Source organism: Cheilinus undulatus, linkage group 1 (assembly GCF_018320785.1).
Source record: "Cheilinus undulatus linkage group 1, ASM1832078v1, whole genome shotgun sequence".
Classification (NCBI taxonomy): Eukaryota; Metazoa; Chordata; class Actinopteri; order Labriformes; family Labridae; genus Cheilinus; species Cheilinus undulatus.
In genome coordinates this window covers 32,440,096-32,501,043 of record NC_054865.1, presented here as the reverse complement: position 1 = coordinate 32,501,043, position 60,948 = coordinate 32,440,096, and the positions used below count along the sequence as shown (strand labels likewise).

Here is a 60,948-nt window from a genome sequence, read left to right as displayed (position 1 = left end):
GATGTGTTATTTTGATTTTCACATATTTGACAGAGTACAATTTCAGTCGGACCGAAACATGCATTTCAATAGTACAATTGTTGTTGGACAAGCATAATACATGCAAGTGCTAGATAAATGAATCACCAATTATAACTTAAACTGAGTATTAATCTGTTGTTAAGTACAGACCTTAAAAGAATATCTATTTTTACTTGTTTGATTCAGTGGAGCTGAAAACTAACGGGCCCATCAGTTTAACAAACATTGGCAGTATTCTGAAGCAGCCATTGTTGCCTTGAATCCCATTTTGAAATTAATAATGTCTTTGTAATGTCTTCCTTTCATTTTAGAGGACAAAACCACAGACAAGTAAGAAAAGGTTGGCTTGAACCTGTAAATATACACAAAAGACTCTGTCAAAGCTTTTTTTATGTTTAAACTTAATTGTTGGTGCATGCATTATCATGAGAGGCTGTTTAGTGTTGGATTTTTCAAAATAAATGTTAAGGCTGACCCAGGGGCCCACTTACATGTGCAATATATATTTTTTATGTAAGAATTTCAAGAAGGAAAGGCACAAATTGACTTCTAAAATTAAATGTGAGTGGACTTTCTTTTCACTGCTGCCTCATTTTGTCATCTGTGAAGAGCAGAGTTTAACTTTCCAAATTACAAATCTGCTGTCTGGACTTCCAGAGAACGACTCCAGACTTCTGGAGATAGCAAATGAATAAAACAAGGCTCCAGAAAGTTGCATTGGTTTTTAGTAGATCATTGGAGCTCTTTCTTTTTGCAACATCAAAGGCGGCCGCAGCTCTTTGATGTGGCAGCATGCTGTTTAAGGTACAGAGTGAATGGAGAGATGTCAAGCTGCAAGGTGCCTCTGTAGTTTACGTTGAGTGCTGCAGAGAGCTGCAGATGAAAGGAGCAAACAGAGTTTGATAATGAATGTCCAACAAGTAGGACCCATCTCAGACAGCGCACGCTCAGCGGGGTGCCTGCGCTAACCTTGAGATCAGCACCCCAAACTTTGGGCAGGCGATGGAGAACAGACTACTTCAACTTGGCTGATACAGAAAAAAAGGGTGCTCTCAGATGTGAGCTTTAATCTTTCTGTCAATTAAATCCTGATTGACACACACACCCATGCACACATTGTCATGCACATGTGCTCTTTTGAAAGCAATGCTGTCCACTGATGGAAACCTCTCTCTCTTTGGCTTTAGGGGCCTTTTATAATTATTCTCAAGTCCTTTTAATGTACAAGTCAATCTAAAGCCTGAGCAGCATTGCTATAGTATCACGTTTCATCTCTATCCTCCAACTGTACATGTCTCAATTCATCATTTGCTTTTATGTGACAGCCCTTTGTCTCACAGGAACTGTAGGGAGGTTTGATAATTAACTGTATGACTAACAGCTTTTAACTGACCCAATTTATCAAATAAGTGCCATCGTTTTCCATCTGTATTTTCAGTACACGAGAAGTTAACCTATAGCTTTAAATGCTTGTATAAATTGTTTTTAAAGCTTAACTCATCCATATTTAATTTGTAAAATTGTTTGGCTTCACTTTCCAACACCTTTTTAGCTTGTCAACCTCACTCTTACTTTGTAGCACATAAAAAAATCTATTTAGTTTAAATCCATTTTCAGGCCAAACCAGAATAAAAGCATGAATATAAAGGGCCCAGTGTAAATGAAAACTCAGTCAGCTAAATTAAATGATCAAAATGAAATTTGGACCATATAACGATGTGACCTGATTAAGTCATATTCTTTGAATGCATGCCCTCAGTCTGTCAGAAATCTGCGTAGGTTGTTGTAAGCTGTTGCTGGATAACAGCAACACAATAGTCACAATTTCACAGCTTAGCAGATTTTCAGGGAAAAAAGAATCAAACACCTCGTAAAATATTGCTGAATGGTTTGGATCTAAAAGGTCATTCATGGGACAAATGTTGAATGTATTTCAAAACTAGACCAGTAATTGTATTTAACAATAGAATCATTTCTCAAATCTTGTGAAATAGAAATGCTCTGCCATAAAAATATGACGAAAACATGATGATTCACTAATTATACCTGACTGTCTGCCTTGGTCAACCTGCATGCGCACTTGTCCAGCATGGGCAAGGCTTCTATTAAGCAAAGTTAGGGATTTACATAATGAGATAAGGAGGCAGGGAAAAACTGGGATTTTAAAGGGACTGGGGCCCAAATTCACTTTTTTACAAATGATTCAATGCATCATTGCCTGATTCAAAGTAGTGTGATTTTCATACCAAACCTAGCACAACAAGTAAGGACATTTGTGTTTGGGAGATTATTTCTTTGTTGTAACAATGCTTCTTGGCAATACATCTTATACAGTTGGAAAGCCTGTTTATTACCCTTTTAAATGATGCCACATTTGTAAGGAACATGCATTTGAGGGATGAGAAGCAGAGCTGAGTATGTGGGTTGCGACCATAAAAAATTTGGCTAGTGACAATCGGTCACGTCGTGTTGCATCTTGGGTAATTTGGGTATGCGTAGTAAGCTCATGATGCATACTCAACATTTCTGGCGAATGCAGTATGCATCCGGGAACTTCTTGCATACTCAAAAATCGCATACTGCCAGTGTAGACACACTGCATACTCAAATAGTATGAGTAGTAGGTAAGTATGCGGTTTCGAACACAGCCACTGACAGAGTGCCACACTTATTCTTGGAGAGGATGGAAGAAAGAGCTTTGTGTTTTCCTGCATTGTATCTCCTGATCTGGTAATTATTTTTAAAGAAATACTGTATATTTGACCTTTAAGGCAGGCTATACAGAAAGGAAAATCAAAAGGTCCTGTCTGTGTAAAGGGGAGGTGCTCAAGCCCTCTTTCTGTCTATGTGTATACATGCCTGGTTTATGATGACCGCAATGGGCTTCTCTCCACAACACTGTCTGCTGGCCTTGTCATGCACCCTAAATGAAACAGTGCTTGGTCATGTGTTTGGGAAGAGTGCTTTTGAATGTTATAGCTCAAAATTTTCAGAATGGAGCTTTGTGTGGTGATTAAGGCACTTTTTAGTTTTATTTTGAAAGATTTGTTTCTCTCTTTACAGAGATTGGACGTCTCCCTGCACTGGTTCTCACGGCACTCTCGCACCTGCACGCAATCACTGCAATCACCACCTCCTCTTAAGCTCTGCAGCGAGGCTTCTCAGGTGCCAGATTATTCCCGCATCTCATGTGGTATCAGCCTCTCGCTCGTGCATTGTTGTCTCACTCTCTAGAATATTGAGTATTGATAGTGTTCACCTGTTGCTTGTGACTAATCCTGCTCTCCTCCGCCTCCTCTTGTGCCTTCATGTGCCACCAGTGCCTCAACCCAATCTCTGCCACACTCTTACTCGGGACTCACTCACCTGCCTCTTTCACGGAACCTCTCAACCTCCTTATTCCCAACAATAAATCTGTTAAACTGCTTCATCTGTTTCCGGTCTGCTTCTTGGATCAACTTAAAAAGTGTAACATCAATCATCATACTTTGAGTTATTCAAATTGAATGCACGTTGAATCCCTAACCATTTCAGAGACCATACAAAAACAAAGTCTTGTTAATATCCAAATTTATTATGTTTTTTCTTGAATACTTAACCTGATACACCTATGACTGTTTCACATATGCACTGCATGGAGTATGGCTCACATCTATATGGGCTTCACTTGCAGCCTTTGCATTCCAGCTTTTGCTGCACAACTAAAACCGGGTGCAAGAAAAAAAAATTGTTTTTTAACAAAAATGGAAGGATGTTGCCCTGGGTCATCTGGACTGCAACTGAACACTCTTTATAATACAGTTGTGCATATTTCTGAAGATTGTCCTGACTAAATCTTTGATTTCGCATTTTGTGAAGATTGTGTGTATCATAATACTGATCTTTAACACAGTGGCAAATTTAGCTAACATTTAAAGAACTGAGGAACAATTTTATATCTTAATGTAAGGACTGAAGGTTATGGAACAATTTATAAACATGTGGATTTACTTCAGAACTTGTTGAAGATGTGACATGCAATATAATCCTTCGCTGCACCTGGCCCAACACTGAGCTCACCACATGTGCTTTTGATTTCTGCACAGAAAAAACAACTGAAGGCAAAATGTTCCATCTCTGCAACCATAAAAAAGGAAATAGATCCGGTCCTGAACTCTGCCATTATTTACTAACATACACTTAAAAACTTGCCTTGGGTGGACTATGATATTGAATGCTGGGCAGCATTTTACAGAAGTACACAGAGATGAAAGGACACCATTTGGAGAATGACAAGAAGTCCTAGTAAATTAAAGAATAAGTCATCAAGTGCAGACCCGGGTATAATATGTCCAAGCTGCATGTGTGGTAGAAAAAAAGTACTTGTAAGTATAATTACTTTCAAATAGTGGTTTATTGTAAAGCACTAGTTCTCAACTGGTCTAGCTTTAGGATCCACTTCTGCCTGAAATAAAATTAGGATTAATTTTTAATCAACTTTATTCATAAACAAAGTCTGGCAGTTGCATTCATGAAATAACCATTGCAAACATTACAGATGAAGAAACATTTTATAAATCAAAAAGAAAAAAATAGTCAGAGGACAAATCTGGGATTCAATTATGCATAGAACCGTTTCAGAAGTAGTTACACAGCTGGTTTTAGCTTTGTTAGCTTAAGATAATGCTAACCTAGCAATGTTAGCTACGTAACTAGCATTTCAGTATAAGCCAATGTAGCTATGTAAGCTTTCGATACATGACCTTTAGCAAACGCAGCCAATGCTAACCTATTTATGAAAATAACTTACCTTCAATCTTTGATTGAAGATATTCAGTTAATACCTATTTTTTATGAATTCTGACCCTTGTGGCTAAAATAAAAAACCTTTAACCTCCAAAACTAACCCCTCTCACACTGCCTCAGCAAAGTCCTTCTTTTCGTTGATGAGTTGAGGTTTACAAAACGATAAGAATCTATCAAAATGCTGATTTTAAGTGGACAGTGATTCTTAATTCAGAATCAGTTTATTAGCAACTAAATCAACTTTTTGCCACACATGCAGAAAAAAAAATGTTTCTTGGCAAAACAAGCTGCAAAGATGTCCTCATTAATAACCAAGGAGTTTAAGTTGTTTAAAAGGATGAAACTGGGGCGTGCAGATGGTCCAGTGGTTTAAGGCGCTACCCATGTACACGAGCAGCCTGGGTTTGAGTCCAGCCTGTGGCCTTTTTCCGCATGTCTCTCCCCACTCCCCTCCCTGTTTCTGAGTCTATCCACTATCCTTCCTCTATCTAATAAAGGCATGAAAAAGCCCCCCCCCCCCCACCAAAGGAAAAAAAAAAAAAAAAGAAAGATGAAACTGGAGCCCCACGACTCTTTTACTTTTGTACAAGGTGTAAGAATTCAGTTTCTTCACAGGACAAAAAACTCAGAGAACTCTCGAGGGATTTTATCTGTATTTTTATTGACAATGCCTTACCTTCTCTCTTACCCATCCAAACTTTTCTGGACCCCCTACTGTGATTTGAATGTCAGAACTCCACACTAGAGCTTCATGGAGGATGCCTGGCAGAAAGCACTCTGCATTACACTCCCCTTGGTGGAGTTGCCTGTTTCTAAGACAAGGAAAAGAAGAAGGAGAGGGTAAAAGGAAAGCTCACTTTTAAGTTTTATTTCAGTCTGTCTTTGATTACTCCTGCGTTTGTGTTACTGAGGGGTTTCATCCTTATTGTGCTGTGAAGAAATATAATAAACTAATCATGGTGCTTAGAAGGAAGCAAGAGGAATGCATTTTTATCCAATTTTCCAGAAAAAGTATTTCCATTCTTGCACTTTTAAAAACCTTAAAGATAAAAAGGAGTAACAAAAAAAATACTGTATATATTAACAGCTTTTTTGTTGCGGGTGATACACCTTTTCAAAGGTTACATCAGATGCACAGCACACTGACTAGACTGTATGGTCCAAGTTGCTACAATGCCATCATGATCATATAAAGATTATTAGATGGTATTTACATTGGTAATAAACTTTTCAAAGCATTTTTGAAAGGCTTTCTAATCTAACATCTCACTCTGCATTGTTCATAAAAAGAGGTCTGCCACTGCCTGAGGGTGGACAGGAGACAGTCTGTGAGCTATGAATAGAACAGAAATGTGAAAAAAGAAAAATTTCGTGTCAAAGACAGGAGGAAACAAATGTGACAAAAAGAGGAAGAAAGAAATGTGTCAACGGCAGGGAAACTTTCTTGCCTCTTGAACTAACAGGCTGTTTTTCAGTACAATAGTTCCACCATGTGGATTCATGGCCAAACAGCAGCCAGAGAGAATCAGAATCAGCTTTACTGACAAAGTATGCTTTGACTCTGGTTAGCTAGGAATTAAACATTAGACACAGAAAATTACAAAAATTGAAAAAGGGGGGAAAATAGATTGAAATATGTGCAAGCTCTTGGAGATATTTTTCTGTATGCAAGCCTGTCTGCATTAATAATATGGTTGCAAGATATGCAAAGGGTGTAAGGACGCTGGTTAGACATGATCAGAAGTATAAAATATGCTAGAATGTAGGCTGATTTACATGAGGTAGATAAGATAATTTGAGATAGTTGATTAGTGCAAATGTGCATATGAGGTGAGGCATTGTACCACAGAGAGCCTTCTTATGATATTTGAGTTACAGTAAATAGATGAATTACTTACAGCCTTTGGACAGTAAATAGATTAAATAAGACACTGGTACACTAAATAGATTACTTAGTGCAAATATGCATATGAGGTGAGGCATTTTACTGTACATATTTAACAGTTAATGAATTAATAGGCGCATGTGTGAAGTGAGGCTTTTACTACAGTAAGCTTTCTGATTCTATTTCCTAACACTCTGCTTCTGTTGAGTGGTCATCAGAGTGATTCCATGACTGTTGAGTGGTCATCAGAGTGATTCCATGACTGTTGAGTGGTCGTCAGAGTGACTCCATGACTGTTGAGTGGTCATCAGAGTGACTCCATGACTGTTGAGTGGTCGTCAGAGTGATTCCATGACTGTTGAGTGGTCGTCAGAGTGACTTCATGACTGTTGAGTGGTCGTCAGAGTGACTTCATGACTGTTGAGTGGTCGTCAGAGTGACTTCATGACTGTTGAGTGGTCGTCAGAGTGATTCCATGACTGTTGAGTGGTCATCAGAGTGACCCCATGACTGTTGAGTGGTCATCAGAGTGATTCTGTGACTGTTAAAGCTCATCAAAATGAAAGCTTGGGGGAAGAAACTGTGTCTGTGTCAGGTTGCTGTGGCATGCAGTGCTTTTTAACGCCTTCCAGAAGGGAGGAGTTCAAACAGTTATTGTCCAGGATGTGGTGTCTGCTCATTTCCTGACCCTGGAAGAAGCTGCAAACATAAATCTAACTGACATCTGAACGTATTTTTTTCCACAGTGTGATTCGCTATAGTTTAGGTGTGTCTCAAAGTCCTAGAGCTTCCGTTCACTGCCTAGAAACAGGGGAAGTTAACTAACAGCATTGTGATGCTTGCACTAATGGTGCTGTGTTAGGGTGATACAGAATAGCCTCTGTGGTGTTTGTGTTGTGTTAAAGATTAATTCCAGTGGAAGTAAAGGTCCACTTTCCATTTAATAGGAGGGACTTAGTGGCAAAAATATTTACCAGAACAAGTTGCAGAAAAGGTTTCACTTTCAGCTTTGGAATGAGGAAGAGGCAAGCCCATAGTCATATAATGCTTCTGCCAAAGTGAGAGATGGAGGTAAGACGGCTCTTTGTTTTGGATACTCAAATGTAAGTCATAATCAAACTGGGGTGTTTCTTTGTTTTTTTTTATTTTGTTGCTAAGTATCTTAGACCAATCTTATGTGGTTGTCAATGGGTTGAGTAAGTTGGTAACATGCAAAAACTAGCTGCAGTGTTAGTAGTTATACTGATCCAGCTGTATCAGATGAAATTGAAACAATAAGACAGAAACCTGGTGACATGCAGCTGTGTGATGACATGCTTGTGTTGGCAGGTAGCAGTAATGGAAGCAGCACTGAAACACTGGATGTCTGAGTATACTGTCTGACATGAAAAAAGCATGTATGCTCAAGAGCTTGTGCTGAAACACCGGACACAAATACTGCATACACTGTGCAGTAGCGGGTCAGCTGAACATCTGGAACAGGTTCTGGACATACTTCTGGCCCAGGGTGAGCTTATATGGGAGGACTACCAGGACATACAGGTACCAGGCAGGGCACTCTACACCAAAGCCAGACAGTTACTAGACCTGGTTTATACAAAGGGTGTGGATACTTGCGGACTCTTCCTCGCTGCTCTTCAACAGGTCCTACCTGAAGAGCAAGTAGGAGGCCTGTCATTTTCTGGAAACTGTTCAAATCTCCAGGAAAAAGATGCATTCCAGAGCACATCTGCTCAGACTCTCCTGACTCAAAGACCAATTCTGGTCAGCAAGCTCCAAGGCTGCATTGATGATGCCCTGAAGGCTCTTGTTACGTCAGGACACTTCACCTCTGCAGACTGTAATGAAGTGTTACTGCCTATATACACCCCCTCTCAGCAGGTACTGTAATTTTAAAATGTGGCTTGTCACTTCCTTTTGTTTGTTTCTACCAATTCAACTGTTGTGTTAAGCTCTTCTTACTGATATAAGGCAGCCTGAGCAACACAGGAACTAAGTTAATTCTGGTTTGGTGTTTAAAGTAGGGGTTGCACGACTTGAGAATTTTTAAAGTCGACTTTCATATGATAAAAGTTGACTCTACTCCAACTAATCATTGATACAATCATGAATAAATCTACAGGATAAGGGAATAGTTTAAAATAACCAACATGTTAATTTAGCCTTTATTCAACTCATTTAGACCTAAGAATACCTATAAAATGCCCTCTAAAAATCTAAGTATTGCTCAGATGACTAAGAAAGCACAGATATTTGTAGTTTTGAGACTATTTCAGTAAGTCAGCCTTGTGTAGTTAAAATAGATGGGATGTTCCCTGGTAACTTACTTGTGTTTGAACTTGTATTGACCATGAGTTTGGTTTTTATCAGCATTCAAGACCAAGTTAAGTTTCTGCAGACAAGACTGAAAAAAAAAATAATAAAGCAGATTAAAAACTCAAAGGCCTGCAAAATTCATAAACAACAAAAAAGTAATGCTGTCACCTGCTTGAAATAATATGAGGCATTTGACAAGTTATTATCACACAGTGTTCACATAATAGAGAATAGAATAGGTCCCAAGACTGAACCTTGAGGCACGCCTTTAGGACCTTCAGAAAAGAAAGAGATAGATCCATCCATCTGAAAACATTGCCAATCAAATCGTTGTCAAACCATGATGCTGCTTGCTATGACATGCCAATGTGATGAAGCACATTCATCAGTAAACTGTGGTCTGCAGTGTTAAACACCTAAGATAAATCAATAAAACAAGCTACACATTAGGCGTTTTAAATAATCTTGTGATGAGTGACTAGTCAACTTCAAGTAAAAAGAGTCATCACACAGCAGTAAAGTTGACTAGTCAATGCAGCCCCTAGTTTAAAGATTGTGCAGACCTAAACTCATATTCCCTACAGTTACAATAGCCTAAAGCTAGTACCAGCCAACTGCAGTTTGTTAGCTAAGCAAAGCAAAAATACTGAGAAAACACTGTCAGTTCAGTAAGTTTGAAGCTAGCATCGGCAGCTTGCTAGCAGTCTTCGCAAAAACTCTAGGCACTGACTATACAGTAAATAAGAAGCAGGAGCTTAGCAAAACCCCTGAAAAAAAAACACTCTGAAAATTAAAACTGAAACAAGAACAAACGGCCCTTTATCTTAGCTTAGTTTAGCAAAAACACGGCCTGTGTAGTTATTTTAAAGCTAGCACCAGCAACTTGTTAACTTTGCAAAGCAGAAACACAGGAATATAATAGTTTACACCAGCCTAGTGCTGTACACAACCAACCAAATTCTCCAGCTAGCAGTTATTAAGTTCACTATCCACCTTATTCCAGTCCCCAAGATACTTCGCACGAAATGTGGGGCAACTTCTGGTGCCTTCTGTAAGACTGGGACTTTGCATGGTGATGAATGCTGATCTTGATAAGAGCGATTCTAAGATTGAAATAAGTAAATATCATCAGTTGTGCGGGCTAACAAAAGCTGTTGACATTATTTCCCATGTTTATCAAAATTCCAAAAGTGTAAGGGATTTACCTGTAATTTTAACTAGATTGATTCATCTTCTATGTACATTTCCTATGCAATAGAGGCATAATTCAAAGCTTCTGTGGTCTACTTTTCAATATTATCATACATTAAGGTAGTTAAGATTGTATGATTTTGAAAGAGAAACAAAAAGTGTGACAGCATTGTAAAATTTGACAATCTTAAATTCTTTTACTTTTTGTATGTCCTATAGGCAAGGTGTTTACTTGACCAAGTTAGATCAAAAGGAGACATGACTGTGAGTGTTTTGCTGCAGTTCATTCAGCAACAACAGGACTTTGAATCAACATCCAACCAGGAGAAACTAACTCTTCCCAAAGGTATGTCAGTATTGAGGTCATAAAGGAAAGTACTGTATGTTAAAAATCTGAATAGAAACACAGCCAGTGTGCCTGTAAAAGAAATTATAAAAACCCAAATATAGATATGTATAAAATGATATACAGATAACTTATGTATGTATTTGTTTCTTTTTTATTTTCAGAATTTGTTAGATATCAAAAGAAGCTCAGCAGTTCTTTGTCAGCACAGTCCTGTTTTCTCAGCACTTATGGTGGAACCAGCCAGATGTCTCTGGATGACATCTACATTGAAGGCCAGCTGGAACTGGCTCATGACTGTGTTGATGTCCATGGGCCTTTGAGCCTGGAAGACATAGTCGGTGCAGAAGGCACACTGAACAAGGAGGCAGACACAGTGCTTGTGTCTGGAGAAGCAGGCAGTGGGAAGAGCACCTTACTCCAGAGGCTGAACTTGCTTTGGGCACGGGGGGCAGCCCTTCAGAACTATCTTCTTGTGTTTCCATTCACCTGCCGTAGTTTAAACTCAGAGCAGAGGGAATTGTCTGTTCAAGAGCTGCTGTTTCAGCACTGCTGTTGGCCGGATCGGGAGCAGGAAGAGATTTTCCAGTTCATCTTAGACCACCCACATCTCATCCTTTTCTCTTTCGACGGTCTGGATGAGCTCAAGCAAAGCTTCTCAGATGAGCGTAGACTCTGCTGCCCCACCCAGCGTGCACCTGTTCACATCTTACTATTCAACTTAATCCAGGGTTCTCTAATGAAGGGAGTGCGGAAGGTGTTAACCAGTCGCCCAGAGGTGGTTGGCCCAATGTTGAAGAAACATCTTTGCAAAGAGGTTCTCCTGAAAGGCTTTTCCCCGAGTGGGATTAACTGTTTTGTTAGGAAGCATCACAATGATCCCACTGTTGCTGCTAAGGTTTTGGAGTCTCTTCGGACTAACACCGCTTTACATGGACTGTGTCACAGTCCAGTCCTCTGCTGGATTGTATCAGAGTGCCATAAAGAGCTTCTAGGCTGTGGAGAGGGCAGCCCACAAACAATCACAGACATCTACCTCATGATTTTACAACACTTTCTTCAGCGAAAAAGCTCCACAAAGACCACCACCATTGGGTTTGGTTGGCTCCAGGAACACTTAGAAACCGTCCGACATTTAGGACAACTTGCCATTGAAGGGATTGAAACTACCTGTTACATCTTCTCAGGTACTCACCTGGAGAAATGTGGTGTAACTGAGAAGGATATCTGCTTTGGCTTTCTCATACAGAGCAAAGACATGTCCTCTGCCAGAGGTAAATGCTATGAATTCCTTCATGTGACTCTGCAGTGTTTCTTTGCTGCGCTTAACATAGTCCTGTCAAATGACCGTTCAGCTATCCGAAAGCTTTTTGAAACAAAGTGCATGAAGGAGACAGGCCAGAGCAACATATGCTTCACAGCCTGTTTGCCTTCCTCTGAGAATCCAGAGGTTTTAAAAGGGGAAACTACAGCAGCTGAAACACCAAATTCACAAATCACAGCCAGCTTTGTGTCAGGACTACTGTCCCAGCACCATCGAGGCCTGTGGATCCAGTGTTGTCCTAGTTCTGTACTGGAGAAGAGAAGCAGACAGGTGTCGAGATGCCTGTCTAAAGGCATGCAGAAACACTTCAAGTCTATTCCTCAACCTGTAGAAGGAGAAAAAAAGAGCATGCATGCAATGCCAGGCTTTGTTTGGCTTATTAAATGCATCTATGAGATGCAGGAGAGCAGGATTGCCAAAGATGCTATGAATAAGCTGGAGGTGGAACATCTGAAGCTGACTTACTGTAACATTGGGCCTGTAGAGTGCACTGCACTAGCCTATGTTCTTCAGCATTTAAGGAACCCTGTAGGCCTCCAACTGGACAACAACTCTGTGGGTGATGTTGGAGTGGAGCAGCTTCTTCCCTGCATGAACATTTGCAATTCCCTGTAGTGAGTATAAAACTATTAAACACCCAACAACTATTTATTTGTCAGCAGTGACTACATTATAATTCTTAAAAACAATGTATGCTCAAGAGTCTTCTACCTTTTATTCACCAGCCTAAGGAATAATCACATTACAGATGAGGGGATCTGCAAACTGATTGCCAAAGGCGTCCAGTGTGGAAACTTCCGGAAGATCGCGTAAGGCCTTTTATGATAATTAATAACACAATTGTAAAATTACAAATGACTTGATGCCTAACATAGTCATCTTTTTTAGGCTCTTCAACAATAATCTAACTGATGCTTGCACACATCACTTTTCCTATCTTCTGAGGACCAAGCAAGATTTTATCTCACTTCGGTTAGCAAATGCAGTATTATCAGTACTCCTATTTATAATCTGGAACTTTGATAATGCACAATAAAATCTATGTGTTTTCAAAGGTGATGCAAATTAATTTCTGTGATGTTCTTTTAGGCTAGGAAACAATAATATAACAGCAGAAGGGGCAAAACAGCTGGCAGAAGGGCTGAAACTCAACCATTCACTGGAGTTTTTAGGGTAATTGTCTTTCTACAAAATTAAATGCATCTGATCAGAGGTGAGGTTCCCTTTATTAACCTGTTCTTTGATTTTTCAGGCTTTGGGGCAACAAGATTGGGGATGCAGGTGCTGTAGCCCTTGCCAAAGCTCTAGAGAGCAGCAAAACTCTGGTTTGGATGAGGTAATATTAGCTTTACATATAGACAGCTAAACCAAAGACAATTTAACAACTGTGTCTGAAATTTAAAATGATTTTAACATAGCCTACTTTACTGTAAGGGTTGCATCAAGTTGCCAAATATACATTGGTCAACATATTCAGTTTAGCAATAAAGCTTCTTGTGGCTGTCATACTGTTGAGTTGAACAAAATTTAAATTTCATGTAACCTGCAGCCTGGTAGGTAATGGTGTTGGCAATGTTGGAGCATGTGCCCTTGCCAACATGGTAAAGAACAGCCCATCCCTGGAAGAGCTTTGGTAAGTGTTGAGAAAGTGTTTGCATTGACGTAAAATAGGAACTGTGTATTAACCAAATGGCTGAGAAAGTGAATAAGAGCCAAATTTAAGTAGCTCTACCTTCTCTCCACTGTCATACTAAGGTTGACAGAGAACTGCATAACCAGACCAGGAGTGGAATGTCTGATTCAGGCTCTTGAACATAATGCTCATGTGAAATCAATCTGGTATGTGATACAAACCGAACCATGTGCTCACCAATACAACAGTGGGGCTGTTTTGAATGTGGGAAATAGCCTACATGTGATAGATGGTTGTTTCCATGCTAGATTTGGGGCAAGCATTCAACTGCATTGCCCTAGGGTCAGTTTCTGTGTCAAGATAAAGTGTTACTGTTGTCACTTCCTCCTATCTTGTTATTTATTTCATTTATAAACTGGCTATGCATTGTCACTGATTGATTTTGTTGTATCCTATTATGCTGCAGGTTGAGAAACAATGACCTCAGCTCGGAGGAAGTTGAGGAGATGACACGTTGTGAACCAAGACTGATCTTCTGAATGCATATACATGCAAAAGACTAAGGACTTCATAATGCTTCACTGACTGTGTCCATTTATTATTGTCTGCGATTTCAGTGATCTGATGATTTCTTGGACATCAAGGTTCTGCTTTTAAGGGTTCATTCAAAGTGACAAAATATTCAGTACTGTGCATATGATTTAGGCATATTTGGGCCAAAGGTTGAGGCTGCAGTAAGGCGTAGATTTGGCGAGTATGCCGCCTGAGGGCAACATCAGGCAGGACGTAGGACTGACACAACCCTGGTCTCGCTCTAGATGTTCTTGCCTATTACCAGGAGCATGGGAAAATAATTTCTTGAAAAAATCCACACCTTTGGGTTGGAGTGAAGGGTGGATGTGGTGAGTAGGCATGGCCAGGACTGCTGTTCGGGCAGGTTGCCATAAGCCCCTGCTTGCGCTGTGGATGTCTAGAGGGCCTGAAAACCACCAGTGGTCTCCAGGTATATCAAAAAGGGTTGAAAAGGCCTGGACAGCTTGACCTTGGCTGTCCCCCCAGCCCTGGGTTGTGGCCCGCCTGGCCTGAGATGAATCCTTAGCATCCTACATGCCTAAAACTTCTGCACATGAATGTATATCCACTTATCTCCTCATCTTGGTTTTTTTTGTGGGTTTTGTTGGTTAAAGCATAATCTCAACCAACCAATCACTATTACTGTTACCACTTAAGAACAATCTAGGTTTTAATACAGTTAGTACAAAGTACACTTTTAAGGTAGTTTTACTTTTTGTGTATAATTTCAGAACTTGATGTTGTAACTGACTATTAGATTTACTACAGTAAAGCTGAGATAAGATAAGATAAGATGAGATAAGATAGGTAAAATGCATTATATTTGGGTAAATTCAGCTTTTACAGCAGCAGGACAAAAATTGTTTACCCACCAAACACAACTTATTTAACTGACATCTGGTCACATGGCTCAGGTTAAAATGTTGTACTATTTTGAATTGTTCCACATTTATTTATTATACCTCTCACCAAGGAGGGGGCACAGCACTACTTCAACCATCTGATATATTGAAATGCTTTCTATATGTGAATATATCATTAATGATATCTGTCTAAGATAAGACCCACCATTTAATGCATGTAAGTTATGGCAATAAAGCAAGACACCAGTCACATAAATATTGTCATTTCATGCCAGACACACTATAATTTAGTTTGGCAGCAATTTAACAAGCTTAGAAGCATAGATAATAATATCATCATACTTTACAAAAATAGATAAAAATAACTATAAAAATATAAGTGCTGAAACATTGAGCTAAAGTCTGTAAAATGAAGTGCTGTGATAAATAAAAGTGTTCATCTTTGTTCATTTGGATCTGCTCATTTCATTGTTATGACCAAAAAGAAGATTAAAAAACATGTCCTGTTAGTGTTTGTTGAAATTTCAGGTTTTGGTGTTAAGAGGGTATTTTTTACTCATAAATAATCAAATTGACCCCTTGCTAAGCCACACACCCCTTTGTTACTGTTTCTATGTCGGGCAAGCTTTTGCATCATCTATGTTAGATAGGCTACTGAGTTTTCCACTGGGTAAGTAGGAGGTATCCTAGAGGAAATACTATCAAATTTGTAGTAAAAAGTGTTCAAAAATATCAGAGGAGACAGAAACGTCCACCCACGCTTGTGATATTTACAGTCACGCTATCATTTGTTGGCAGAGTGTGAGTTGATACGTTAGCATTAGGCATACCTAACATAAGCTAACACATGGCTTATTATGACAGCAAAAATTCATGAGATCAAGACTGACCAAGACATGCACAATATCCTTTGGTGACATTAAAAGTACTGACGACTATGCAGGAAAATGAAGGTATCAATGGATTATGAGTTCATCATTGGTGGTGGGTATAATGAAGCTGAAACCTGGAGGACTGCAGACAGCTTGAACACATTAACATGAAGCAGCAGCCATGAGCCTAACTTCTTCAGTTGATCCAACGACTAGAGGAGTGTTTCCCAACCATTTTTCTGTGCCCCCCCCCCCCATATGTACCTAACAAAACACCCCCCAGGACCCAAGAGAGAAGAAAAAGTGACACACTGCCATCAAAAATAAACATAATTTAAACTTAATTGTTTCACTGATAAAACACCTAATAGGCCTATGCATGCTTTTCTTATCAAAAGGCCTTTGTATAAACTACTTAATAACTGCTTTATCAGGGTTTCAATCAATATTTGCAAATCTATTTTTGACAGCCTCAGGGCAGACAAAGCCTTGCGCCAACCCTAAGATCTCTGGCACCCCCCTTGGGGGTCCCTGACCCCAGGTTGGGAACCAATATACTATATTCCTACTTGAGCAGGGCACCGAAGTATTCACAGTGGTTGTTTATCTTTCTCTTCTCCACATAAACCACCATGGTTGGATTTTATTTAGTGAAAAGCAGCTGCAGTTGAGTTCTTCAGCTTAAGAAGAAAAAGGCGGTAGACCCCAGTTTTATTCAAATGCTGAGTTTTAATGTGGTAGCTGACTACAAGTGACTGCTAATCAGCTATTTGTTGTAATAGTTTGTTGTTGTTTTTTCTGGAGGGTGTTATTTGGCTGTTGTATAGGTCATCTGATTTCCTTTTCCTCAATGGTGTCATGAAAACAAGAAAACAAAATAACTGCAATGGAGAAAAAAAGTGAAAATTATAAATGGACCTCTTTCTTAAAATGTTGTCATTTGTTTTTTCTGTTTTGTGACCGAAATGAAAAAACAAGAAAGCAGCTTGGTTTTCCGTCCCCTTCTGCAAAGATTTGGAGGCCTCGTAAGCTCACCGCTTCGGTACAATGGCGTCTCGTGAAAGCGTGTCAGGCCTTCCGTGCATAGTTACGGTTGCTAACCTAGGATTGGATAGTGTCCGTTTTGGGGAGGGGCTTAGCGAAGGGTCAATTGTCTTTGGTTAGCACTCCCCTCTTGCCTGTAGTTCACCAGTGATACCGTCATCTGTTCAATGCTACACTTCAACCTAACTATGTGTTCTGCCCGTAGATATCTGCCATTCATGGAAAGCCCCACGGGATGGGACTTGGTTACAAACACAATCAACAGCCAATCAGCGCTTCAGAACACAGGGAGTGACCAATAGCAAATGCGGAGGGTTATTACGTCATACATTAACTTCAGTGAGGTCGTCTCCTGTAAATAATATATCTCACAATTGTACTGATACTCTGTATTTCCTCACGTATTTTCATTGGAGAAAGTATTTATGTAAATACTAACAGTGCAGTGAAGAGGATGGCAGTCCCCTGCCAGCCTGCTGCTATCGTTCAGCGCGTTAAGCTAACTTTAGCGTGATACTGGCAGGTTTGGACGCTAGCATTAGCTAGCCTTTTAGCTAATCAGAGGTTATTACAGGAGGAATTAAGCTTGTATTCAGGGCCTGTATCCTTTCGAGGTGGATATTTAAAATGACAGTCAACTGTGGTGTGTAACTGACGTGGCGCATATCAAAGGTAAGGTGTGTGTGACGGTGATATTGGACGTATTTGCCTATTTGGCTCATTTTAGCTGATGGTACGTTAGCTACTTCCCTCTCTTAAAGGGCCTTTGACAGTTTTTGCCCGGTGATGACAGACTACTGTTGGGGTTGTCGGGGGGAAATGTAGCTTAAAGGAGTAATAACGTCGCCAACAGTGATGCAGACAAAGCTGTAATAATGTATATGGTAGTTAGCACAGAGAACAGGCTACATGAACGTAACATCAGGGCAGCGCTGTTCTCATTGAGACTACTGCTGTTATTAGCAAGTAAAAGCCTCCATAATATTGCCGCAACTGTGTTTGTACACAGACGGTACACCTTTTATCGAAATCATTAATAACCACATGTATATTGTCTTACTGCCTCCATTGTCATGCTGTCGTGGTTGAAACAAATGACGGATGTGGCGTGAATGTGCTGTTGACTGTACTGGGGGGGGGGGGTCATCATATCTGAAGTGTCATCAGGGGAAATCCAATTGTCTGGTATCTGATTCTAACCCTGGTTGTCAGAATAAGTCAACTGCCTACTCCGCATCTATTTATAGAAAATTCAAATTAGTAAATAAGAGTAATGCCCCATGAGGTCTTGCTTGAAACAGGGGGACTGCACAGGGATGACTGGGCAGAATAAAGGGAGACTGGGAGACAACAACAAACACGCTGGATATGAGTTGTTATAAAATTAAATTAAAATACATTCCTGAATGATTTCAAGTTGCTTTGCAGAATATGGTCTGTTTTTCTGTATCTTTTCAGACACAACCTTTAGTAAATATTCAGTAGAGAGATAAATCTACCGTAATGCAATCAAAATTGTTTTACAGAATTTTATGTCATGCTATGCACTTTCTAATTTCAGTATGGCTCTTAAATCCTTTTACAACTAAGTAATGAAATTATCTCCTATTATTTAGGGTGCAGTCTGCTTTTAGACAGAACATACACCCAGCTGTGTTTATTGGTGAGATAAGCAATTGCATTGACAAAATAGATTAATTTTAAAGTGTATTCAGTGTTACAGTATTCCTGTTATCAAATTAGGCCTTATGAATCCCGTTCCATGATTGGATTTTTATTTAGGTTCAACCTGTGGGAACAGTTTGTTTCTTAAACAACAGTAAACTTTGACTATTTAACAACCCAAATATTACATTCTTTGAGTTAAAGATGGCTATGTTGTGACTTTTTCATTTTTTAAAGAATGGTGTAACTCTTAACACATAACTAAAGTATATGTCAATTGTTGCTTTTGAATATATTTGAATGGCGGCCATATGTTTATGTTTCAGCAGACCAGAGGTCAAGCTTGCCTTGATGTTGGACCGTCCGCCTAGCATGCAGCCATGAGCTCTGTTTTGTGGAGCCAGGAGAAGCCCAGTGGGGGCTTCAGGGACGACTGGCGCTTCTATATGGTCATAAAGGAGTGTACAGTGGAGAAGCCTCCCCAGAAGACTCTGAGGATCCCCCGTGGCAGTCTTGGTCAGGCATGCCAGGAACGCAATAGCCTGGGACGAACACTCCCTCCATGCAAAGGCAAGAAGAGTCTCCGCATCCTGGACCAGACTAACGTGGTTCTGAGCCTGGATGAGCGGGATGTCCTTGAACTGGATGAGAAGTTGGCTGAGCTACTGTTTCCCATCACTAACTGTGAGGAGCGGTATGCCCTGTTATGTAACAAGTCAAGGCTAGAGCGGGTCCGTGATATTGATTGTGGATCTAAGGTGCGCGTCCAGCTGCGCTCAGGAGATGAACCTTTACCTGGTGTGGTCCGCTTCAAAGGGTCACTGCTCCCTGACAGAGCCCTCTCTGGAATCTGGTTTGGAGTAGAGCTACTGGTGAGAACTTGTGTGCTTTTTTTTTTGTTTTGTTTTTTTTAGCAGAGGCTTACCTGGTTGTTTTGTGTGATTGTCACTTCTTGCAGCAGTCAATGTAAACTAGATTTCAAGAGGAAACACCTTGTCCTACTTGGCACATGCAGGTTGCTTTCATTTCATATAAAAACAAAAGAGGATGTCATGAACTGGTTTTGGAGAGCATTTCTGAACACGTAATGATACTTGAGCCAAGTGTCCTAATTTATAACTTGAACTGATTTGTTAGTTCAGAAGTAAAAATGCACAATTTTCCATCAGAATCAGCTGGGGAAAGAAGTTCTACAAATTATTCTAGCCTTTGCCTTAGGTGAAAGCTCTTATGCTAATAGCAATGCAAGGAAGTATTTCTACTCTAGTGTATGATGAAAAAAAGATACCAATCATCCTGATTCTCTCGGTACAAAAAATGTTGACAGCTGAAAGTTCTAAAAACCAACTCAAAGCAAGAGTGGAACCAAAAATAAACCCCTATAAAAGTTTTTGAAGTCCATTATTGAGCTACTTCCTTGACTGTTGTTTAAAGCTGGAAGAGAAGACAACTGATTCTCTGAATTGTCATGAGAATGGAGTGAGTTTAACCTAGTTTACCACATTTATCTTAACTTGTTAGCCCTGCATTTCTATTCTTGTCTGTTTGGCTGTAAAATGATGGGTAATTTCCACTCATTTTTATTTATTTAACAGTCTGTTTCTGCCTTTTTTTTTTGAAATTTTCAAAATCAAGCATGTTTTTGAAGTTTATTTAAAGACTCTTAAATTGATCTAACTTCTGTGTTAGCTGTTCATTTCATCTTAACAATGACTCTTATTATTTGTGCCATTCCATTTATTCTGTACTTTGTGTACAGTGCCATAACTACTTAATGATAATGGGCTGCTTATTGCAGAACAATGATTTTATTCTACTGAGTACAGCTGTTGTCTTCTTGAGTGGGTTGAAGGCGCTCAGGCATTCAGTCTGATGTTTGTCCATGATCTAATAGAGATGTCTGTGTTCCCTCTTCTAATAAATGGCAGAAATATGTAGTAGTAATTTAGCAATTTTTCTACTTAAAGTTTGCATTAAACAACATTAACAGTCAGATTTGCAAGAGCATACAATATCTGTCCTTTGATATTTGAATGTATTTATCATTGCAGCAAGTCAAGTCAAATATCTGCTGCAGTAATCGATCAGATCCTCTCACAGCTCTATGATGTTCACTTCCCTTCTCTGAGGAATGCTGAGTAAGCAGCCTCACTACCTGCCCTACTTGTTATGACAATGAGTTGCTCATCCCTCCCACCCCTTTTCTGCCTCCCTCTCTACTCTCATTTATTCATCTTCTCTCTCCTTCTTTCTCCCAGGAGGAGGGTCGAGGTCAGGGCTTCACAGAGGGTTCCTACCAGGGCCGCCAGCTTTTCCGCTGTGAGGATGAGTGTGGTGTGTTCGTGGCCCTGGACAAACTTGAGCTCTGGGAGGATGATGATGATGAAGCCCTCGGCGAGCTGGAGGTGGACCATGTTAATTTGGTGGAAGATGACCAAGACTACCCTCCTCTGGAAATCAACTCCAGGGTGCTGGTACAGACTAGAGACGGTCCGGAGAGAGGCACCATCATTTTTTGTGATCTGCTTCCAGGGAATGAGAGCCTGGGCTACTATGTGGGTGTCGACATGGTAAGGTCTAAATAGTGTGTTTGAAGTGTTTGAATTATACAGTGGCTTCTGGGGGCCCGGAATTCAGATGTGCACTATGGTGTTCCAAGTCACATGCACCACAGGTACCTCAGGTACCTATGTGCCTTATTTCAAAGCAGTGCTGCCATGGATGAATGACCACTATACTATTGGCTTTATATATCAGGAAAATTAATGTACATAGACTAAAATAATAACATACATGTTTAAAACTTTTAGAGCTCCCCCTTAACGTCTCATTTGAGGCTTTCAAGGGAGCTCGTGCCCTTTACAGGGGAGCTGAGCTCCCCTTAGCCCACCTGTAATTCAAACTATGGTACGTATCCTTGATATCTGACATCTGCAGTTCTGAATGATTTGGTTATTTCTAATTCATTTGAAAGAAAATGAATAATCAATAATGCAGCATTCTTTGTTTGCAGTTTCATAAATGGGAGGATTTGCAGATTTTAATGTTTCATAAGATCTCAAAGTGATGTCTTCAAGGGTTTTATCCCCCTCAGTCATATCATACAGACTTGACTGTTAATCCGTCAATGGAAAAAAATAAACAACAAGCTATAAAATGTATGCATATTAAGAATTTTTCATACAATTGGTCAAAATTTTGGACCCCTCTGTTGCTCTCAGTCAGTTTAAAAATCTGAGTCATCTTTTTCTCCAACTGTATGCCTTGCCCAACATTTTCAGAACATGCTTTCCTGCCAAAAGATAAGATGAGACATAGATACCCTCACCATGTGTCTATGTTAACTATAACAGCTAACTTAGCATAAAGACTGGAAACAGAGAAACAGCCCGCAGGGCTCAGTCTAAAAGTATCACAAGCATCCGTAAAGCTCACTAGCTAATCTGTTGTATCTTGTTTGTTTTATCCGGACACAACCTGGAGTGTAAAAATAACGAATTGTTTGTGTGGAGGATTTTATCATGGCAGGGATCTGTAACTTCCTGGAGTCTCTGTACCTTGCTAGGTAGTCCCTGCAGCTGTTATTCAACAACAGAGATAGATAACTATAATAATAGAAACAAATATTCAGCTACATGTATAAAGCACAGAACAGATGATCACAGATACCATGAAGCTGATTGAAGGGTGAGAAGCTTGGAAGAAAACTTTTTACTCCTACTCCTACAGTTCTGTTGAGTGTCAAGTGAGTAGACCACAAAGGGGAGATTTAGCCAGTTCAGTGTTGATCGGCTGTTTCATCGCATAAAAAAGTCACTAAACAGAAACATGGATGTTGATGCATCTTTTAAAAATTTAGACAGCGTAAAAGAAGACGAAAAATGTTATCATGCTTGGTGTTAAAGTTTCAAGGCTTTGGAGAACAGATCAGATGAAAGACGAGTGTTTTTTTAACTGGAGATGCCGTTGTTGTGAGATGTAGCCTCTTATAATGAAGTTAGATGAATGGTGCATGAGAAAGCTCCGCTTCTGTAGAGGGCACCACCGTGCGAAACGTATCAGTTTTTATGTCACATTACCAGAGTTATTGTCTCAGGTTGCTGTCATGACTGACATTTGTTTTTGTTTCTCTTTCCCCCTTCTGTATGTGAGGGAAGATGTCTTGTTGCCTGGAATCATGATAGCTGCTGGTATCTATGGCTACTGTTGTCAGGCGGGAGTTGTATTGTAGTCATAGAGAGATTGAACACACTAGTGAGGCATTTGACTGCTGATCGTAAGCAGCGGCACCAACAGCAGCAGCAGCACCCACTCAGTGCATCTGAGCCACCCACACAAAGGCAAGGCAGTCACGCGGGGAGTGAGGTAAAGACTTAGTGCTGTATGACCCAACAGCGTGGCAAGGGGCCAGCAGGCAGCTGAGGGGAGCCCACTGCTCTGCCTCACTCTGCGTCCAGCCTCGCCCTGCCTTCTCTAGCTAGTGGCAGTGGCTTCACACTTATCTCAGATTATCCTGCTGAGGCATAAATCCAGAATTCAAACTAGGGAAGGAGAACTGTGTGGTTGTCTTGCGCACAGTGTAGAGCTTTCAGGTGGAAGGATTTGAAATGGAAGATCTGCTGTTTATCCGAAGAAGATGAGATGAGGAGTTGGGATTCGGAAGAGGCTCAACAGTACAGAGGATCAGGCTTTAACATCAATTTTAGACTGGGCAATAAGACAATCTTCAAGGAGACAGTAGGAAAAGAAAACAGCAGCTTGGTCTTTTTCAAAGAAATGAGGAACACCTGGAATGGTCATAAGGTTCTCATGTATCAAACTCTTTCAGGACAATCCTATCGGGGACTGGGATGGTGTGTTTGATGGGAAGTTGCTGTGTAATTTTGCCAGTTTGGAGCACACCCGACTCGTCCCCATCTGTGACGTAATGCCAGGTGAGTCAACTATATTTATGTTTGCTGAAAACATTCAGCTGTACCTCTCAGAGCAGCTCTGAGTTCCTTCTGAGCATCCAGAGTTTGTGTATAGCTTGCCACGGGGAACAGAGAGTCTTTTGTGTCAATGGCTCACTTGTTTTTGAAAGTCAAGTGACATACTCAAGCTCTTTGTTCTCCACATTGGCATATTGATTTGTTTACGTGTGCCTCTGCCACCACTATTCATTATTGCATCTGGAAAATGTGGAACATTGGGATTATCTTAATTTTGCAGATTTTGTCATTTCTGTTTTAAACAAATATCCTTTTTGTTCTCTGTAGATGTGCTACATGAAGTTGTAACTAAGTAGAGCTTCTCCATGTAGTCCAAAACAAAATGAGTTTTTCATCAGTTAATAATTTTAATGCTTGTAGCATAAGCTGTCTAAAATACTCCCTAGTAATTGTCAGCCTGTGTGCATAGTGAAAGAGTAACTTGCTGTTAAATTCAGTGCTTAAACCTAAAATCTTCTCAGTGTGTTGTGATTGGCTTAAAGTTGGGGGAAAGTTGAATACTGTAATTGTCTTAGCATTGAAATCAGTCCCCTAATTACTTAAGTTATATTGTTGCACAATAATATAATTCATATTACCATACATCACAAGTAGGCTGTGAAAGACATTTAGTGCTTGGTAGTTTAATAAAAGCTAATAGGGGTGTTGCACCTCTAATGTGGATGTATTTCTGGGCTGTGCAGAACTTTCGATGCAGGACCAAAGGCTGCAAAAGCACAGTTTTGCCCCCAGAGGCACCAGCAGTGACAAGACGTCCTCTGGCCAAAGCAAACCAAAGAGCAAAGGTACTGCATTGCTGCCACGATACAAAACCTAACCGATGCTCCACAGAAGGGTGTGAGGATAACTCTTAAAGGGGCCTTCCATCTGAACTGTCTGGCAGTGATTCTGGTTTTACAAATTCTGATTTGACCATTCCCTAGTTCCTGCTGGGTCATTTCCTGAAACAAGCATTTACTTTGTTTTAGAGAGCTCCTGAATAAGCCAGCGCAGGTCAAACGTTTAATGATTTTGGCAGTGAAATTCAGGAAGAAAATGCTCAAGGTGGAAAGCCCCTTTTCAAAGATAATATTAATGGGCATGCTAACTTAAATTTCTGACAAAATGTAAAAATTTCCTGTTGCAGCTGTTTGAATTCTTTGTGTTGTATCTTTCAGTGAGGGAACCCACACTCTTTCTGATTGATAGAGCTTTTTTAATGAGTTTGTTCCCCCTTTGTCCTTATATGGTATGCTGCTGATACAAGGGGTTAAAAAACATATCTTCAGACACACAAATACACATGCACAAATATGCATTTTTCTTATCTGTCTTTTTTTCCTTCCTTTTTTATGTACTTTGTTATTTCCAGGACTAGGCCATCAGTGTGGCAGTAGAAGCAAGTCTGAATTTTACTATACTTTAAATGGCAGCTCTGTTGATCCCCCAGCCCAGTCCAAATCCAAAAGCACATGGTACATTGATGAAGGTAAAACTTGGGTACTTATGGGGTGTCAACCATCTTATCGGCAAGCTACTGTCTACAACAAGCTACACACTAATCTGTTTATCTAAGGAATAATTTATAAGGCTTGTTAGTTTTAATGTACTAACACTGGCAGGATCAGGGGTTCTATTTCCCCTTGGTCAACTCTGTGCAACTCTGGTACTGTGAGTTCAAGTCTCCTCTGGAAGTATCATTAAGTAGTTTCACCAAGTTAAATCAATAAAATTATAGAACCTTTTTCTCCCACCTGTGACAGTCATGTTCTGCTCAGTTATAGTATGCTTAAAAATATGTTTTCAATGATATGCAGTTTCTCATTATCTTGACAGTCAAAATTCCAATAAGCAAAGTTCCTTGTGGTTTTCTGTAAGTGCAAAACTAATTACTTCATAATTGTGTTATTGTTTTTGTGATCTATTAATAGTTTAATTATGAGGCACAATATCTCAGAGTTTGTCCCACTGTTGTGAAAAATCTACTGCATTGATTAGAGAAGTATTTTGCCGTTGAGCTTTATTATATTATTTCAACAAAACCAAACACAGCCTTGGTGCTGTGGCAGTCTGCTGTCTTCACCTCGCTGGCTAATATAAGAAATACCACCAACACAACTTATCCTTGAACAGAAATAGTTTCCTGGAGGTTAAGTTTATTTATTGACTCAACCCTTTCAAAGACTTTTTTATGTTTCGTAGTGTAACTGGGCATTATAGACATGTGGAAAAACAGTGGTGTATAGTTGTGTGTTTTGTAGTTGTTCTCTTGGTGTATGATACAAAAAAAAATCTTGCCAAACAACAGAGGCTGCTTTGGATGGAAGTCTATTACTGGTAGTTTCATGCATACATTTGTAGTAGTAGACCGTTTTCTTTTGAATATATACAGTATATGTACAGTGCATTTTGAAAGTATTCAGACACCCATCACTTTTTCTCAATTTTATTATGTTGCAGCCTGATGCTCAAGAAGTAGAAATTCAGCTTTACTTTCTGTAATCTAATAACAAAGTGAAAACAGAATTTTAGAGATTTTAGCAAATGTATAAAAAATAAAACCCTGAAGTGTCGAATTGTAAGTATTCAGACCTTTTGCAAAAACACTTAAATTTAGCTCAGGTTCATCCCATTTCTCTCAAATTTTGCTGAGATATTTTTACACCTTGATTGGAGTCCAACTGTGGCTTTAACATGGGGTGTTTTGCGAACTCGAAGCAGGCTTTGATGTGTTTTGCACTAAGGAGAGGCTTCTGTCTTGCCTTTCCCCCATAAAGCCCATGTTGGTGGAGGGCTGCAGTGATGTTTTCCTTCTGGAACTTTGTCCCGTCTTCACACAGGATCTCTGAAGCTCAGTCAGCGTGACCACTGGGTTCCTGGTCACCTCTCATACTAAAGTCCTTCTCCCCAGTTGCTCTATTTGGCCAGACAACCAGCTCTTGGAAGAGTCCTTTTTGTGCTAAACCTCTTCCATTGGAGGTCACTGGGCTCTTGTGAACTTTCAGCGCAGCAGATTTTTTTGTAGTCTTCCTCAGATCTGTGCTCTGCAGCAATCCTGTCTCTGAGCTCAGTGACAGGATCCTTTGAACTCATGGCTTGGTTTTTGCTCTGATATACATGGTCAGCTGTGAGGCCCTTTATAGAGAGGTGTGTGCCTTTCCAAATCATGTCCAATCAGTTTAATTTACCACAGGTATACTCCAATCAAGGTGTTGAAACATCACAGCAAAGTTTGAGAGAAATGGAAAGTACATAAACAAAATTTCAAGTGATTTTGCAAATAGTCTGAAAACTTATGTATGTGATATTTCAGTTGTTTATTTTCAACAAATTTGCAAAGATCTTGAAAACTCAACTGTAATATCAGGCTGCGACATGAGAAAAATGAAAGAATCCACTGCATCTGAATCCACAGCATATATTTAACAGTAAGGCTTATAAAGAATTCAGTGAGTCTGTTTCCAACAATTCTGACATTGTGCCTTCATAATTGAAAGAAGCTTTAACAAAAACAGAAAAAACATGCTACGAAACGTATTTTTTTTCTATTTTTAGCAAGTGGGAAAAACTGAGGTTCTGTATTAATATATTCACTGTATGTTCATGTAGTAGTTGTGCAGTAGTTCTAGCACAAAAAGCCTTTCTCCTTCTGCATTAGGAGGATGACACAATCAGTGGTTTTAAGATTTTGATTGCATCAAGTAAAAATGTAGCTCAAAGGTCAGTGGTTTGTTGCAGTAGCTTGCTGTAAAGAGGTCTTCACTAGTCTCGTCCTTCATCAACATTTTATTGTGAAATTCCACCTGCATGGAGTAATTGGTTTTACTGTAAGGCTTTTAGTATTGCTCAGTGCTGCAAATATCATCTTACCTGGAGTTTATGGCTGCACATGCAGTAAACAGATAAATATCACATTTTAATTTGCAGGTCAAAGCTTTAGTAAAAGCCTTATTTTCTCATGTCACCACTGGTTCAATCACATAGGGTGATTGTTTTATATTTTTCTTTTTGGGATACAACGTCCTTATTAGTAATTTTAATTTACGGGAAATTACATGCACATGTCATCACCAATACATGTCAGTTGTGAAGAGTAACATGCTAAACTCACCATTCTGTGCTTTATTAGAATTAATGCATTTTTAGTTTTATGATCATATGTGCAGAAACATTAATGTTCTTTTTCATGAGTAATTTGCAACTAAGACTTTTATTCGAAATCTGAAGACAGCAACAAAATTAAAAAGACTGAAAACATGAATAAGACAATGCACCTTGGTATAATGGCACTTATCAACACAGTCGAGCTGTGAAATTTACTACTTATTAAATAAACGAGGTCAGGGGAATGATGCCAAGTTGAAACTGAGTGTTTCCTTGACTGCAATGATACTTCAATGATATTCAGAAGTATTTACTGTTATAGTGGTATTGTTAATGCAGAAGTTAAAAGAGGTCACTCTTTACTGGCTGATAGCCTCATTTACAACTGTGTATTCATCCTGTGAATGTAATCATTTTCATCCTCCTCAGGGTCACTTTACACTTTGTGGGTAATTTCTATTTTTGGTTTTGGTGCTTTGGTTTCTGTCACAAATTCATCGGCTATGGTTCTCCTAGAAAAGGAGAAGTTCAAGAGGGAGTGCTACTTATTTAAGAACTCACAGTTGCCAGAATGTATGATGCTACAACTCCCAGGATTCAGAACAAAAGTCTGTCAGGATTAAAATTAGATCTTATAGTCATATGCCAATTAAAAATACAACAAATGAATACTGTTGTGAGGTTGGTGTGTTGCATCTTTTTTCACCTGATTAGTAAAAGCAATGTAGTGCAAGCTTTTCTGCTAACAAGACTTTTATAGAAATCCGAAAAGTTATTTTGATTTGACACAATCTGTTAAAGTCACAAAATGGTTAGCTGTAGCAAAGCTGTATGTATTAACCTTTGGGGGAGGTGGTGAGCATTTTAGGCACTTTTTGTTTTTCATTTTTGATCATTTTGGCTGTGCTCATGTAAATGGCATAAATTTTGGCAAGATTGTGTATTTATATTTGGTCTTGTTATTTCCACCTCAGCTCCAACAGTAAGTCAAAAATACACTGTTTACAAGCAAGATTTACACTCAAGCTGTTAAGTGCAAAAGATGCACCATTGAAGCTCATTCAAACTGCAGTTTTTGATCACTCTATTAAAGTATAATAAGTGCTTTTTATTATATCTGTGTGTCAATCTGGGATTTTGCCTTGGAATTGGTTATTTTGACTACCCTCCACAGGAGGTGTCATTTGGCCACATTTGGCATGAAAAACATACAAAAAATAATAACACATGAAAGTCAATGTTGCTGCTTATTATTGACATATCCCAAGCTGTACTAATTCAACACACAGAAAAAAATAATTTGCGTGCAGTATAGTTAAAATAATTTATTTTTCTGTTTTTTATTGAAAAAAATATGGTGGCATCATGACAAAAAATGGCCTTCAAAGGGTTAAAATCTTTTAAGAAGAGAATATATTATATCAATAAGTAGGCCAGTTGTAGGTGAAAAAAATAGCTCAATGAAAGAATAAATTTTTAATGTGAAATAGTTTTTATAGCTACCGTATGAAAGAGCAGTTTTTGCGCTGAGCAGCTTGAATGTGACTGATATTAAAACATTCCCTAAGGGTTAACTCAACTGTCATGACACATTAAGAAACTTTACCTGTGAATTCTTCTATAAGTGGCATTCCCCTTGAATAAAAAATGTAAAAAGGATACTCACTATTTGGATTGGGATTTCTTTTATCTAAACATTTGTGTAGAAACTAGGGCTGTTAGCATTTACATGTGAATCCAGATGATTAAGGTCTGAAATTACATATTTACATGCTTAAGCTAAGGTTGTTACATACAGGTTTCTTATTTTGTTTCAAAATTAAAGCGGTCTTAATTTGAACAGGCAGTAAAGTGATCAGAGCATAAGACAGGAAATATTTTTTAAAAAAGTAAAAGCATAGCACAGTTCAGTTGGTTGGGAAAATCTTTTATTTTAATTGTTAACCTTAACTGGGTCATTTACAATAAAAAAGGAACCAAGCTTGAACGTCTGGAAATATAAATTCAGTCACAAGAACCAGTCATTTTGTACATGCATATATGTATCTTGCATATATCTGAATGCATAGCTGTTTTAAACTGTGTATTTCACAGAATAAGCACTTTGAAGGTGGCTCCTACCTCTAAGTCATGCCTTCAGACCACCCTGGTATAGCAGTGCAGCATTTATTTAAATGTAAATTAACCGTAAATAACTAATCAAAAGTCAGCATCATATAATACTTTATTTGATTTCATTTTATTCAAAAAATTAGCATGCTGACAGAAATGGCTTTACATTGAAATGTTTTGAAATACATAATAATTAATAATTAATAATTTTAAACATGTGATGAAAACTACAAATAATTTAAATTCTAAATTTAAATCCAGCAATTATAATGATGAAAAATTGGTCGTCTGACAGCCCTCGTGGAAACCTACTTTTTTCTGTTATCTATGAGTACTGGTGTGAAATCACGGAAAATAGTGGATTTAAATTTTTTGCTCAAAGTTAAGGTGTTTGAGATTAAAAGCATCGTGGGACATATGTATCACAAAACACCAGGAAATGGAGAAAGAATCTGCACATGTGACATTATTTCTCAAATGTGATCATTTTAAACACTTATCCAAAAACTTGAATACTGATGGTGGCGTTTTCACATATCTAACTTGCTGATGGGTGCAAAAAACAACAAAAAAGAAGAATAGAAGTATTACAGGTCAATAAAAATACTTTCCTTTTAGTCTTAAATAGACTGTCCATTAAAAATTGAAGACTCAGCATGTCTCAGCATGGTGAACTAGGGAATGCCTTTTGCCTGTCATGTCCATATATTTCTTCAGCTAATGGGTAAACGGCACTTCTTCCTAGCCAGTGTGCAGGTTCCTTTCTTTCTTCAGGTGATATTAATTAAAAGGGCATCAAGAACACCCAAAGTGTTGCTTTTTTCTGGCTTACAGGGGTGAAAGTTCTCACACTTCAGTAGACTAAAGGGAAAGTGAAACACAAAATTTCAGCTTGGTGCTAAATGACTCTTTGAAAACCTACAGAATATCTCTGTGATAATAGACAGCCTATGTAATGTGATGCACTTTGACTGTAAAAATGGGTCTTATCTTAAGTTTTGTTTTCTGACTTCTCTCATGCAGTTGGGGAGGACCCTGCCAAGTCCCTTACTGACACGCCCCCTGACTTTAACCAATCCTCCCCGCCCTCCAGAGCCCCACCCTCGTCCTCGTTGTCCAGTGACAACAAGTTCCACTCTCTGCCCTTCAGCCTGAACAGGAAGCCCGGGCCCATAGACAGCATGAGTCATGGGCCTCTCTCCCTGTCTGTCCAGTCGGTGATGGGAGAGCAGCCAGAGCCCCCGTCACCTGTTGCCCCTCCCTCACCACAGCCACCCACGCCTCCCCGTGGACAGCCTGGGCTTGAGGTGGGCTCTCTGGTAGAGGTGAAGGAGAACCCTCCTCTGTGTGGTGTCATCCGCTGGGTGGGTCTGCCTCCTGGTCTGCTGGAGCCTTTGGCAGGGCTGGAGCTGGTAAGGAAACACGGCAGTGTACAATAGGAGGTTACATTTTGAGATACTAAGGCATCAGTGAATCTTCTTTATCATGGATATTGTTGTTTTTAAAAGCGTATTCTGTTACATGATTCTCCATGGAACAGCTGGTTTTATCACTGATTCTGATTATTTGATATCTACATTGGCCAAAATCCCATCGTCAACACAAGCTTGTTTTGATGATTCACTCTTAGGTTGCATCTCTCCAGCTTAAAGCTACTGTGAAGAAATTTCACATTAACTTGGTTTTTGACGTTGTTGGGGAATCTTATGTGAAAATGGATAAATAACTTAATCAATAACTACAAAGAGCTAACTGATCTTCCCTAAAGTCCTTGTTGGCTTTTGTGGCTGATACAGGAGATTTGTTTGTTAGTATCCCCATCAGCAGTTCTCTAAAGCAGTGGTTCCAAATGTGGCGGTCAGTACCCCTGGGTGGTTGACACTAACAGGGGGCTGCAGGATGTTATTCAAAAATAAAAAGAGTGAAATTTAAAGTAATTAGAAGTGGTATATTTTATCAATTATTGTAAAATTTATCCTTAAAATGATTTCAGTTTAAATTAAAACATAACTATTAAGTGAGATTTGTGCTTAAATGAAAGTAATGCATACATAACTCCTTATGTAACTTCTTATGCTTTAACCATCTCCAGGGACAGCGGGGATCCCTGGTCTCTGGCCTTCAAAGAGTTAAAATCTTTAAAGAAAAGAATAATTAGGCCAGTTGTAGGTGAAAAAAATAGCTCAATGAAAGAATAAATCATTAATGTAAAATATTTTTCATAGCTACCGTATGAAAAGAGCAGTTTTTGCGCTAAGCAGCTTGAATGTGACTGATATTAAAACAATCCCTAAGGGTTAACTCAACTGTCATGACACATTAAGAAACTTTACCTGTGAATTCTTTGATACATCCCCCTTTAACAAACAATGTAGAAAGGATACTTAGTATTTGGGATTTCTTTTATCTAAACATTGGTGTAGAAACTCGGGCTGTCAGCATTAACATGTAAATCCCCAGTCCCCATGTGGATCCCCGGTCTCTGGCACTGTTATTTTAGGGGTCACTGGCTGAAAAAACAAAACTAGTCCTCCTGGTGTCTGTTTAAAAAAGTGTTTTAAATGTTAAAAACATAATTAAGCATCATAGTTCCTTCAAGCCATCACATTTTGGAGAGAGGATTAAAATGGTTCATTACATAAATCACAACATTTTTAAAATACACATTTGACTTTGTCATATCTGTATAACATAAAAAAGATATAATAAAGATGTTCAAGCAGAACATTCTATTGAAGATAAAAGAAAAGAAAAAGTTAACTGAGAAGTTACGTGACACTTTCTTTACCTCTTCATTTGCCTACACCAAAAAAGTTGTTATTTTAAAGTCATGAAGTATAAAGTTACAGACAGCACTTGGTAAGGTAATACTAGCAGAGACTGGGATAAGCTGGGTCAGTGAGTCTGGCTTTGTCAAACTGTATCATAATCCACTCCCCAGCACTCCTGTAGCTCAAGAAAAACACACAGTTTCAGTTGTACTATCTGTACCAAAACTTTATTTGAATAACAAAAATAGTGTTTAAGACGGTTGTCTGCTGTATTATTTTTGACACTGGTTTCTCTTCTGGTTCCCTGTCTATCTCAATGTGAAGATGAGTCTCAAGGAAGTCACTTCGACCATAAAAAAGGAAATGCATGAGTACAGAAAATGTCAGATTGTTCTTTTAAGACCAAACGTGAGAATGATGTGTTTTTTTTATCTTTTACTTGTTGGGGCATCTAGATTGCGCTTGTGCCCCTTTTGTGCCCATATAAGGTAATAAGAGGAGAGGTAGAGCAACATCTTAAGAGAAACCAAATCAGAATAGTCAAATGACTACACACCGGAAATTGAGTTAAAAATACTTAAAATTTAAGGGGAAGTAGTGCTGCTTGAAACTTAATCCAAACAGGTCAGTTTAATTATATGAAACTAAGTTGTGTCAGTAATGAATACTAAATATACACTTAAATATGTCTGTAGTTCAGACAGCGCTCTCATCAGGAACTGTACATAATGCTGTAATCAGGAAAGAACCAGATCAGGTTAAAAACAGTTTTATCAGATGTGGAAATAACCAAAACAAAAGAAAAACCCTCCCTATTGCTCATTTTTTTTAAAAATGAAAATGATTAGATGGAAATCTACAATGATTCTCAAAGCTGATGCTGTCAAATGATGGAACATCTTTTAAAAACATTTGAATATCTGTGTTTCAATGTAGGTTTTATATTGTTTTAAAAAATGCCTCATGAAGTGCTAAGTCATAGCCATGATTTAACAATTTGTTGTTAACATCAAACAGAACATGATAAAAGTCAAATTTGATCAGAACTTACCTTGTATTTGTACATGGTATCTATTTCTGTACAAGTATTAAGCTAATTAAACATTGAAATATCATTTTCTTTAGGTTATTGTGTCTTCCTTAATCAAGCACATTTGAATATGAAAAACTTTGTCTTGTCATATCAGCACTTAAATGTGCCTGAGAGTGCTCTCAAGTCTCCTTTTTTCTGAGCAAAGAACAAATCACGGATAAGAAAATGTTGGTGAGTGTCAGAGTCTTCTTAAAAACTGTGTAAGTGGGTTTTAAGAACAAATTTCCTTTTAAGAATAATTGGTGAATGAGGCCTGTTGTTAATGGGTCAGACAGATAATCAGAGAGCTATTTATGCTATTTGTGAGAAGGAGGAGTTGAGTACAACTTAAGGCATTTGGAACAGATCAAAATAATTGACAGTTCATGCTTCAAACGTGCAGTACATGGCATTCATTGTGAGATGTTTTGACTCTCTCTCAGGAGGAAGAGTGCCCTGGTTGTACTGATGGCACCTTTAAAGGTACTCGCTACTTCTCCTGCCCCCCCAAAAAAGCTCTGTTTGTAAAGCTAAAGTGCTGCCGGCCCGACTCCCGCTTTCCATCCCTGCATCACTCATCAAACCCCATCGAACGATGCAACTCTATTGGTGAGTCTAAAGAAAAAAAGATACAGTGCTTAACAGATTTATTACACCACCTGTCTGTCATATTTGTCTCAAAGACCATCCAGCATCATGAAGTGCTTTAATTCAAATTTGAGCCAGCTCACTGGGCTTCTCTGAGAAGTCAGAAATTAATCAAGCATAACATTCGAGCACTAAAACTCATTTTTCTGTTCAGGAATGCAAGTGAATAACTATAATTTGACATATTAATCAGGAAATGATAATGTGCTTTACTATTTTTTCAGTTTTTTTGTAAATCAGTAAATTTGAAAATTCATGGATAACAATAATAATTATATTTTAGCATTAAAAATATCATTAGGGTTAAAGAGCTTCTATAGACTGGTGTATTAACCACTGCAGAAACATAAAAAATGATTTTGGTAATTACCAATGCTGTTAATTTAGGGCAGCTGTGGCATAAAGTTTACTTTGGTTAGGGTTAGGGTGGTCTAATAAATTTGTTAAGCAATGTATATTTAAGAGTCCATGAACACTATTGTGTTTATACTGATTATTTTTCCATTTGTGTTTTTGCAGCTTTTGGGGGTTATCTTAGTGAGGTGGTACATGAAAACACACCTCCCCGCACAGAGAACGATGGTCTGGATGTCATGGTGGGGAAAAAGAAAGGCATCCAGGGTCATTATAACTCCTGCTACTTGGATTCCACCCTCTTCTGGTCAGTGCTCTTTTGTGCTAACCGTAAATACTTAACATTGGCAGTTTATGCCATTTTATATTAACTCTCTGGACTTCAGTCGTATTGATTGGCTGTACGCTGCCTCCACAGCCAGCAGGGCTGTGTTTGCCCAGAGGCAGAAGCTTGTTAGTAAACCGTTTTGACTTTGCCCACTGGCAGCGTGGATTCCTGCTGTGAGCAGGCTGGTGGATACTGGATCTGCTGTTTCTGCCAACTCTGCCAAAAGACCATTAAAAAGTGATTGACCCAAACTACTTTACTTCAAAAATAAAAAAAAAACAAGAGAGAATGTAGTCCTTCCAGTTTGGAGCTTTGAATTTTGGCATTTAATATGACCAATCAAAAATTACAGCAATTAAAATAAATAACAACAATATTCTACAGAAGAATTAGGCTGAGAGCTTCTCATACAATGATTTTTAAAAAGAATCTAACTAAACATAAATAACAAAAAAATGCATTATATCCATTATTTCACCTTACATTTGATTGTATTATTAATATCTTCAAAAATCAATATCCCCCAGAAAGCACTGGTCATCACCTTCTGTAACTTCTCTTTAGGATATTGATTGTATCCCTATTGTTGTTTGTTCTGCTCTGCAGTCTCTTCTCCTTCAGCTCAGTACTGGACACAGTTCTGCTGAGACCACGCTCTAAGACTGATGTGGAGTACTACAGAGAGACCCAAGAGCTGTTACGTACAGAGATAGTCAACCCCTTACGCATGTAAGCCGGCACACGCAGTCTTCTGCAGGGATTTTGCTCTGATTCGCATTTTTTGTTTTGATCATATGATCCCATCACCTTTTTAGAATCTGACTTCTGTACAGAAATCTAAAACCTTATCCATCAAGTATGTTTAAGTTTCTCCCATAAGTTTGGAAATGGAAGGCATATTAATAAACATCAGACCGATATAGTTGGTACTCTAACCCTGAATACAAAATTAGATACATATTTCACTAGTAGAGGTTGTAACCGTCTTTATTCTCTGTCCTTTAGACATGGGTATGTTTGTGCCACTAAAGTAATGAAGTTAAGGAGAATACTGGAGAAAGTAGAAGCTGCCTCTGGATTTACCTCTGAAGAAAAAGGTAGGAGAATGAGACCAATAGGTCATTACTTTGTATATAACATTTTTTTTTTAGCTTTTGTCCGTTGGAATTTCTCTTTAAGTGTCGAGTTTTGGTGCACTACTCTGAACTCCTGTGTCTTTATAGTGCCTGTTTTGGTCATAGTATTCGAACATTACCTCATATCTCATGTAAGCTCTTGTGTCATGCAGATCCTGAGGAGTTCCTAAATATCCTTTTCCATCACATACTGAGGGTGGACCCTTTACTCAAGCTAAGGTAAGACCAAATTGTCTTTGGACAAAAGGCTTAACACTTTTGACAAGACATAGTGATATAAACAAAGCTTTGATTTCTTGTGATTTTGTAGTTGTTCTTTTTCCGAGCACATGTGGCTGACATAGTTACAGCTATCACTTCACATTTACAAACCAGGAGTATGACATCAGGCTGTGATATGCATAACTTTGATTGCAGACTGGAAATGAAGTTCAAACCACTGCAAATTCACATGCCTGCAAAACCACAGATAATATCAGACCTTATCTAAAGCTGCAGCATATACATTGACACAGACATTAAGTTTCACTTCTGCAATAGTGATTACACTGGATGTCGGCGGTGTGGTCAATGTGGTTAACTGTAAGGGGCTTTTCTGGTCACATGAAAATTTCCCCTTTAGTCATATTTAGGGATTTTTGTTTTCTAATCAGATGCAGAATTTTTGTTTCTTAGAGCTAGAATTCAATAATTTGTGTGCTGTTCTTTTTATTTAAGGATTTTGCAGTAGTTTTCCCATTGTAATTCTTTAGTGAGAAACAACAACTATTTTAATCACTGAGACCTAGCAGTGTCAGTAAGTCAGTTCAACAGAGACTGGCACAGATGTTCAGAAAATGTTTTATCAAGTTAACCTTCCTGTTGATCAATCTCCTTTAAATAGCAGTGTGTAAAATTTGAAATATTGGTAACAAGTCGTAGTTAGATTCTGTATTACAATGCTCACTTCTCTGTTGGTAACTGTGGCAACCATTGATATGTGTACCTCTTATTTGAGCCTTTCTGAATATGGGTCATTATATTAGTAAGATTTTTGCAAAATTTTGTGACAATGCAGTTTCAAGGTTTAGAGCAAATATGGACAAAGGTGTTTAGGTTTTTGAGGTGCCTCCAATCCAAAGGAGTTGCAGGGTTTAGGATAAACTCTTTGATACTTTTCATTGGTTTAAAATTTGCAACACCTACTGACAGATGTAGAGGGTGACCAATTGGACTGATTTATGAGAAAAAAAGAAACTAATGAAATATGGAGATGCAAGGTTTCTGCCTAACAGCAAATGCATTTTTAAATTATAAATAATTGTGTTACCACATAAGGCAGTCTTTGCACAACACGTTTTCCTGAAAAGTTTTTTGTAATAGAAATACAAAGCATTGTTTATAAAGATTTAATATCTATCAGGTCAGCAGGACAGAAGGTCCAGGACTGTTACTTTTACCAGATCTTCATGGACAAGAAGGACAAGGTTGGAGTTCCTACCATCCAGCAGCTCCTAGAGTGGTCCTTCATCAACAGCGACCTCAAATTTGCAGAGGTGGGTTTCATTTAGTTTCAACATTATTTTTGTAATTTTTAAGATAAGTAATGTTGTTGCCTCATTTGTTACAGCGAATCGCAAAAACTCACTGACTACACAGGTGTGACCTTCATAGAGTACAGATTATTCAGCCTTAATTGATACCATGAGGTGACATTTTCTGGTCAAAACAGCACAGTGACAGAGAGGACGCCTCATGGAAAGGGAATGGGGAAGCCATTAAAAATACACAAACATAAGCATTAAACAAAACTGACATAGGGTCAGCAGTAATGTACAGTACTACCCAGAATTAAGATGTTGACCTGTGCAAATACCCCTTAAAAAATCTTCACATCTTATTTGTAAGTTATGATAATTTGTATACCTCCAATGTTAAAAATTAAAAAAAGAATAAAATAGCATATACAATCATACACTGAGTCAGAATTATAATGCAGCATGTGGAACTTTATGCTATTTTAAAGTTATATTACAGTCATGGAGACATGCTGCTTTGGATCTTTGGCCATCTGTGTCCATTGGAAGTGTGTCCTTTTAAATAAACAATAGTTGGCAACAGATCTAAGAGGAACTGAACTATAGAGGTCTGAGGTACAGCACTTTGCATCTGAATGACTGAATTTTAATTTTTTGAGATAATAAACTTTTCCATCTTTTGTTCGTCCTTTCCATCCAGCCCCCATCTGTACCCACCCCATAATGACAAAAAATATGGTATACATTTTCCGGATCAGGCTTAGCCTTACCTTCAAACAACAGATGTCAACTCAAAGTACAGTCTCATGTAACAAGAAACTATTGTATATAATTAATATATTTATTTTAAATCTCATTTTGTTTTCTTTAATTATCAGATAAACAATCACAACTGTTCTGGTTTGTTATTGTCTGTAATATGATAGTGGCCTTGTCTTCTTTCGACTTTCTTTGTAGCCTTTGCCTCAGGTCTTTCCTGTGCTTTTTGAGCTTCCCTGATATGTCATGTTGCTTTGTTGTCATAACTTTTTTCTCTTTTTCTTGCACCCCTCTCTCCAGGCTCCCTCCTGCCTTATCATCCAGATGCCCCGCTTTGGCAAGGACTTCAAAATGTTCAACAAGATTTTCCCCTCTCTAGAGTTAGACATCACAGACCTTCTTGAAGACAGTGAGTCGAGGCTGAGATTTTTTTGTGTTGGTAGTGTGATGTTTTCTTGTTGATCAGAATTGATTCAGATCAATGTGGAAGTTTTTTAAAAACTGGTATCGAATCGTCACTGAGATGAATGAATATTCTTGCTTTCAAATCTGCTTTTGAAGTTTTTAAAGAACTAAACTTTATGTTGTTTGTCAGCCAGGATAAAGCTTTGTGTTGTTATTACCCAGCTCCTAGGGAATGTCGAATCTGTGGAGGCCTGGCTCTCTATGAGTGTCGAGACTGTTATGAGGACGGGGATATTACAGCCGGCAAGATCAAACAGTTCTGTGAAAAGTGCAATACACAGGTAAACAACAGATGGCATTATTGTGACACCACTCAACAAGACCTGAGCTGCAAAATCAGGGCCAGGACTGTCCAGTTGGTGGCGCCAAATCCAAAGGAATCAAACTGCTTCAGTGCAGTAGTTATGATGCAGATGGGTGGCTTGTAAAAAGAATATTACACATGGTCCATTCATTTCATCTGCCAGTGCGCTGTAAATTTACTGACATTGTTCAATTTATTTTGTAAACCATCGTCTGGCATGCAGGATTAACATTTTTATTTTTAACACTAAATTTTTCGTGATCTTTTATTAAATATGTTGTTTAAAATGTGTAGAATTTATGTCATTTGAACTCTAAAAGCCATTGCAATCAAACAGTCGGTGTGTGCCTGCTTCTACTGATCCAGGTTCATCTCCACCCGAGGAGAAAAACTCATCGGCATGGCAAACTGTCTGTCCCCAAGGAGCTACAAGAAGGGACGGGGCGGCAGGGCAGTTTCCCCCGCCAGAGGATGGAGCTGTTTGCTGTGCTGTGCATCGAAACCAGTCACTACGTGGCCTTTGTCAAGTACGGCAGTGCAGATTCCGCCTGGCTCTTCTTCGACAGTATGGCAGACAGAGATGGTAGGAGACATGGCCTTTTGATGCTGTGTGATGATACATCATCTGATCCTTGAAGGGAAGCTGGTTTAGTGCAGAAAAGTTGTTTTTATGACACTGCTGAAAAAATCTTTTAAGTGCCTCAGATGGTCTCAGAAGAGAGTATATTCACTTATCAGTGATTCTAATCAAAATGATCAGGAATTTTCTAAATAGATTGTCTTTTATATTGTGAACCAGAGATACAATGTAAATATTACCTTTATGATATTAAACCTCAAATACTTCTTTGGCACCAGCCTTGCCTATTTTAAAATTTGAATTTGGGTTATGCATGGATTATTTCAGGATTATTTTTTGTTTCAAGGGTGAAGTTTTGGTTAATTTGGAATATATTTTTTTCTTGCACACAAAACAGCAAAAATTCACAAAAAGAGACTAAATGTACTGGAAAAAGTATTTTGAATTTCACTTGAAATAGTACATAAATTTAGTCAGTCATCACTGCAGTTTGTGATTATTTTTGTAGGTCTACTTATTAAAAAACTAAGCAAAAATGACAATTGAAAGACAGTCATATCTGCTTTGGGTAACTTTGGGCACACTGTCTAAAGTATGAAATTATAAGTCTTAACAAAGTTGGTTGTATAGTATGTTATGTGGCTGTATTATATATTATATATTATTGTAAATTAATTAAAATAAGTCCATTGTAAAGCTTTGTACTCATATTACTCTCTTACTAACTTGTCATACTTCTGTTTATAGTATATTGGATCAAATTTATTTTAATGTAATCCTAAACCACCTAATAATGTTTTAAATACTAGATCTTTTGGTATTTCTTGTTATTCCAAGATTTTTGATGACTTATCTTGTTCTGTAATATTGAACCAACCTGGAACTAACTTCTGCCTTCCCTTGTCTTACCTTTTTGGTACAAATGAAGCTTTAATGATTGCTAATGTGTCTTTACAGGAGGGCAGAACGGTTTCAACATCCCCCAGGTGTCTCCCTGTCCGGAGGTGGAGGCCTACCTGAAAATGACCCCAGAGGAGCTGCATGCCCTGGATCCTAAGAGCATCCAGGGCCAGGCCCGACGCCTGCTGTGCGACGCCTACATGTGCATGTACCAGAGCCCAACCATGAGCCTGTACAAGTAGAATCCTCCTCTCCCCAGCCCCTTACCCTGCCACTCCTGTCCCTCAGCCCTGCCACCTCCCCTTCTCCCAGGGCAGGAGATTCCCAGAAAGACCAAAAATGAAAAATAAACTAAAAGAAGAAAGGCTGCCTGCCAGCAGGGGTGCTGTGTGGAGTTTAACCCTCTTTACTCCAGCTCTCCTCTACGCCTGCTCTTCTCTGAAGGTTGGAGAGATGGACGAGAGGTGGGGGGAGCCTATTTGCACTGTGCATCAGTTAAAGTGTTGTGTTTTTCATGTATAGTCCTATGTAGCTTCCCTGTGTCTCACAGCTGAGCATCGGTGTTGGCTGATGAAGCAAAGGTAGGCCTTATGAAGGTTCACTCCCTGTTCAGGAAGAGATGGGGGAGAAGATTGGAGGGAGGGTATACTCGCATCGCCACGGTCAACAAAACATGTTCAACAAAAACAAGACAAGCTAGTAGGAGGACCTTGGCCACCTCATTTACCTTAAGAAAAGAGGAGTCATGCTATTCTTAATCACTGTAAAAGACAGGAGCTTTCCATAACGCCACATTAAGGAAGTAAAGGAGTGCACAAATCCTCATCCAATATGTGTGTATTGTTAAAAGAAACTTGTGTAAAATCTCTTAGTAGCATAGAATTCGCCAGGTAGTTACATCAACAGTATAGATGTCAACCTACTGTGCATTTGCATCAAGACCAGAGTATTCTGCTCTTTGTGAACTGGTTTGCATATTTCCCATCACGCTGTGTAAATGTCTATTGAGTACATGTTTTGCAGAAACAGATGTAGCCATTGTAAAAGTCTCACATTTTACCGCATACTTGCTCGGCCAATGCTGCACTTTTTGCTCTATCCCCAAGTGGACCTATCAGGAAACATTTAGGTTTTGCTCTTTTTTTTCCTCCCATTGGAAGTCACAGGGAGTGCTAATTTGTAGGTTGGGAGACATCAGAGTTTTGTGTTACAGAATACAAATGTGCTTCTCTTCTGTAGCTGTAAAGAACGCTCTGCATTGCTAATGCAGGATAGATGCCAGATAAATGCATGAAGGGAGACTTGTACAATGGCTCCTGTTGTAGAGCTGGTTGGTGGAGCACTCCATGCATTCAAAGGGTCAATGAGGTGAATACTGGAAAAGTCTGCCTGTTTTCTTTCAAAAGGACAGTATGATGTTAAGAGTTTCACATGCAGTGTTTTTGTAAGAATTGTGATGATGACTAAATTATATTTTATGTTTACAAAGCCTTTTTCTCTCTGCCCATCATGGCAAGTATTGACTCTCGCTGCCTTCCATGAAGATGTGACATGCGATGTTTCTAGCCACGCACCAGATAAACCATTTGTGATCAATATTATTATTTATTATATTCTAATCATATTACAAACTCTTGTGTCGTCCCTTTTTGAGAGAAGGAATCAGGGTTGATACTGACTATGGGTACTGCTTGTCCTCTTTCACTGTATAATGAAGTGAATTATTGTAGTTTATGCTTTCACAGCAACTACTGAATGTTAGTGGTGACATGTTTAACAATGTAGAGTTAAGGGGCAGGTGATGAGTAAGGCACAATGCTTGGGACCTTGGGTAACCACACATATATAAAGGAGAAAAAATATATATATACATATTTATATATATCCTTGATTAAACATCAAATTCAAAGATTACTTAAAGCGTAAAGATCATGTCATGGATTGAGGAATATTTGTCATTTTTTATATATATCAGAAAATCGGATAATAGAACAAATTGCACAAGATGGCATCAGCGTTATATATCCTGTTCCTGCATCACAATTTAACTGTGGATTAAGTTGTGGATCCAAACAAACTTTTGAGGGTTTTATAAATGTGGTTTCAGATTACACGTCCCATTTTACTCTGAGGTGGTTTCCACTGTCCCTGGGATCCTGACGGGGGACCTCCCTGTGTGGGTGAACATTTTTCTGCACTGCTGAAGCTTGTCACTGACTGGAGCCTTGTTCTCTGTGAGAGAAGTCTCAGAACGGAGGATAGGAATTTTTGATTTTCTGTTGCATCTGTACAGTCGACATATGTAACGGGTGGAAAATTAATGTCAGTGATGTTCCTGTACATGTTAACTAAATAAAGCCCATTTTGAAGGGTACATGTGATGTTCTGAGTGATGTGACAGCTTGTTTTGCCCAAACCATGGATATTGTGTAGATGCCTCATGGCTGTACTGGGACAGCGATGAGCATTACTAGTGAATTAATTGTGCTAAGGGGTATGTTGTTTAGAGAAATTTGCTGTTTACCATCTTTTACAGTATTTGTCTTCCACAGAACAGAGATGCGAGGGAGACGGAAAAACTGTGAGTACAGAAGAGAGTAAGTATAAGGATGAAACAGCTGTCCATGTCTTTCACCCTTAAATTGATAAATATTAATTTTTTTCCAAGTGGGCATTAATCAAAGTCTAATTAGAAAGTAGCTACTTCTATATCACACCATGCTTCTTCATTCACACATGCTATATATTTCTTGTAAATTAAGCCACTTTTTCTCTTCAGCTTTACTGTCCCCAAGGTGAGGTTTGGTTTGTTACCAGGCAAAACCATGACATACAGCCTGCAAAGTTATCTAGACCCATGAAGTCTGAATGCACAAATTATAGCCAGAAAATTCTCTTTTTTTTGGAACTCAAATTTTTATTTCACTTTCTACTGAAATCTAAAAAAAATCTAAATTTCCATAAAATTTAACATATACATTTTTTGTATTTCATTTGATACAGTAGGTGTTTTTAGTAACTGATAATCCACTTGAGGGCATTTTTATCATTTATCAGATTGTATTCAGAATTTTTTTTTTTTTTTTTTTTTTTAGTAATTTATTGATCATATTGATTAGACAGAGGTGTCATAAAAGTATGTATCAAATATGATACAACAGGCTTTAAGGGGTTAAAATGCATTAATATATGAAGTGACAACAGATAGTGTGTAAAACCATCATTAAACAGCCATAAAGATCAAACTCAAAACCAACCAAGACAGTCTGGCTGCAGAGCCTTCATTCCTAAAGGTCATTCTCAACGAAACATCTGAGACACCATCAATCTATGAATAGAAATACACACTAAAACTTTCAAAATAAAATGGGATAAAACTTCCATATTGGTTAGGTCAAGGGTTAAGGTACCAAATGTTAAAAGTTCTAAACCTGATTACGCTTAATAAAGCCAAATAAACAGTCGGCTTACAGGAAAAAGCTTGTCCCCCATGGAAAAACACTCTAACAAAGCAAATGTAGCTTACTTTTTTCTGTTAGCTGCGTAAGCTATGTAGATAACTTAGCTATGTTTGCTAATGTAGCTGAAGCTAAGCTTGGAGAGCAGATTTGTAAACTATCTCTGTTATTAGCTCTAGCTATGTATGCTCAAGTTCACATTGCTAAAGCTTACTTGGCTATAGATAACAACTATGTAGCTCACATAGCTACGTAGCTAATGTAGCAAAATCTAAGCTCACAAAGTATGTAAGCGACAGATAAATTATGTACATAGCTATGCTAGCTTAAGCTACATTTTAAAGCTTGCATTGCTAAAACTAACCTAGCCATAGATAATAGAGCCATGTAGCTAATGTACCTATGTAAGCTACATATGTAATCTCAATTATTAGCTCTAGCTATGTTTGCTAAAGTTCTAATTGCTAGAGCTTACTTAGCTATAGATAACAAAGCTACATAGCTAATGTTGTTAGAGCTAGGCTCACAATGTTGCTATGTAAACTACACAGATAAGTTATCTTCATAGCTACGTTAGCTGTAGCTACATTTGCTAAAGCTTACATTGCTAAAGCTAATTTAGCTATACTGGCTTATGTAGTAATCTCAGTTACATATAATATGCTATGCTATGCTATGCATTGCTATAATTGTGCTAGCTAAAGCAAATGAAGCTAAAGCAAGTCAGCGTAATTGTTACTTCTTCAAAATAGGTCTATACATAATTTAAGCTAAAATCAGACCTTTACCTTTTTTAATGAAATTAATGAAATTTCCCTTTGTATGTAATGTTTTCTACATGATTATCTCATGATCGAACTGCCAGAGTTTGTTCATGAATAAAGCTGAATTCATTAAAAGAAAATCTAAAACAGGAAATATGTTGTAGCAGAAAATACTGGCACCTTCTTTCTGAGATGTACAGTGTCTTTGATGAACAATCTGTAAGAGTGGAGATCAGAGATGTACTGTCTACAGCCACAACCCTCTCAAGCCAACACCAGTAACAAAAATGAACAGGAAAAGGCTTAATCTTATCAGCAGACAGACTTAGGATACAACATGAACCAACACAATCAGGACTGAAGAAAAACTGCTCAAACTCAAAAAGACTCACACAAAAGACAGCCACAGTAGAATAACGCTCCAGGATGGATCAGTACTCATGATGGAGTGTAACTAACTACAAATACTTTTGTATTTGAGTAGAAGCATTGTAGTTAGTAAAAGCATTAACATACTGTGCCACTTCTTGTCTTGTCTTGTCTTGACTTTATTTCAAATGCAGAAAAAGATCTTATTCCCACCTGACTTTAATCTCAGAATTCTGACTTTTTTTTAAGAATTCTGAAAATTTTCTCACAAGAAAAAAAAAATGCATCTCAATTTCTTTTTCAGCCCTAATTCTTTCTGTATATTTTTACTAGTGGCACTGTAACTTTTTGAACTGAAAAAAAAAAAAAAAAAAAAAAAGAAATACAGGCAGTCTTTCCATCAATTTTAAACATGAGGGTGAATTCTTGGCATATACATCTAATTTTCTGTACTCTGCCTTCACATAATGTGATTCCCTAATACTGCAAATTCATTTTAAACTACTTATGACACTTTTATCTTAATTTTCCCATTTTCAAATACTGGCTCCCTGGTTGTTGAGCAAGATGTCATGCATTAATTGTGAACTTTTTCCTGGATTCTCTTATTGACATTATTGAAACAAAGGGACTGTTTTGGGTAGGGGAGGATGTTACTAAAGTATGACCATGCAAACAGAGTCAGCACAGCCACAGTGCCTTTTTAAGATGTTAAAACCTCTATTTGATTATGGACTGTCTCACATTTAAAATGATAGTGGTTGCATTTAAAGGCCTGAGTAGCCAGACCTTTAACATGAATCATATTGCTTTTAAAGGTATGCTCATTATTTTTCTCCCTTTTTGGCAGAAGAAATATCACTATTTAACTGTTTCAGGAAAACAGAAGCTATGCAGCAAAAGTACAATGAGAAATATTGTTTAATTTCTGGCCTTGACAGCCCTCTATACTGGGGCTAGCGTTTGCAGAGCAGAATGTATGTTTTTTTAATTATTGATAATATTGTTACTGCTTTCACATAATTTACTCCCAAGGATATTTCAGTTACACCTTGTAAAATCAGCTTCTCTGTGTATTTTTCTGTGTTTTTCAGTATCTGATTCTCTGCTGACAGGATTAGAGTTGTAAACATACAACAACAATATGATCGTAGACTATCGGGCTTAGACAAAGATTAGAAGAATTGCTGTAAGTATTGTCTGTTTTGACCACTTTGTTTTCTTAAGTCTCCTATCTGGCCTATATGTTCAGATTAAATCCACATCTAGTGACCCAAATCCCCCAGATATTGTCTAATGAAACGATATGCCAGGATAAATCAACACGTATTATACATGTATCCCCCTACAGGATGCCCCGTCCATGCTTTGCCCTGTTTAGTTTTTAGTCAAACTTGAAACCAGCTTAGCAAGCTGACTTCAGAAGTGCCAGATAAGTATTTGTCAACAGAACAGCTGGCACACAATGCCCTCTTGTAGCTTTATGCCACAGCATATGCCAGCCGCTCGTAGGGTGTGGTAATTTAGCCGGGGCTGGTTCTACATGAACAGATGGGCTCAAGTATTGTTATTCTCGCTCCAGCTCTGGGCCCCTGGGGGGAATCACTAAATAAAATCAAAGCAGATGGACTTCTCTGGGCTAGGCTGTGTTTATGATAAACAGCCAGTACAACCAGTGTCCATCGAACACCTTTACCCCACCCTCCCAACAGCTAACAGGAAACAGGATTACAGTAGTTTAAGCTCACCTGCACTGGGTTCATTCATGCTGTTCACCCAAACAGCAGGCAAACCCAAACAAACAGAAGACAGGAAGTACATTATGACTTCAACTATTATTCAGTGATTTCTATCCACCCCTGACCTTAAAACTAAAAATCTCTCAAAACACACGCTCTTGATTTGTTGATGCTTTATAAATGTCTGACTTTCCTGTTCTTTCTCACTCACAGAGGACTGTTTTGTTCTTTTATAACCTTGTCAACATTTCACTGCTCTGGTTCTCACATCCATGCCATGGACGCAGGCCTTGGTGGCATTACTGTCATAGTAAACACCGTCTCACAAGGTAATACGCTACCCTCCTCCCTCCTCTGCCAATCCTCTGTTGTTATACAGTACATGGGAATGCAGGACAATTCTCACTTAGCACTGAACTCCAGATCTGCGTTCATTCCCATGGGAAAAGACACCATTAAACAAAGGAATCCTATCAGAGCTGCAGGAAGGTAAATGTTTAAGGCCATTAAGACAACAGGAAAGCAGTGATTTCCGGCACTAAACATGAAAAAGAGAGGAGGATGAACACTTTTAAGCCAATCAGTCCTAATTCAATATACCACTTAAGTGTTGTTTTAACTCCATCATGATAACCAGCTTTATTTAGTGTCTTCAAAGGTCACTTTCTGATGAAGTCAAAGTAGTGTAATCAAGCTAAATGATTGCAGCCATAAGTATTAACTCAACAGTTACTCATTCACTCTTAGCCGTTTTTAAATCTTTGCTCTAGTTTTTACTTCAGGCCTCAACAGACACTTATTTTTCATCATTACACAGATCTATTCTCTGTCTGTGGACACATGCCCCTCCAAAATAAGGCTCAGTCAGACATTAAGGCTATCTATCTATTCAATTTATCAGCAGAGGGTCACAAGTGCCTCTGGCTTGAAAGTTGTTGGGACACAAAATAAGCATTTATTTTCATCCCTTTAATGTGTTGTCACTTGCTGTTGAATCAGTGAATGCACTCGTCTACAGATGAAATACTATCTTATTTATAGCAATTAATATTCGACTACCTTATAATAACTTTCAGTGATAATTTGTTTATTTATAAAGGTCGAGTACATCAGTGGTGGCATTTATTTTATTGTTGGTCTTTTCTGCGATTACCTGTTATATTTTTACAGGAGGAAATGTTAGCAGACTGATTGACAAGTTCATTTGATCACACAAACGTTCCTCCCTTGAGGTTTCTGTTCTGAACGTTGCATTGGATTCATTATTAAAAAGTGACTGAGGAACAGTCAGGTGTATTGATCATGAATGCATGCTCATTGATTGGACACCTTTAGTTTGCATTAATCTGTGAGTGGTCAAGATGTCATTTGTGCATGTTAGCTCACCTGATCCCTGATACACACTGAAAATATCAAGGATGATATTGTTTTCTGTGATCACAGTTTGATCACCTCCAAATAAAAAGCTCATTTTCTTTAGTTCATTCATAAATTATTCAGACCCCCTTCACTTTTTCAGTTTTGTTATGTTGCAGCCTGATGGTACATTTAAAAAAACTTTTTTGTTTTCATTAATCTACACTCAGGACCCCATCATGCCAAAGAGAAAAACAGAATTAAATTTTATTTTTACAGATTATTGCAAATTAGTCCACCTGTATTAAATCAAACTGATTGGACATGATTTGGGCACACACCTCTAAGGCCTCACAGCTGACAATGCATATCAGAGTAAAAACCAAGCCATGCAGTCAAAGGAACTGCCTGCAGGATGGTTGCAAGGCTCAGATCTTGGGAAGGCTAAAGAAACAAGATCTTCTGCTCTGATGAAACCAAGACTGTTTGACCTCAGTAATAAACAGACAAAAGGAAACCAGTCACAGCTCATCCCCTTGTGAATACTATCCTAACAGTGAAGCATGATTGTGGCAGCATCGTGCTGAGGGGGTGTTTTTTGGCTTTAGGGACTGGGAGACTGGTCAGGGTTGAGGGAAAGCTGAATGGTGCAAATTACAGAGATATCATCAATGAAAACTGCTCTGCAACACTCAGGACCTCAGACTGAACTGAAGGTTCTCCTACCAACATGACAATTACCATAAGCACACAGCCAAGACAACACAGGAATGGCAGTGTGAATGTCCTACAGTGGCCCAGCCAGAGCCCTAACATCTCTGGAGAGACCTGAAAATGGCTGTCTACTGATTGTTCCCATCCAACCTGACTGAGCTTGAGAGGATTTACAGAGAAGAATGGCAGCAAATCCCCCTGTCCAGATGCACAAAGCTTGTTGTGTCATATTCAAAAAGACTAGAGGCTGTAATTGCTGCCAAAAGTGCCTGAACTAAGTACTGAGTCAAGAGTCTGAATAAATAAGGCATTGTGTTATTTCAGTTTTTTACTTTTTTAACAAATTTGCAAAAATTCCTTTTTTTTCTCTTGGTCTTTATGGGGTACTGAGTAAAGATAAATAAGAAAAAATGTATTAGGATTGTAGCATCAAGCTGCAACATACTAAAACTGGAAAAAGTGAAGGGGATCTGAATACTATCTGATATATGTTTATATGTATATAAAACACTTCACATACTATATATTTTCAAGTGTAACTGATTGCATGGCTTTTATATTCTTTACTTACATACAGTTAGAGGATCTATTCCTTCTTTAACCTTTAAATTAGAAATATGTTGATCAATTAAATTACATACACATTAGTACTCATCTAAGAACCACATAAGTCTTTCTCCCACCTTTTCTGAAAGGACCTCGCTGCTTGGATGAAGCATTAATTGCCTCTAAAGCAACAGCTACCAGATGTTGTTGCTTCTAAGAGCCAGGTGTGGATAAATTGCATATGCAGAATGTGTGTAAAATATTTAAAGTCGTATCTTTCACTTAAGGTGTGAAGTGTTTTTATTGCCCATCACTGCTTTGAGTGCAGCGGGAGGAAAGGCCGGCGGCCCCCTGGGCCCGCCATGCTGGGGCTCAGCACCTGTGGTGTTAACACTGTGGATGGATGAGGCTGAGAGTGAGACTTGGCATGGCAGTGTGTTGTGGTGTTGTTGGTGCATGAGTAGGTGGGGGGGGTGGATAATCCACCTGTTCACCCTCTAATTCCCTCCTGGTGCCACCTTTAACACTGCATTATTTACAGGTGCTCTGGATGGAGACACAAGCTGCTGCCTGCTTTAAATATGGATGCTTTTTTTCAGTGTGTGTGGCTTATGAGCCAGCAAACCTGTAGCCTGAGAACTTCTTTACTGACACAAACACACAAATTCAGCTATTTGAATGTTTCCACTCCAGCTTTTTGGATTTGTAGATGCAAAATGTTTCAAGGTGGATGATAAAACAGTTGACATTAGTGGAGATGGTATTATTCTGTTCTGTTTTTTTGTTTCACAAAAAAATCACACATGCATGCAGCACACTAACAAATCCTTTAAATCAGTAAATTTTAAAATGTTTTTTCTGCTTCTTCCTCAGTCATCACTTATGGCTATAGAGTGGCTGTCTGTGAATTGTATGTAAGCTGCTTCATAGTCCAGGTTACGAGGTTAGCTATACTAATCAAGGAAATGGTCATGCTTAACAAGAACTATGGTCAGTATGATTCTATAATATATGATCATATGAAAGTAGATATCATTTTGCAAGTATTACATTGTGTTATAGTCAGTTTTTGCTGTTAGAAAAACTGCATTCTTAACTTTAGTTGTCGCAGTAACATCTTTATCATTTTTCCTATGAAAATGTTCACAAATAGCTGGTGATCAGAGAACCCTTATCAGCAAGGTTATGATAGTTTTAGATTTTTCATTAGTTTTTATTTTTCTAGTAGTTGTTTTTATTTGTTTTCCCACTGTTTCACACCATTTTTTGGGAAGGTAAACATATCATGATGAGCATAGCTCGTCTTATGGTCAGCTATTAGAGGAATAAGGCCAAAGCCTACCTGGATGACACATTTCCATTCAGGTCTTCTGGTCAGGGTCAGTTTTCCAGTTTATCTTGAGAAAGTTGAAGAAGGCTTGTAAAACATTGTAACGCAGGGAACTCTGGATGGGGAGTAATGCAGGCTGCAGGCATCTGTGAGCCGCTATCCTCAATCAGAAATGTCCTGAAGCAGTGTTGTGAAGTCCCACTCATGACAACGGTAGCTCTCATGGGCGTGAGCTCACAGTTTCCACACCAGCACCACCAGGTAAGCTAACCAGTCCAAAGTTTCTTTCCCCCTCTGAGTCTACATGTGGACAAGTTATTTTGTTTAATGCTTCAAAAATTTTCCATAATGTGTACAATTGAGCAAGCATTGTTTTATGGCCCATTTTTATCTTAAACTTGCTGAATAACACAGAATATCTACACCCATATTTAGCACTGTATAGACGAGCTTCCCTAAGAGCATCCTGTTTAAAGGGACATTGCTCACTAAAATCTCTGGAAACTAACGGCACTACTATTACCAAATACAGTAAAGCTTGACTTTTATCATTAAACAAAATAATCTGAGTCCTCTGTTAGATTGACTTGTTCTTTCTCGGCATACTGTTCCATCTGTGATCATCTACCCTCTACCAATACAGTCAGTGCCTCTGCCACTCTGATGTTCTCAGTGCTGTGAGGCCCTCACCCACAAGGAAGCATCAAGTATTCACTGTAAGTCATTTCCACCAAAGGTTAAAAAAACGTTGCACAGAAATGCCAGTTAAGTATTAAATCATTACAAGATGTGTGATTATGAGAACACATGTTCCTGGTCTCTTTAATAATCTACATTATATCATCCACTGTAATGAGAGCAAAAAGAGCGTGCAGGTGAGATTAGGCTAAATAAAGCATGTCCTGTTCCCTTCATCTATGACCTTTAACAACTGGCCTCACGATTTCCTCTCTTAAACTAAACAACAAAGCTTTGATCAGGCTGATATGTTCAAAGTGATCTGCAGTTATCTGAAGCAATAATCATGTGATGATCAAAAGCCAATGAAATGATTAGACTGAAAGGAACTTTATTTCCTTTAAGGGATGCAGTTAAACAGGATACCTTAATAGTCACAAAGAGAAAAGCAGATGCAAGATGAGTTTGACTTGTTGGCTTTTAAAGTATTAACTTTTGGGCATAATTCATTTATTTTATTTGACTAATAGAAATGTTATTCTCACTTAATACTCTAGGTAAACATCTATATATATTACAGTATATTCTCAGGCAAAAATTAAACTTAAATGGAAAAGCCGACCCTTCTGACCATGCTATTGCACTACATAATGCTTTTATCAGGAGCAGCACTTGGACAGAATCTTCCTCTCGCCGTTAAAACGACTCTGTGCTGCCTGCTGGATGGATGAGGTGCACCCTGTACAGATAAATGCATAAACACTCCTTGTACCCAAACAAAGGCATCAAGCAGGCATTTCATTAGACCATTGTGTGATATGGCAGGCCGCTGCTGTGAATGTATTTATTAGTTTGCGATACATGCCTTTTCCTGTTGTTCCCGGGGCACTGGATAATGCTGGTTTTGTTCACGGCCCAGTGTGAACGGCGCCTCGGCTGCCAGCTGTCAGGCCTGATACCGTCTCATTTGGATTCCCAGCCTGCCTGCTGAATGGCTAATTAGATTTGCCATTTGCAATCCACTGATTGCTATACATGGTGGGACAAAGGAGCTGACAGCATGTAGCATTCAAGTCCAACTGTAACAATTAATAACTGTGGTAATTAACATGCATGTTGGGCACCATTGATTATGACATTACCTGCAGAACGGATCACTGACCTCTGCCATTTCATTAAGGAGCACAGATATAGACTGTTATTAATAAAGTGCTCTGTGCAGCTGAAAGGGGGTTATTAATTACACAAACTAGCGGGCGCATAGGCTAATCAAGTTAAAGCGCTTTCGTTCGCAATAATTGATCTAATTTTTACTGACCATTCCTGTTGGGTCGTGTCACACGCCCCCGTGTGAAGAGAAATCACCTCATTAACAAAAGTTTAATCCTAATCATAGTTCTTGCTGTGCCTGGCTTTAAGGTCATATCTGAATGTCAGAACCATTTGAAATTGATTGGAGGTAAATTGAATCAATGTCATGTTTAGAGAAAACAATATCAACTAATGGATGGGGCAAGCAGGTCCTAAACAAATAGGATTATTGGGAAGTGTGGGAAGGTGTGTGCTTTTATGCATGTGTATGTTTGTTAGAGAGGGAGAGGTTTGCCTGACACTTTCATAATTCATTATGTCCATAGTAAGAGAAATGTCAGGATCCAGGCAATTAGCAGCAGCTGCAGGGACCTGTTGGCTGGTGGTGGCAGAGAGGAGGGAGTGGAGGGGCTTATGAGAGAAAAGAACAAACTACAGTGAGACTGAACTCCAACAATGAATTGAGAACTCAGAGATTTGTTAACATCACAACTAAAGGTTTCTTATACATGAAAAATTGGGCCTGCTGTGAGATCTTTCAGCAGCCAAAGACAATGATCATAATAGAAGATCAGTAATTTGATAAATGCAGATTTCAACAGAATGCTAGACTTTTGTGCAATTGATAGCTTCACCTGGTGGATACAACAGTAGTAGGTTGCTTTTTGGGATTGATCCCCACAAAATTAACCCTCAGGCATCACTCTAATGTACTACACTTAAAGCCATTAAGGACAAAAATGTCCACTTCCAAAAAACTGCTATAAAAACTTAACAGATTGATCTTTTTTCTGCTTCTTTTTGGATAAATCTCTTAAACAACTTCAGCTGTGCTCAAAACTACAGAACATTCAATCATTTTGAGGATTTTAACCCTTTAAATGCCAGTTTGATTACTTAAAGCCAATGCTTTTTATGAAAATAAGCAAAAAAAAAAAAGTGATATCTTCCTCAAACCAAATGTTGGATGGCTGGGGCATTATTTCTAAATCCAGCATGGACATGTCAATGACGAGCCAAAATATTGACTTTGATGCATTATTAGTTTTTGTGTAGCATCCGATTTAAAATTTACGACCCTTTTGAGTCATTAAGGACAAAAACGTCAACTTCCAAAAATGGCAATAAAAATAGTATACATTTATATTTTTTTCTTTTTTCTTTTTTGGGTCAGATCTTTTGACCAACTTCAGTTCTGATCAAAGCAATCAAATATTGAATAATTTTCAGGATTTGAACCCTTTAAATGCCAGTTTGATTATAGGATGGTAATATTTTTTCTAAACCCCCCCCCCCCCCAAAACAGTAATCCTTTTCCAGAAAACTAATGTTAGGGGGATGTTTTTTTTTTTTTTTTTAAATCAGTCCTGGGTATGTCAAACATCAGCTAAAATATTGACTTTGATGCATTATTAGGTTTTGTGTAGCATCCAATTTAAAATTTACAATCACTTTTGGACAAAAATGTCCCATTGACTCCCATTCAAACCAGATTTTTTGATCTCATAGCCATTGCATGATACAATCATGCATTCTGTAATGTTATGGTTACATTATTGAGAAAAATAGTAAAATTTGTCATTTTTAATGCTCATGACTAAAATCAGCCATGTCCCCATTGCAGGCCTATGCATGAAAAGCCTGTCATTTCATTAGCATGATTATGTTATTGAGCTTATTAGGCTATTTTAAAATAGTGTTTGTGTGTGTGCATGTGTCTGTGCACATGTGTCCCAGCTGTCATTGGGCGAGAGGCGGGGAACACCCTGGACTGGTTGCCAGTCAATCACAGGGCTGACATAGTATGTAGAGACAGACGACCAGGCACACTCACATTGACACCTACGGCCAATTTTAGTCACCAATTAACATAATGAGCAAGTTTTTGGTGGTGGGAGGAAGCCGGAGTACCTGGAGAGAACCCACGCGTGCATGGGGAAAACATGCAAACTCTGCACAGAAAGGCCCTGACTGGGAAGCGAACCAGGGATTTTCTTGCTGTGAGGCAACAGGGCTAACCCCTGCGCCGCCATGCAGCCCTCAGATTATTTATTTATTTATTTATGTATTTAAGTGTTGGGATAGGAAAAGGCATTTTATCACATTTTGTCCTTTGGAGGAGAATTCTGGAGGGCACATTTCCATGTTTTGTTTGCTTGAACGGCACCCAGGCCACTTTTCTTTTTTGTGTTTTTTTTTTTTTTTTTTTTTTTTTTTGCTTCATTGACATTGTATATATACATATCACACAAGAGCAAGGGACATTATAAGTCATCAATACAACTCAAACAGATTGCATATTGAACTGAAATATAAATAATCAGAGAAAAAAAAAATTAAGAAGAGGGTGTGAGACCACTCTTTACCACCTTCTGTCCAGTATGTACCACAGGGAGCATCTAAGGGTATACTTTAGCAGCATTATTATCAGGGCATTACAACCATATCACATCAATTTTAACTCATTTCCAGTTAGCTTATTCTTTTTTCTTCTGCCCCTCAAATTATGTACCATGTTGGTTTACTCTAAGGTTGCATGGCACTGTGAGAGATCTAGCTAGATTTCCTGTTTTTCGAGTCTGGTTCTGGTCTGGTCATGAATGTGATGTGCCACTTTTGTCATATTGTTGCTCTGTAGGAATAAAACAGTTTAGTCATTATTTGCTTTTAGGAGTAACATCTCTTACATTTTCATAATAGGTTAAGACTTTATCATTTTTTATGTAGGCTATCATACATTTAATCTTCATAGATGCTTGAATATTCTCTTACTGGTGGGTTAAAATAATGAGATTACAGATACCAAAGCATGTCAGAGACACACATTTAAGATCTTTCTGATTGTTTTTGACAGCCTTAAATGGCAGATGTTTGACCTTTGGCAACAGTGGTGGCATACTTGCCCACAACCTAACCCAGAAGCCCCTCTTCTGTAATTGGCTTTACTGTTTCAGGTGATGGGCAGGCTGCCAGCAGAAGCAAATCCTCTTTATCCTTACAAAGCTTCAAAACACAGAGGGAAATGGCCAGTCTCATTTTTTCTCCTCTTGTGCTCACAGTCTAGTTTATAATAAAACCTGCACCCTCCAACACATCCCTTCTTTGCACATCAACAAATACACATCACGCTTCTATTTTCCCTCCACCTGACAAAACAGCAGCCATCCTCATCATCTGAAGCGTGTGAAATTTCACACTCATTTTTCACATCTTTCAATATTCACTCTTCTGTACTGCTCCCTTTCCACATTCTGTGTATGAAATCCTTCCATTCTTGCCTGCCAACACCCCCCCCCCCCAAAAAAATGCAGCCAATCATCTCCAAGCGATGGCAGTTACAATTTTCTGTGAACAATTTGCTCCCTTAAGAGGAAAATTGCTTTCAATATAAGCTCCGTTTGAAAGACAACAACAATAAAAAGATACAACTGTAATGCCGCTGCCCCTGTCAGCACTTGGCTGGGACGGCTTCAGTGGGAACGTATGACTGGGGGATGAGGTGCTTACAAGTCAGCCTTGTAATATCAGCATCTGTGGGAGACAGTCCGGGCAAATGAATCCCAATTTGAACATAACAGCTCGGCATCACATGAAAATTACTGCCATGAGCAGTTGTTGTCAGATATGCTCTTGCCATTGTGATGGTGAATTGTCATTTATTATATGTTGCGCCTGCCTCTGTCAGCTCCTGTTGACTGTGTGTATTGATTTGCAAGAACAGAGGGGTACAGAGGTCACTTTGATCAACACTCGGTGACACGCAGGAATCACAGTGAGCTGACATTCCATTACCTGAGACAAAAAGGGCCCAAAACAAAGAATATGTTAAGGGACACTGGACTTCAATATAGCAATATGACTATAATTAACAGAGAAATGGATGGCTTATGTTGAGATGGCTCGAGGCTGTCTGCTCCCGGAGGCTATTGTGCTCTGGAGACAAGTGTGCTGTCCCCTTGATATTACATGCTTGACCTTTTGGCTCTACCACTCTCACTGTGGCCTTGTTACATTTCCTGAGCTTCTTCAAATCAAATATGGTTGTTTCTGCTGCTTTAAAATCACCAGCAGACCAAGCAAGGCAGTGATTGGAACCATATAGGTAGAAGCTGAAAACACTGCCTCTATTCATTTCACTTAGAGCGATACTGAAAAAGATTTCTAGAGTCAGCAACCGTCCAGCTTGTGATATGGTTTTTTTTTTTTGTTCACATAAGTTATGTAGTATGAAGAGTGAAGACAAATGGAAGGGAAAGTCTCATGGAAATGATTCGGATTGCAAAATCAGATTTATGCAAAAGACAGTCTAATCACATGAAATACTATTGTTAAAAAAGGAGAATTCTTCCATTATACACCAAAATATCTACTGATATCTGGCCAAAGAGTCCCTGTTTTTCCTCTCTTCTTGGTTTGAATGTGTTAAAAATGAATGATCAGTTATGTTTCAAGACCCCTATGCTTATTTTGAAAACACAAGATAGACAAAACAGATATTTGTCTTGTTCCCTTAATGGTTTCAGGCTCCAACCTACACTCAGAATAAAATTTAAATCATAAATATTACTGCACTTTAAAAAACAGTTACATACAGTGCCTATAAAATATTTTCACTCCCTTGGATGCTTTACCCTTTTAACGATTTTATGAATCAATCATGGTCAACATAATTTGGCATTTCTGACAAGGAAAAAATGTAAAAAAACAAACAAACAAACAAACAAAAAAACTCTCTAATGTCAAAGTGAAAGCATATTTCTACAAAATTAAGTCAATTGAATAAAAACATGTAATCTGAAATAAATGATTGCATAAATATTCACCCCTTTAAGTGACTGACCTAATTCAACAGAGGTCCAGCCAATTGGTGCTGGTATTAATTTTATTTAATTCAACCTTTATTTAACCAGATAAAAACCCATTGAGATCAGGATCTCTTTCACAAGGGTGATCTGGCAAAGAGGTCAGCAGCACATTCAGTAGTCTCACAATTAGTGAAATGGGGTTCACATGACTGCAGTGAATGTGTCTCAAATGATTATATAAAGATACCTGCTTCTGGAAAATCCAGTCACTGGTTAATCAGTATTCCTGGCTACTATTACACTGTGAAGAAAAAGAATACTCCAAGCAACTCAGAAAAAAGGTTATTGAAAAGTCAGGGAATGGATACAAATTTTTTTTCCAAGGCACTGAACATCCCCTGTTCAGTTAAATCCATCCTCCATCCTGAGTGACCGTACAAGAAGACCAGTGAGGGAGGCCACCAAGACACCTCTGACTACTCTGAAGGAGTTGAGATAGGAGAGACTTTGCAGACAACAACTGTTGCCCAGGTTCTTCCCCAGTCAAAGCTTTATGGGAGAGTGGCAAAGAGAAAGCTATTGATGAAGAAAACTCAGATTAAATCTCAACTAGAGTTTGCCAAAAGGTGTGTGGGAACCTCCGTGGCCAGGTGGAAGGATGTTTTTTGGTCTGATGAGACCAAAATGGTGCTTTAATGCAGTTAGACAAGATGTGATGTTAGGCCGGCCACACACTACACGATGTTTAAATCTGAAACGATTTTAAAATCATGAGAGACCACAGATATGAGGACAATTTAAAAAGAATTTTCATCTTTGATCCTCTGAATGCACAGACTAGACGACTCAGCCAGACTGTCAGATCAGTGGAGACCACACACCTGCTGACCTGCCAACGACCTCAGTGATCACATGCCTTAAAAAAAACAAAACAAAACAAAACAAAAAACAGATGTCTGTCGATATGGTCTTGCTGTCTCTCCACAACAGGCTGTCCAGGCATGTGTTAAAGGTAAAGCAAAAATTATAAAACATGGGAAAGACTCAGGACGAAATCCTGGTTGGAATTAGGTTACAGTTGTGTTTATGGTTGTGAGCAGTGAAAGTACGTATGATCCGGCTGTGACGCTACCCTGTCTGCTCACTCTCATTGGTTGTTGTGGTGACTTTGTCAGAGGCATTACAACCCAGAATCATAAATATCAAATGTGTTTGATATTTATGATTCAGGACTTTGGAGGCTACAACGTGATTTGGAGCAGTTAAACAAACGTGTTGACAACACAAACATGAGGATTATTCAGGCAAGCAGTCGTTTGCGACGAGGCTCCTTGGGATACGCCCCCACAATCGTCGGGGGGAGGCAAATCTTGCTCCAAATCGAGCTTAAAATCCTATAGTGTGTGGCTGGCCTTAGGCGGACACCAAACACTGCACGTTACCATGAACACGCATCCCCACTGTGAGCCATGGTGGAGGCAGCAGCATCATGCTGTAGGGATGCTTCATAGCAGCTAACCCTGGAAGGTTTGTAAAGGTAGAGGGTAAAATGAATGCTGCAAAATACAGGAAAATCCTGGAGGACAATCTTATTCAGTCTACAAGAGAGAAATGGCTTGGGAGAACATTTATTTCCAGCAGGACAATGACCTGAAGCATACAGCGAAAGCTATACAGAAACAGTTTTTAAAGACAACAAGGTAAATGTTCTGGAGTGGCCGAGTCAAAGCCCAGATCTAAATCAAATAGGAAATTTGTGGCTGGACTTGAAAGCCCTGTTCACTCTGGAAAGCCTGTGCAACCTGACAGAGCTTGAGCAGTTTTGCAAAGAAGGATGGAGTAAAATTTCAGTGTCCAGATGTGCAAGACTGATGGAGACCTGTCCACACAGACTCAGTGCTGTGACTGCAGTCAAAAGTGGATCTACTAAATACTGACTTGAAGGGGGTGAATATTTATGCAGCTACTGATTTTACATTACATATTTTTATTTAATTTAGATTACTTTATGTCTTCACTTTGACATTAAAGATTTTTTTTAAATCCAAAAAGCAAAACATCACACATACCAGAGCAGATTCAAACACACCACCTGGTGCACGAACAGACAAAACTTATGAGAACTCTGACCAAGCAGCTATTTCAAAGAGACCACAGACTTTGTAGACTTTAGATATCCCCAAAGAATTGTAGGAAATCCTTTACAGACATGCTTTTTATACATGACCATCATGTTGCACAGTTATTGCCTCATCTATAGTATAAAGAGCGTAAAATAAATGAAAAAGGACTAACTATTGTTCTACAAGTTGTATTTTAGGATTTCTAAACATAAAGGCCAGTTCTCATAATCTTTTATCCTTACCAACCCCAGTTGAAACCCATTATAGCTTGCTTGCAAAGTTGCAAGTTTGCTCATTTGAAATGCTAGGAGAAAACAGACATCTCAAGGCATATGCTATTGATCTGACAGCAGCAATATGCTTGTACTTATTAATGTGCTGCTGGTAATTAGGCACACGTCTGTGAGCGTAGGTGTTTACTTTGACTGCATTATTGCAGATGAAACATGTGTCTCAGTGCTGTGCTCTGAGCGAGAGCCCGCTTGACTGGCGTTATTGCGTGGGCTGGCCCTGCTGCTGTCTGCGGTGCCTGTCAAAGTCATGAGAGGATCACTTTATCATCGTTTGTCTGCCTTGTCTGACGCTATTGAGTAGGAGGGAGCCCTTAGGGAAATGGGGGCAGGCTGCTGTATTTGCTGTATGCTCCGTTTTTACTTAGTTGCTAGCTTGGCTTTATCAGGATTGTTGTTCCAGTCTGTCAAATTCGTGCCCAAGTTTGTTATATAGCAGCTTCAGCCTTATGTGGTATTACTCATTATGAAAGCTTGTCATGGCCGTATTGTGGCACTATAACAAAGATGCTCTTTAAGGCCTGACTGCATTACAGCCAACAATATGATCACAGCACTCTAATATCAAATGCAAGTTTGATTCTTATTAGTCTGCTACGCAAATAAAGATTGGATTGCATTCTTTCTTGAGAACTTTCACCTGATTTGAAGGTAAAGATCAGAAAGGATGGAACAATACTTTCTGAAACAGTTAAAAACTGCTAAAAAATAAAGCAGAACAAAACCAAAAACACTGATGCAAAACAAATTGCAACACTATTTTCAGCTCACAGATATTTTAAAGCTGTCTTCTTGCAGATATTATTTGTGTGTTTTATAAAGAAAGAACATGCATTCTTACTTAATAACCTCATAATAAAAATGTAGTGCTGTCAGCATTAACATGTAATGACAATGGGAAATCAACACACTGATTTTTTAAATCCA

The 60,948-nt window shown here is 38.6% G+C and overlaps 2 protein-coding genes across 5 annotated transcripts; both read left to right on the top strand.

Moving 5' to 3' along the window:
• Window positions 1-7,705: 7,705 nt before the first annotated feature.
• On the top strand, window positions 7,706-15,329 carry nod2 (nucleotide-binding oligomerization domain containing 2). Its single transcript, XM_041797448.1, has 11 exons — window positions 7,706-7,762; window positions 8,021-8,572; window positions 10,418-10,544; window positions 10,709-12,482; window positions 12,594-12,677; window positions 12,757-12,840; window positions 12,958-13,041; window positions 13,121-13,204; window positions 13,418-13,501; window positions 13,624-13,707; window positions 13,968-15,329. The coding sequence occupies exons 2-11, from the start codon at window positions 8,087-8,089 to the stop codon at window positions 14,038-14,040; spliced, it is 2,964 nt and encodes a 987-aa protein (XP_041653382.1). The 5' UTR covers window positions 7,706-7,762; window positions 8,021-8,086; the 3' UTR covers window positions 14,041-15,329.
• A 1,862-nt stretch (window positions 15,330-17,191) lies between these two features.
• On the top strand, window positions 17,192-42,905 carry cylda (cylindromatosis (turban tumor syndrome), a). Of its 4 annotated transcripts, none has more exons than XM_041785483.1 (17): window positions 17,192-17,525; window positions 18,848-19,390; window positions 20,777-21,088; window positions 23,347-23,452; window positions 24,193-24,294; window positions 24,861-24,977; window positions 30,728-31,116; window positions 33,991-34,156; window positions 34,715-34,856; window positions 35,484-35,606; window positions 35,883-35,974; window positions 36,166-36,232; window positions 37,416-37,548; window positions 38,590-38,698; window positions 38,917-39,035; window positions 39,425-39,641; window positions 40,596-42,905. In XM_041785483.1, exons 2-17 carry the CDS (start codon window positions 18,899-18,901, stop codon window positions 40,778-40,780), a joined length of 2,871 nt encoding a protein of 956 aa, XP_041641417.1. In that variant the 5' UTR covers window positions 17,192-17,525; window positions 18,848-18,898; the 3' UTR covers window positions 40,781-42,905. The 4 variants fall into 4 exon arrangements, with proteins under 4 accessions (XP_041641417.1, XP_041641424.1, XP_041641432.1 ...); XM_041785490.1 differs by having other exon boundaries at window positions 18,845-19,390; XM_041785498.1 differs by lacking the exon at window positions 24,861-24,977.
• The last annotated feature ends 18,043 nt before the right edge of the window (window positions 42,906-60,948 follow it).

Excerpts from the sequence above, each read along its gene's own strand:
- nod2 (XM_041797448.1), top strand. The coding sequence starts at position 8,087 with ATGTATGCTCAAGAGCTTGTGCTGAAACACCGGACACAAATACTGCAT. Across the intron at positions 12,841-12,957 it reads CAAGATTTTATCTCACTTCG|GCTAGGAAACAATAATATAA; the intron begins GTTAGCAAATGC and ends ATGTTCTTTTAG. Across the intron at positions 13,502-13,623 it reads CCATCCCTGGAAGAGCTTTG|GTTGACAGAGAACTGCATAA; the intron begins GTAAGTGTTGAG and ends TGTCATACTAAG.
- cylda (XM_041785483.1), top strand. The coding sequence starts at position 18,899 with ATGAGCTCTGTTTTGTGGAGCCAGGAGAAGCCCAGTGGGGGCTTCAGG. Across the intron at positions 21,089-23,346 it reads ACTATGTGGGTGTCGACATG|GACAATCCTATCGGGGACTG; the intron begins GTAAGGTCTAAA and ends AAACTCTTTCAG. Across the intron at positions 35,607-35,882 it reads ATAGTCAACCCCTTACGCAT|ACATGGGTATGTTTGTGCCA; the intron begins GTAAGCCGGCAC and ends TCTGTCCTTTAG.